The sequence below is a fragment of the Cavia porcellus genome, unplaced genomic scaffold (assembly GCF_034190915.1).
Source record: "Cavia porcellus strain 051 isolate PalLab524CR breed Dunkin Hartley unplaced genomic scaffold, mCavPor4.1 scaffold_32, whole genome shotgun sequence".
Taxonomy (NCBI): domain Eukaryota; kingdom Metazoa; phylum Chordata; class Mammalia; order Rodentia; family Caviidae; genus Cavia; species Cavia porcellus.
The window spans coordinates 10523240-10595328 of record NW_026947515.1 but is presented as its reverse complement, the minus strand read 5'-3'; the positions used below and the strand labels follow the sequence as shown (position 1 = coordinate 10595328).

General features: G+C 39.7%; 1 protein-coding gene across 1 annotated transcript; it reads right to left on the bottom strand.

Annotated features, from left to right (window-relative positions):
* Window positions 1-43950: 43950 nt before the first annotated feature.
* Window positions 43951-59982, bottom strand: LOC134474499 (zinc finger protein 501-like). The gene is made up of 6 exons (XM_063242671.1): window positions 59815-59982; window positions 59555-59615; window positions 57737-58030; window positions 56677-57655; window positions 47519-47569; window positions 43951-43992 (listed from the first exon to the last, which is right to left on the bottom strand). The coding sequence occupies exons 1-6, from the start codon at window positions 59846-59848 to the stop codon at window positions 43951-43953; spliced, it is 1461 nt and encodes a 486-aa protein (XP_063098741.1). The 5' UTR covers window positions 59849-59982.
* Between the last annotated feature and the right edge of the window lie 12107 nt (window positions 59983-72089).

The window sequence follows — 72089 nt, the reverse complement described above, 5'->3', positions numbered from 1 at the left end:
GCTCCCCAAATTTTAATTTCTTGATTCCTTGGGTTTTATGCAGGGGTCTGAGCCATCACACTCACCACATGATTTTATTCTATAAAATCAGAGTCCTTTGCTACTGGCTCAGAATCCCTCCTTTTTCTCTCAGACAGAAGCTTTCTGATAGGATTTTTGTTGTAGTAAAGAAGAGAATATAAAGTCAAAATGGCCTTGATTCTAAGACCATCGAGAGAACCCCATGACCACTGGGGGTCTGGCTTTTTTTTCTGGAAATGTGTGGGCTGCATACATATAATTTTTGACGTGGGTGGTGCTTAAAGGTGGCATTGCTGATATCCAAGTACCTGATTGAGATTCTTTTCGGGACACAGGTAGGTTGAATAGGGGAGAGGAAAGTAACTACAAGGTAAAAGTCCCCTGGTTTCACCTCCCACTTCCAAAATATCCTATTTAGAGCAAAATACTTTCATTTTCTTTCTCTCAATAAATATATTTTGCCTTTCAACTCCGTTGTTCCTAAAATTCATTCTTGCATTTTAGAAATCACAAACTCATACCAGACATAGAAGGTCAGGAATTTCATTCCACTATATAATGATTTGGTTGCCTCTATTTCTAACTAACTCAGCTGCCTGTAAATTTAAGAATTGTTTTCAATTTGACTTGGAGTAACTGTAGCAAATAAAATGTTCTTAATGAATATACAGATATATATCATTAAATTGAAAAAATGATTATAACAGTTTTTCTAACTAGCACCAGCCAACATTTTCAACTTTCAAGTATGTGGGAAAACAAAAAATAAAACCAACTCAGAAAATAGCAATCCTATAAGGGACAGTATATCATTCACTGTAATAGCCATTGAAAGGTTTTGGCCCAGGCAGGACACTGTAGCCAGGAAAGCCACAACCGGAAGCAGGAAGCCCCATCTTGCCCTGCCCCTAGGAAGTTACCTGTGATGCCATCTTCCCGCCCCTGGGAATTTACATATGGCGCCAAACCTAGGACCAATGGGCTACCTGTGTATCCCTAATGCCCGCCTTAGGTTCCACCCCAAACCGAGGCTATTTACAGGCCCCCACGCCGCGTGTCCGCCGGAGAGATCGCCGGATGCCAGCGGTGGGGTGCTGGTCATCTCTCTCCGTGTTCTCAGAATAAAGGCCGCTTTTTATTTTATATTTCTCATCTTTTGTTAATATTTTTCATCTTTTGGAAATAACTCTATCAGCCATGTTATCTGCAGGTATTTCATAGACCACAAAAGAAACATTGGGCCTATTAAATACCAAGTATCAGTTTCAATAAATGTGCTCATAGCACTGCATGGTTGACAACTGTGATTTTTTTTTTTCTGCCTGAGGGATTGAACTCATGACCTTGTGCTCTCCAGGCAGCTCCTTGTATCCCTGAGTTCAATTCCCAGACCCAACTGCTTGAGATACTAAATATGACTATTAACAATGTTTACTTTGCCATTTGACATATTTGGTTATAAATTTTGTAAATCTACATTTTCACAAATGAAATTATTTTTTTCCTTGCAGTTTAAATTACTTTTTTTTTTAGGTACTAGGAATCAAAGTCACAACCTAGCACTTTCCAGGCAGGTGTTTCTGCCTCCTGAGATAAATCCCTGGCCTGTATTAATGAATATTTCAATTTATTCATTCAAAAAGAACTGTGGTTTTAGCAAAGGATGTCACTATAGAGAGAAATTGATATACAATCAGAGAGGAACTGGAACCTCAAATAGTCAATGCAAAAAACTAAATACAACAATCACTGCTACAGGCACAGCTGAAGAAAGCCAGACCTGAAGGTTAAGATGAAGTGACCAGGTATACATGTTCCTGAAGAGAAAAACAGCAGCTTGAAATGTACTACAGTTACCACCACCTCCTCCAGGAAGTTCAGATGGGCCTCAATTACCATACTCAATGAAAAGAACAACTGGACTATTGTTCCCACAAAATGCCTTGGCTCTTTCCACATACCTTTTCTGGCTGACTTGTTCTCCTGTTGAATAATATTAGTTAAGCAGCTATAAGCTTATAGGTTGATTGTAGTCTGAGACCCACACTGTACTCACATTGTGACTTTCTTGTATAAATGACCCTTTACATTAGGTCTTCGGCCAAAAAACCGAAGACCAATCCTGAAAATTCAGGGCTATTCTTTCTTTTTTCTAAGAAAATTTTTGAACTTCTTCTGGTTTATGACTTCATTTCTCAATGTTGTGAGCCATTAAACTTGCTGTATTTGATATCATATGGGGCAGGATTATATTTCTCTTTTCTCAATTTAAGTAAGAAATGTGTGCTAATGGCATTGTTCCAAAGCCAGAATTTCAAGCTGCTTGTTTGCCCTGAGTTTAACATTTCCATGAGCTTTTAGAAGTCCTCAGTCTAGTGAACTGCAAATGTATTGGAGGAAGGTCACTGTTGTCCTGTAGCACAATAGGTGCCATTCCTAAGTCTGTGTTAGTCACTGCCTCCTGGATGCCACTACATGGCCTTCTTTCCTCTGCAACATCATTCAATAATTACCATTTTACATAACTCAAATTTCACTCAGCTCTAATACTATTTGTTTTTAATAGTCTTTCTGTTTACTTGGTTGCTTTATTTTTTCATTTTAGTTTTTTGATTTAAAGACGTAGTCTCACTTTGGAGTTCTGGGCAGCCTTGCACTCATTATGTAGGTTAGGCTGTCTTTGAATACATGGCCATTCTCCTGTTTCAGCTTCTTCATTGCTGGGAAAAGAGGTGTGCATTATAGCACATGGTGTTTGTCTTTTTTCTCTTCTCCTTTTCACTACTATTCTTTCATTTCAGGGGCACTGTCATTTAATCCTGAGGTTTGCTTGTGTCAGTAAGGTTTCTGCAGCTTGAGGTGATTTTGTGAACAATAATATAGGAAGCCAAGCAACCCAATTGAGAAAAGTGGAATTTCATTAGCTGGTTTCAGCACCACTTGCATACAGAACCCCCACCCCCATTTCAGGATCTAAAGAAGAGGCTCTGAACAGGAAAGTTAGAGATGTTTTAAAAGATAGAATCACAAAAAGATCGTGTTGGAAATCACTTAGCTAGAATCTTATAATAATTTTTGGATGACAAGCAGATTATTCTGCTTCTTTTTTTGAGCAGGTTAATTTTTTTCTTTGGGTACAGCTCATTTTGCTTTTCTCCTGGGACGTATACCCTGAGTGATTTTCCATTTTTCTGAATGAAATACAGGGCACTAGTTAAATGCAAAGCTCAAGATGGCATCTATTAAGCCAACTTACAACACAGCTACATTACAAGCCTCAATATTTTCTAGGGTAAAAACACACATATCTATAATCCCAGCACTCAAGAGGCTGAGAAAGGAGTGCTGCTTTGATGTTAGGGCAATTTTGTGCTCCATAAAGGGTTCAAATGTAGCTGATATACATAGAGAAAACTTGTCTCAATAAAACAAAACTAAACTACACAAATAAAACCAAACAAAACAGCTGAATGAACACTGATTTCTTCAAATCTTAATTCCACATCTTGGGGACTAATTTTTGTATTTACACATATTTTGAGACAGCAAATTTGATGCTATATTGCAACTCACAGCTAATGTAAAGGCCAGATAGGAGCACTGATTCTTATGCTGAGTCACTGCAAGAGTCCCTGTGCACTGCCTCTAGAACAGAGCTCATAGTGAGAGCCTGCAGGACCAGCATCCATAAAGCACAGAGGCAGACAAATATCTCATGAATCACTTTGATGTACTAACAGTGATATTTCTTCAAATCTCATTTAGGCCACTTAGTCCTTTGTTCTTAATATACTTAAGGAGCATTTTGATATTTAAATTTGGTTTCATAGAACAAAACATAAATAACATCAAATATGATACATAAATAATAACTCAAATGTTCATGGAAAACTGCTGTATGTAAAAAATGTATAAACAATGCAACCAGGTGCAAGTTTCAAATTATAGCTCAGTGTCACCAAGTAATCACTCTCCATTCAGATATAAGAAATATATCTTGGGAGGCTGATGCAGGAGAACTTCCTTGAGTTTGGGGCTAGCCTAAGTTACAGAGCTGTCTGAAATATAGAAACCTTGACTGAGACACCCCACAGACAATGTGAAACTTGAAATGTGACTGCACACGACACCTTTGGTTTTCTTTAAAAATTATATCCATACAATATAGAAAAATTCCACAATATTCAACATTTTCTGAGGAACAATGTTAATATCATACATAGTATACAGAAAACACTTTCAGAGTAGGGTATTTAGTTCAGCAGCATGAACACCTATCTAGCAAGCATGAGATCATGAGTTCGATCCCTGTTACAAAAAAATTTCAAATTTTGTCTTCATGACACTAGGTCATAATTAGAGATAATCAAAATTAGATCTCAAGTGAAGAACACAGAATTCATGGGTTGACAAGGATGTGGGATACTGATTCTTACCAGAGCTGGTGTTTTTCACCTCAAGTAAGAAATCATAAGCCAACTTTAACTTCATGCTTACCCTAAGAACTACCTGACTTTCAGGGAAGACCCTCTCTGTTATGTCCTGCTATTGGCACACTGCATCCTGCCAGTCACTTCCACATCCTTCCCATGCTCCTCTGATCGACCCTAAGCAGAAAACCCTTCATGATTAAGCTATTGATATCCCTGCACAATTACAATTTATGGCATCTCCTTTACACCACTTAGTAAAGTCCACTGCAGAGCATTTCCATATTTCAAATGTATATGATCAACCAAGCTATTAAATCACCTCTTAATTTAGAGATGGCACCCACATTCCTTTTCATTCAGAAGGATATCACTTGTATATGGTCATGCAAATGACTACATTTAGGCATTTTTCAGGGAGAATTTAACAGGCATCCCTTTCTGGAATTTGTCTTAGCAAGCACACTTTAGCCTGCCCTTGATGACAATTTTATATTTGCTTCATTTTTCTCAAAATTTAAACCTCTATGGCTGTTCTCCCAAACATCATCTATGAGCACATGTGTCACATAAAGTATGTTCAGAAATTCTTTGCATTGTTCTGTATAATACACAGCAGTTCATCCGGTGTTTGGGAAGCCTTCCTCCACCGAGGCACATCACTACACATCTTTGAATTCTCAGAACCTTTGCCTCCACCTTTCATGAGCATGGAAATATGAGAACATAGTATAAATTTAGGCCATCACAAAATACATAAATGCATAAGTTTAAGGAGAGCAGTTGTGGCTATCAGGTCCTGCAGCACAGACATTTATAAACTTATGGTTTTCATATCTGTTGCTGACAGGAATGAGAGCAGAGACCTGGCTTATTACAGCTGCACACAGCTTGAAAACACATCGGAATCAGGGTCTCCTCATGCCCTGTCCTAGGCCCAGTCTGTTGGAGGAGCAAGGGCAGAAGGCGATTTCAAAAATGGCATTATGCCCTGGTGTTATCACAGTGATGGCAGCATTCTAGGGACCCAGAACTGTCCCGGCCCCAGCGAGAGGTAAAAGGAACACAGGATGACTCACTGCTAGCACTAGTGGACCTCAGGGTCTGAGGCTAAGCTCACAGGCTCTAGACAGCACAGCTGCTTCTGACCACTTTTTTTTCCTTTTCTTTTTCTTTGTTTCTTTCTTTCTTTTATTTTATTTATTTATTTATTTATTTATTTATTTATTTATTTATTTATTTTGGTCTTTTTCCTTTTTATCGGTACCAGGGATCGAACTCATGATTGCCTGCTTTCAAGGCAGGCACTTATGCCGCTGAGCTAAACCCCCAGCCCCTTCAAACCACTTCTAACTGGTCTCAATCGGATTCCATCCCATTTCACTGTTCCCATCCCATAACATCACCATTGTGTAGTTTGAAGGTCTCCCAGGTTCTTTCTAAGCAGTCCACAGTGAATAGAAGCAAATATAGTGGTCTAGCAAACATTTAGTGCTCCATTTTGTGCCCTGGCCTTGCAATTGATGCCATGACACCGGAAGACACCGCCTACCTTGGCCCGCCTGATTGGACAATTCTTCAGCCAGCCTCTTGATCACTGATTGGCTCCTGCTCTCCTGCCTGCCTTCCCCACCAAGAATAAATACATTTAAAAAAAAACCCACCCTGTAACTGTGGATCCCCAATGAAAGACTGTGGAGATGGGGGCTGGAGATTTAGCTCAGAGGCATAAGCACCTGCCTTGAAAGCAGGCGGTCGTGAGTTCGATCCCCGGTACCGATAAAAATGAAAAAGACAAAAAAAAAAAAAAAGATTGTGGAGGCTTCTGGAGCTGGCTGTTTTCTGGAATGTTGACCTCAGCACCTCTGATGGGTATTTGCACTGAAAGTCTTTACCTCAGTCCTTGTTTTTTTCTCCCAAACCCATTTTATTTGAAAGTTAAAAACTAAAAAAAGTGGTCCAGGGATTTAGCTTAAGCGCCTGCCTGGCAAGCTAGAGGTCCTGCACTCCATCCAAGATCTGGCTACCACAAACTGTGCTGCTATAAACGTGGGTGCACATATACCACTGTGGTATGATGATTTTTATTCTTTTGGGTAGATACCCAGAAGGAGAATAGCTGAGTTGAGTGGGACCTGTAGACCTAGTTTGTGTGGAATCTCCACAATGATTTCTACAGTGGTTGCTTTACCACCAACAATGGAGAAGGGTTCTTTTTTCCACACAACCTCTCCAGCATTCTTTATTGCTTGATTTCTTGACAGTAGGCATTTTTTTCTGGGGCAAGGTGACATATCAGTGTTATTTAATTTGCAATTCTTAAATGACGAGTGATGCAGACCATTTTATCACATATTTATTTGCTGTTTCTATCTCTTCATCTGAGAACTGTGTATTTCACCTTAGATGCGCATTTTTGGATTGGGTCTTTAAATCTGGGAAGACTGAAATTTTTTTAGGTTTTCGTGCTCTCAATAGTAATACTTTGTCTGAGGAACAGTGGGCAAACATTTTCTCCCACGTTGTGGGTTGTCTTTTCACTCAGTTAGTGATTTCTGTTGCTGTTAAAAAGTTTTTCAGTAGGGTGAGATTCTCACTTAATTCTCTTCGATTTTTGCTGTTCAATCGAAGTTTTCTTCATAAAGACTTTGCTTACATGAATGTCTTCAAGAGTTTTACTTACTCTATCTTGCAGCAGATTTAATGTTTCTGTTTTAATATAAGATCTTTGATCTATTCTGATCTTAGCTTAATACACATTGAAAGATAATATTCAGAACGTACAGAGCCAGTTTTTCCAGCACCATTTATTAAAGAGGCTGCTTTTCTTCCAATGACTCTGTTTGGCACCTTTGTCAAAGATAAGATGGTTTAGTGGTCTGGGGTTGTTTCTCCATCTTCTAATTTGTTCCTTTGATCTTTGGGTCTGGTTTTGTTTGTTTTGTTTTTTGTCAGGACCACATCTTTTTTTTTTTTAAATCACAATACCTTTATAGTATAATTTCAAGTCAGGGATTTAGATGAACCCTATCTTTCCTTTGTTGCCCGGGATCACCTTTGCTACTCTGGGTCTCTTCTGGTTCCAGATGAGTTTTAGGATTTATTTTGTGTAATTCTTTGAGATATGCTACGGGGTTTTGATTGGGATTGCACTAAATCTGTACAATAGCTTTGGAAGTATGGTCATTTTCACTATATTGAATTTCCCTACCCAAGACTATGGGATAGCTCTTCATTTTAGAATCTCTTCTTCAATATCCTTTCTGAGAGTACTGTAGTTTACAGTGTAGAGATCATTTACATCCTTTGTTAGATTGATTCCTAAGTATTTCATTTTGTTGGATGCTATTGTAAAAGTTATTGTTTCCTTGATTTCTCTTTCCATGAGATTTTTATTCTTGTTTATGAAGTCTATTGATTGTTGAGTGTTGCCTTTGAAACCAGCTATATTACTGAATTTGCTTCTTTTTTATTTTATTTAAGAGGAAAAAGAGAAAAACACAAAACAAAACAAAGTAGTGTAAGGGTACACGTAATACAGAACTACAAAAAAAAAATAACATAACAGTAAGAAATCACCTGTTAATAGATTACATATTATCATCTTGAAAATAGTTGCTCAAATCACAGTATCAAAGAATACAAGGTGGACATTCAAACAGGGAGACTGCAAACAGCTGTGTTCAATGATCCGAAAACATTGATATAGTCAGCTATTTAACACCCCTAAACACACTTGCTGTTATATCCGTTAGAACTCTTTTTCTTGTTTTTTTTCCCCTCTCTGTTTTACAACAAAATTTACACATTTTGGATTTTATTACTCCTTAGTGCTTATTACTTTTTGGCGGGGGAGAGAATACAGTCAAATATGGCAAAACAAAGCTGTCAGTCAAAACCAAGGATAGACATAGCACGTGGTGTAGAACAGAGTACAAGGTTATCAACAATGGTTATCAACGTTGTCTCTTGTTTCCTTAAAAACAATTGTCTATCTCATTATATATTATAAAGTTGGACAAAACAGTAGAGAACAAGACCAATAAAACTTAGGCATTGTAAGCATTTCAGGACTTCCAAAGAAGACAATAGTCAAACCAGAATGGGCATCTTAGTGAATCTTATTGCCTTCAAAGTAGTTGCCTATATCCTCAAACTTGATGCTATCATACAGAATGGAACAGAGTCTAATCAGTCAAAACAAGATCGTGGGAGTAATACAGGACTTCAAAACAAGTTAATAGGAAATCAAAAAGAGTTACTATTTATATATCTAATTTTTTTAATTTTTCCCTTAATTAAGACAAACATAACAAATGACTAAATAATTTTTTAAAAGAATAAGGGGGAGATTGAGATAAAACAGGAAATAACAATGTAACAATAGAGGTCTAAGCATGACTGTTTCAGCAACCTAGTACTTCACCACCATATAACCCGACTTAATAGTAGTTACCATAGTGTCTGTCTTTTTCCTTGAAATATTTGGATAAAACTTCATATACTCTAGCTTCAAATATTTCCATATCAAGAAGCCCAGAATAAAGCCTTTCTAATTAATGAGTGAAAACTTTATAAGGCTTCAAGGCCACCTAATGGGGAATCATGATTACCACATATTTTTATATATTTGAATCATTACTTACATTAGGGAAACTATTCGGTATTCACACATGCTAGATTGATTTATTTCACTTATGAATATGATCTAAAGCTGCGCCCTTCTATTGATAAATATCTCAATGTGATCCTTCTTTATAGCTGAACAATACTCCATTGTATAGAAATACCACAACTTTTTTTATCCATTCCTCAGTTGATGGACACTTGGGTTGTTTCCAAGATCTGTCGATTACAAATTGTGCTGCTATAAACATAGGTGCACATATATCACTGTGGTATGATGCTTTCAGTTCTTCTGGGAATATGCCTAGAAGTGGAATAGCTCGAATAAATGGGATTTCCAATCCCAACTTTTTGAAAAATCTCCAGACAGATCTCCACAAAGGCTGTACCAGTCTACACTCCCACCAGCAGTGCAGAAGAGTTCCTTTTTCCCCACAGCCTCTCCAGCATTTGTTGTCGGTTTTCTTGATCCTGGCCATTCTTTCAGGAGTGAGATGGTATCTCAGTGTGGTTTTAATTTGCATTTCTCTAATGACCAATGATGATGAGCATTTTTTCATGTATTTATTTGCCATTTGCATTTCTTCATCTGAGAATTGCGTATTCATCTCAGATGCCCATTTTTGGATTGGATCTTTGAATTTTGGAGGTCTGAGTTTCATTAATTCTTTATATGTTTTAGACAAGAGGCCCTTGTCTGAGAGAGAGTTCACTAAAATCTTTTCCCAGTTTGTGGGTTTTCTTTTCACTATGCTGGAGATTTCTTTTGACATGCAGAAACTTTTTAATAAGAAGTGGTCCCAGTTATTGATTCTGGGAAGTATTTCCTGTGTGGTTTGAGTCCTGTTCATGAATTCTTTACCGACTCCTATGTCTCCAAGGTTTCTACCTAATTTGTCTTCCAATAGATTTAGTGATTCTGTTTTAATATTCAGATCATTGACCCATTTAGATTTTAATTTAGTACATGGTGATAGACATGGGTCTAGCTTTAGTTTTCGGCAAATGGAGAGCCAGTTTTTCCAGCACCATTTATTAACGAGACTGTCGTTCTTCCAGTGAACCTGCTTGGCTCCTTTATCAAAGATAAGGTGGTTGAGTGTGTTTGTAGTTGTGGTTGTATCTTCTAATCTATTCCATTGATCTTCGGTTCTGTTTTGATTCCAATACCATGTTGATTTTACTACTGTTGCTTTGTAGTATAACTTCAAGTCAGGGATTGTGATGCCTCCTGCTTTGTCTTTGCTGCTTAGATTTGCCTTTGCGATTCTAGGTCTCTTCTGGTTCCAGATGAAATTTGGGAGTGATTTCTCTAGATCTATAAGGTATGTTGGTGGTATTTCTATTGGAATTGCATTGAATCTGTATAACAGTTTTGGGAGAATGGCCATTTTCACAATGTTTGTTCTTCCTATCCATGAGCAAGGGATGTCTTTCCATTTTCTGAGATCATCTTCAATTTCCTTTTTCAGTGTATTATAATTTTCACTGTATAAGGCCTTCACTTCTTTCGTAAGAGTAATTCCTAAATATTTCATTTTTTTGGTTGCTAATGTGAATAGTCCAGTTTCTCTTATTTCCCTCTCTGTGATTTTGTTTTTTGTGTATAGGAATGCTATTGATTTCTGAGTATTGATTTTGTATCCAGCCACATTACTGAATTTATTTATTGTATCTAAGAATCTTTCAATGGAGTTTAGGGGGTCTTCTATGTAGAGTATCATGTCATCTGCAAACAATGATAATTTAACTTCTTCTTTTCCTATCTTTACCCCTTTTATTTCTCTTTCTTGCCTAATTGCTCTGGCTAGTACTTCCAGTACTATATTAAATAGGAGTGGTGATAAAGGACATCCTTGTCTTGTGCCCGATTTTAAAGTAAAGGCTTTCAATTTTTGGCCATTTAGTATGATGCTGGCTGTTGGTTTGTCATAAATGGCCTTTATTATATTGAGGTAAAGACCATTTATTCCAATTTTCTGTAAAGTTCTTATCATGAATAAGTGTTGGACCTTATCGAAGGCTTTTTCTGCATCTATAGAAATGATCATGTGATTCTTATTTTTGGCTTTATTGATATGGTGGATTAAATTTATTGATTTGCATATGTTGAACCATCCTTGCATTCCTGGGATGAATCCCACTTGGTCATGGTGTATAATCTTCTTGATGATTTGCTGCATCCTATTTGCCAATATTTTATTGAGGATTTTTGCATCTGTGTTCATTAGAGAGACCGGTCTATGGTTCTCTTTTATAGTTGGGTCTTTCTCAGCTTTTGGTACTAGAGTAATATTTGCTTCCAGGAATGACTTAGGAAGGATTGCTCTCCTTTCAATTTCATTGACTAGTTTGAGGAGTGTCGGCATTAGGTCTTGTTTATATTTCTTGTAGAATTCTGCAGTGAATCCATCTGGGCCTGGGCTCTTCTTGGTGGGTAAGGACTTAAATACATTTTCAATTTCAGTAACAGAGATTGGGTTATTCAACAGTTTTACATCCTCTTGATCTAGCTTTGGTACTTCATATGCTTCTAAGAATCTGTCTATTTCTTCTGTGTTATCAAACTTTTGAGAGTAGAGGTTTTCGAAATAGGTGTTGATGAACTTCTGTTTTTCTATTGGGTCTGTAGTGATTTCTCCTTTTTCATTTCTTATTGCATGAATTTGAGCTTTTTCTTCCCTTTTTAAAATAAGGTTGGCTAGGGGCTTATCAATTTTATTTATTCTTTCAAAGAACCAACTCTTTGATTCGTTGATTCTTTGGATGGTTTTCTTAGTTTCTATTGCATTGATTTCTGCTCTGATTTTTATAATTTCCTCTCTTCTTTTGGCTTTGGGCTTGACTTGCTCTTCTTTTTCTAACTGTTTGAGGTGTAGCATCAAGTTATTTATTTGTATTAGTTCTGATTTCCTGATGTGGGAACTCAGTGCAATAAACTTTCCTCTCAGGACGGCTTTCATTGTATCCCACAGATTCCGGTAAGTTGTATCTGCATTTTAATTTTTTTTTAGGTATTGTTTAATTTCTTCTTTAATTTCTTCTGTGACCCACTGATTGCTCAAGAGTATGTTGTTCAGTTTCCATGTGTTTGTGGAATTTTTGCAGTATCTTTTATCATTAATTTCTAATTTCAGAGTGCTATGATCTTATAACATGCAAGGGATGATTTCAACTCTTTTGCATTTGCTTAAGTATGTTCTGTGAGCTAGTATATGGTCTATTTTAGAAAATGATCCATGTACTGCTGAGAAGAATGTGTATTCTGATGTTGTTGGGTGGAACATTCTGTATATGTCTATCAAACCCATTTATTCACAGGTGTGATTCAGTTCTGTTATTTCTTTGTTCATTTTTGGTCTGGTTGATCTGTCCCTTGGTGTCAGTGACGTATTAAGGTCTCCTGTTACAATTGTGTTACTGATAATTTGAGTTTTCATTTCTGTTAATAATTGTATTATATAACTGTGTGCTCTGGAGTTTGGTGCGTATATATTTAAGATAGTTATCTCTTCCTCTTGGAGTTTTCCTCTTACGCGTATGTAGTGACCTTCTTTGTTCTTTATGGTCGTGGTTGGTTTAAAGTTCACGTTGTCTGCAAACAGAATGGCTACTCCTGCCTTTTTTTGGATTCCTACTGCATGAAGAATTATTTTCCATTCTTTGACTTTCAGTCTGTGAGTATCCTGGGTTAGATGGGTTTCCTGTAAACAGCATATGGTTGGATATTTTTTCTTGATCTATTCTGCTAGTCTGTTTCTTTTGATTGGTGCATTGAGACCATTTATATTAATGGTTATTACTGTTAAATGCTGGTTAATTTTAGGAATGTTATCTCTCTGCTGTTGCATCTTTATCTTTCTGTTCTGTTTAATTATTTGCTTTGCTTAGTGGTTTTTTCCTTTGTGTATCTAAACTGTCTTTCAATATTTTTTGCAGGGTTGGTTTGGTGTTCATGAAGTTCTTCAGCTGTTCTTTGTCATGGAAGTATCGCATTTCACCATCTAGTTTGAATGATAGTTTTGCAGGATATATCAGTCTTGGTTGGAAATCATTTTGCTTTAGGATCTGGAATATTTCACTCCATGCTCTTCTTGACTTTATCGTTTGTGCTGAGAAGTCTGCTGTGATTCTGATAGGTTTTCCTTTATAAGTGATCTGTCTTTTCTCTCTGACAGCTTTTAATAATCTATTCTTGTGTTGGATTTCTGGGATGGTGATTATTATATGTCTGGGTGTAGTTTTATTTTGGTTATGACTATTTGGAGTTCTATATGCTTCACTGATCCTGATGTCAGTTTCTGATCTCATGCTTGGGAAATTTTCAACTATTGCTTTTCTAAATATCCTCTTGACATCCTTTATGTTGTCTCCTTCTTTTTCATTAATCCCTATCATTCTTATGTTATTCTTCTTTGCATCGTCTTGCAGTTGTTGAATTGTTGTTTCCTGATTCCTGGTTATTTTTAAAAGATCTTTCCTTTCCTGTTCACTAGCTGCAATCCTGTTTTCAAGGTCTGAAATTCTATCTTCACTTTCATTAAGGTGGTTTTTACAACTTTCAGTGGAGTTTTTTATTTCCTGTATATCTCTGTGCATCTGCATTATGTATTCTGTTTGTTTCTTATATTGCTCGTCTAGGGATTCTATCTTTTTGTTTAGTTCCTCCAATTTTTTATCTGTGTTTTCTTTAGATATATTTAGAATCTCTTTCATTTCTTTTATCATTTCTTCTTTTATCTGGGAGATTATTTTGAGTTTGAATTTCTTTAAAGCTTCCTGGAGTTGCTTGTCAATTTCAGTGGCTATTGTGTCCGATATATGAGGTGGATGGGATATATTTTCTTCTATATACATCGCTCCTAGGGTTTCTTGAGATGGGCTGGAGGTTTGAGGTTGTAATTTGGTCTTTCGTTTTGTCATTTTCCTATATTTCTGTGTTTCAAGTGTTATTTGAAAGCTTCCTCAGTATCTGTTGAAAATCCCCTTCTATGTTTGCAGCTACTGAGGCTCTGGCACCACGCTACCCCAAGCCATTGGGCCTACAGAACCAGTGGCCCTCCTCTGCCTGCTCAGAACTCCGCAGTTCCAGACAAGCTGGGCCTCAGGGACACTGTGCACCCACCTGCCCCTTGGAAGCTCCACAGTTCTTCAATCGCAGCCGGGTTAGGGTACTCACCACAGGCCGCGGTACCTCTGGAACCTGTGGTCCCTCCCTGCTTACAGAGATATCCACAGTCCTCCAGACACAAGGAGAGGCCGATGCAGGCACCCCAGATCACCACAGCTCCTCCTCTGCACACCGATGGCTAGGCATGGCCGCAAAACAGGCTGGGCTCATCTGATAGTGTGGACCGGGCCGCCCATTGGGATCTCAGCAGTTCTCCAAGTACAACTGGAATGGGGAGGCTGATGTGGAAGCCTCAAACCCCTCTCTCCCCTTCCCTGCACCTGGAAGCCTGGGGGGACTCCAACAGTCTGGGCTTAGATATCCAGAGTCCTCCAGACATGCAGAGAGGCCAATGAGGGCACCCCAGATCTGCCCAGCTCCTCCTCTGCACACCGATGGCCAGGCGTGGCATCACAACAGGCCAGATGCTACGGGGTTTTGATTCGGATTGCACTGAATCTGTACAATAGCTTTGGAAGTATGGTCATTTTCACTATATTGTATTTCCCTACCCAAGACTATGGGATAGCTCTTCATTTTAGAATCTCTTCTTCAATCTCCTTTTTGAGAGTACTGTAGTTTACAGTGTAGAGATCATCCACATCCTTTGTTAGATTGATTCCTAAGTATTTCATTTTGTTGGATGCTATTGTAATAGTTATTGTTTCCTTGATTTCTCTTTCCATGAGATTTTTATTCTTGTTTATGAAGTCTATTGATTGTTGAGTGTTGCCTTTGTAACCAGCTATATTACTGAATTTGCTTCTTAAACTAGAAGTCTTTTGGTGGAATTTTTAGGGTCTTCTAAGTAGAGTATCATGTCTTCTGCAAATAATGATATTTTAAGGTTTTCCTTTCCTATCTTTTTTCCTTTTATTTCTTTCTCTTGTCTAATTGCTCCAGCTAGTTTCCAGGACTATATTGAATAAGAGTGGAGACAGTAGGCATCCTTGTTTTGTTCCTGATTTTAGAGTGAAAGCTTTCAGTGTTTGTCCACTTAGTATGAGGTTGACTGTTGGTTTGTAATAAAAGGCTTTTATCAGATTGAGATAAAGATCATCTCTCCCAATTTTTGTAGGTTTTTAATTATGAATATGTGATGGACTTTGTCAAAATCTTTTTCTGCATCTATTGAAGTGATCAAATGAGTTTTGCTTTTGGATTTGTCAATACGGTGTATTATATTTATGGATTTATGTATGTTGAGCCACCCCTGAGTACCAGGGAATAATTCCACTTGATCTTGATGTAAAATCTTCTGATGATATTCTGCAGTCTGTTTGCCAGTATCTTATTGAGGATTTTTGCTTCAATGTTCACTAGGCAGAATGGTCTGTAATTCTCTTTGTTATTTGGATTGCTCTCTGGTTTTGGTATCAGGGTAATGCTTGCTTCCAGGAATGAACTGAGAAGTACAATTTCCCATTTGATTTCATTAAATTTTGAGAAGTGATCGTGTTAGGTCTTCTCTAAATTTCTTATTTATCCCTGCCATTTCATGGCTACCCCTGCTTTCTTTCAAGGATCAGTGGACTCTTTCCATAATGGGCTGCAAATGTTTTCAGGATTCACGTTCAATCCTCCAGGAATAAAGATCCACTGATGCTTCTTTATAGCAGAATAATACTCCATTGTATAGAAATACCACAACTTTTTTATCCATTCCTCAGTTGATGGACACTTGGGTTGTTTCCAAGATCTGGCGATTACAAATTGTGCTGCTATAAACATAGGTGCACATATATCACTGTGGTATGATGCTTTCAGTTCTTCTGGGAATATGCCTAGAAGTGGAATAGCTGGAATAAATGGGATTTCCAGTCCCAACTTTTGTTTAGGGGTGTTAAATAGCTGACTATATTAATGTTTTTGGATTATTGAACACAGCTGTTTGCAGTCTCCCTGTTTGAATGTCCACCTTGTATTCTTTGATACTGTGATTTGAGCAACTATTTTCAAGATGATAATATGTAATCTACTAACAGGAGATTTCTTGCTGTTATGTTTTTTTGTTGTTGTTTTGTTTTGTTTTGTTTGTAGTTCTGTATTACGTGTACCCTTACACCGCTTTGGTTTGTTTTGTGTTTTTCTCTTTTTCCTCTTAAATAAAAAAAAATCCACTGATGTCAGAAAATATTCTGAGAACAGGCCAGGGCAGGACACAACAGAACAGAGAGTTGGAAGTCTGTGTTAGAGGCAGCAGACTTCATTTTCATGATTTTCACTCATTTCTATTAATTTTCCACCAAGAAACCTAGTATGTGAACACAAAAGGAGCACATTTACAGTGTATAGTGAAGACATTACATTTATATGATAGAAATGGTCTGCAACAGAGTAAGGATAAAATAAAAGCAAGCATCAGTTCTCCAAGAGAAGCTTGCTACTCATTCAGGCTCATATAAATGCTGAATTCTGAAAGTGATCATATTGCCCAGCATGGGGGTGACAATTATTGCTGAAATGGAACCAAATACCTAATCCAATTAAACATTTCCTTCTGGTGAGGCAGGGACACCCAAGGACTTCACACTCTAAGTTCCCCTTGCCACATAGTTCCCTTGTCACTAATTGGCACTCAGCTCTTTGTTGTACTCTACTTAAAAAAGAAAACATGGCCCCATGATGAAAAAACAGGGCAAGACCCCAAGATGATGAATGGGGAAAGACATCTTTTTTAAAAGAAGCACTTTTATTTTAGCTGACCCAGCGACACAGTGCAAATGGAATTTGCAAAGCTGTGCAACTGAGTTAGAGTTTTGACTGATTTTTATAGTTCATTTATGATTAGCTCATTGATCAGTAAGTACATAGTGATGAGAAACAGACATAAGGTGGGCCTTTGTTCCCCTTTGCTTGAGGACAGAGGCATTTCAGAGTGGGTGGTTCACCAATTCATAGCCCTTGGTCTGCCAATTTCAGGAACATTTGTCTCTCATAAAGGGAACAGTGGTTGGCACAGCATCATTTGTCTCTTACAAGAGGAACAAAATTTGACATAGCACACAGGTCACTAAGGTGGGGGGATGACGCATTACAGAACAGCAGAATGACGTGGTCAGTTAATTTATAACTATGTGGTTGGTGCTTGGTTACTAGAGCAATGAACTCAGTAGAATGATAATATTACTAATAACTACCTTTTTAAGTATTTTTGTTAATTATCTTTTAATCAATTATTTTAATTTTTAGCATCTCAGTGTAACACTCTTCAGGATTTTAATATTCCTAGAAGTCATATATTCCCTAAAGCCTGGTGATCCATTTGTTAACACCTTTTGGCTTCAGAAATGTGTAGGAGATTACTATGCTTGCTTCTATATGTATAAACTGCAGCCATGTGTGTTGGAACCCATGAACCAAATCTGGTCTCTGGATCCTTCCTCTCAGGTTCTGAAACTGTTCTCTGGCTCCTTGATCTCATAAGATGTTACCTTTTCCTTTTCACTTTTTTCCAAGATATTTATGCTTTGGAAACAGTCAAAATCAAACATCCCTCATGGAAACCATGAGATAAAGAATATATTTATATTAAATTCTATAAGTCAGGTCTTTTGTACCTGTATAAAAGTAAAGAAATAAATATCTAATATAATTCAGGTAGCTGTATGTTCTGAATAATCTTCCAAATGCATCAACTCATTCTTCAACTAATTATGTAAATGAGTTTTTAATCTATGTAAACCCTAACAGTTTTTTAGCATTTACCTGTTTCAATTTGACTCAAGCAATTCTTTGGAGATCAAAACCACTTAATTTCCTGTACAATCCATTCTGTGCCAAGCAAGCATAATTGGCATCTGGTCAGGAATTCATGGTTAAAACAAATGAACTGCTAGAAACACCGAGACTCATGTTACATAGTACTTAGCAAGTGGATGGAGGCCTCCTTTATTATCTACCAATTTCACTTATAAGTACTGACTTAGAAAAGTTATGCAGAATAATCACAATGATGTATAGAGGTGTATAATCATGGTTTCTGAGAAACCACTATAATACTCCTCAATATGTTAATAAGGGAGCATATGTTGATAAGTTAGCAATATATTTGTTGATAATAACCCTTCCATCTACAAGTAAAGAAAATTTACATGAAACAAAATTGTCAGGAAACTTACAGTTATCCTATCTGGAAGTTAATTTTCTGTTGGGGCCTATGCCTAAATATCTAGCCCCCCCAAAAGTGCATAGCAAAGGACCAAAACAATGAGAAAAGTGGCATTGTCTTGAGGGCAACAGGAAGAGTGAAATCTTCAGAACTCATAACTCTGCTAACTAGCCAGCCACCTGTCACTAGGCAGCCCATATTTAATCAGAACAAGCAAGGAAGTGAGTGGATAATGGTAAAAACCTGAGCAGGCCCCTGGGAGAGGTTCAAGGAACCCACCGAGCAACAAAAGATTGTAATTAAGAAAAACTATCCAAGAAGTCTCCAGGTGGCCTTGGCTGTGGCCTATATTGTTCCTTGCGGTGTCTCCTCATTCTCAATTCATTCATGCCCAGGCCACACCACAGCCCTGCACATGTATTCATCTTCAACCCTTTCCAACAACTCTCTCTTATTTGGTTTTGTTGACTCCCAGGATGGGTAGCCAGCTTAAGGTGGGGAAGCATTGAGGAGAACTCCAATTTAAACTCATCATAGTCCATCAGTTCATAACAGTAGTCATTTAACAGTATAGCCAGCAATTGTCAGAGGATGTTAGTGATCCTAGCTTCCCCCACAGCCAAGCGTTTACATTGCACTATATCTTGCAGAGGCCAGACTTTCCTACAGGACGTCCAAAGCCAAGCTAACATGAGATCTGCATTAACTACTGTCTTAGTTATTTTTTACTTGTTTCTGAGACAAAATACCTGAAGCCCAAATTGAGAAAGAAAAGGTGCATTTCTTCAGTTTGTGGAGGTTTCAGTCCACACTCAGTTGGCTCCAAGGCAGGTGGGCATGGCTGGGCCTCAGTTCATGGCAGCTGTAAACAGCAAGCAGGAACCAGCAAAAAGCAAGACACACTTTCTTCCTGCCATTATATTACATCCTGGCTCCACCCCTATGTGGGTGTAGCACTAACACCATCAATCCACGTACTACACAATGAACCATCACAAATGCACAATGCAAACTCATGAAGCCTTGGGGACACAGGCATAAACCATGACATTCCACCCTTGGCCCCCAGGACTCATGTACATCCATTATACAAAAGACATTTATTCCACTTCCAATAGTTGCCAACGTCCTAGATTTCAGCATTGCTGAACAGTCTAATTCCCAAGTCTCCTCCAAGATCTAAGGCAAACTCTTAACTGTAACCCCTGTACAAATGAAACAAGGTTAAACATTTCTCAAATGCAAAGGCACAAGGTAAACATTACCGTTCCAAAAGTTACAAGAATGGGAATATAAAGTACTGGAAACAAAAGAAGTCCAGCAGGGTGAACATTAAGTCCTAGAATTCCATGTTCAGCATCAGAAGCAATCTGGTTTACAAACTCCAAAAGGCTTGGGTAATTCCACCCCCATGGCATTTCCAGCAATTTTAACTCCAGCAGCTTTTCTCTTAAATCTTCTCTGCTCTCTTTTTGCAGCTTCCCTTGAATCTACCACATTCTTGCCTTTTCCAAACATCTGCAGTCTCCACCGCACCTTTGGCTTCACCCTTACGTCTTCACAAATTGCCCTCTCAGGGGCACACCTTTTGGCCTCCCAGGCACTTTGCAATTGAGATGGATGCCATTTGCCTCAGAATTTGTGCATTTTCCTTGCACCTAAAATCAGCACCTTGTGGATGTCACCAAGCTGACTGGAGCAGTACCTACACTTTTCTGTCTTTTGGCTATAGGGGTCAGTTGCCTGGATTGCAGGGCTCTGTTTACATGATTGTGATGAAAAGCTTCTCAAAGGGGCCACCATGCTGGAACCTCAAGTGGCTTCTGTTGCCATTCTAGAACATGGCACTCTGCAGCTTTTCCCTCTGAGCAAATATTTCACTTTTGCAGTGAGGCTGCACAGGGTGGGGACCACCTTCCTATGATGCCCTGGGGCCATCTTTTCTGTTTCTCCTCAGGAATCAAAATCTCAACTCTGTCTTTGCAATCCACAGTCTTCCTGGAATTTTCCTTCTGGCCAAACTCACAGCATTGTACACTATCCCACTGATCTCTTTACTTTTGATATGCAACATAAATCTGGCTAAAAGCCCCCAACAATAGCCATGCTACAGCCTCAAGGTTTGATTGCTTTTTAATTTCTTTTTCAAGATTAATCAGTCCATTGCCCTTTGTCTCAGTCTCAGCAAAGCCTCTGGGCAGTAGCAAAATGCAGACAAACCTTCTGCCAAGCCATAACACATATCAGGTGGAGTCCAACCACCAATGCAGTCCTTCTTCCCAACAGAAACCTTGCAAGCCTGGTTCTTCTCATCAGGCCCTCTATCAGCCCTCTGGTCTCTTGAGCTCTGACCAGAATCCCCTCTACAGAACAGCCTAAGCTGCTCCAGCACTACGCATCCAGGCGACATGTCCAAACCTTTCCAAACTCTGCCCACAAGCCATTTCCAAAGCCTCTCGAAAAACATGGTCAAGAATAGTCACAGCAAAAGACCCTACTCCTAGGTACCAAATTCTGTCTTAATTACTCTTTACTTGTTGGTGAGACAAAATACCTGAAGCCCAATTTCAGAAAGGAAAGATTTATTTCTTACAGTTTTTGCAGGTTTCAGTTCACACTCAGTTGGCTCCAAGGCAGACAGGTATGGCTGGGCTACAGTTCATGGAGGCTGCAAAGAGCAAGGAGGAACCAGCAAAAAGCAAGACACACCTTCTTCCTGCCATTGAATTACATCCTGGCTCCACCCCAATGTGGGTTTAGGACTGACACCATCAATCCGAGAACTAGATAATGAACCATCATAAATGCACAATGCAAACTCATGAGGCCTGGGGGACACAGGCATAAACCATGACATTCCACCCCTGTCCCCCAGGACTCATATACATCCATTATGAAAAAGACATTTAGTCCACCTCCAAGAGTTGCCAAAAGACCTTCCTATCAAGGTCACTTAGGTCTTCTCAGGAGTTATCTTAGAACCATGCATAACACCTCATGGCTCTTCTGTCAGTGTCAGCCACTTAGAAGAGTCACAATCATTGCTTCACCACGTTGCTCTCTGTGAAAGCTTGGGAGATTTTTCTCCTGTGACTCTTCTTAGGCACACCTTGCATTGAAGGTGACTTTCCTCTGTGGTTTTATCATCTCCTTGATGAGACAACCAGGGACTCACTGAATATCTTAGGATGATGCAATCAGAGGTTATTTTATATCCTGGGTGTCCACCACTTAAAGCGCTGGGGCCAAAATATTGGCTATCCATTTAGCCCATCTGTTTCTCTAAGTTTTGGCTTCCAAACCTTAGGTGTCAAACATCCAAAAGAAGTTTTTTGCAACAGTACAGTATATTAGAGGCAGTAAATGTAATATTACTATTTTATCTAAGCATGAAACATCTTAGAACATTAAATGAATCCTATTTTCTTCTATCCATGGACATTTTAGCATTTGAATTCCTACAGTATTAACAGTTGCATATTTTACATAATATATCAGGAATCAGAACCATACATAGTATTGCATCATGACAATCATGAAAATCTTGTAATAATCTAAATTCTTGTTTTGACATAAAATATCCCTTTAAGTCAATCACCCTTCTCTAAAACACAAGATTTTCTGTATTATTGAACAACTTATTGATCTTTAGTTGAATGTGAATCTCACAAGTCTTTGTTAGCAGCAAAGGTGTGCACATCAGACAAAAATCTGTTACCATAAGTAATCCCCATTTTACAATCATAGAGTCTTATGTATCCAGAATTATGAATATATGCAATACGTCATATAGTTGATTAAAATCAACAGTCATAACCATGTGAAACCTTTATACAGGCATCATCAAACCAAAAATATGTATTACTTCATTTGATAATGACCAATGTTAACATTTAGGAATAAATTTCATAAATTTATTTGAGGTGTCTCCTATAGTGATCTGGAGATCATTGAGGTCTCTAATCAATGGATAAAAACTGGTTAAAAACGTTACCAGACAGCTGCTTTCTTATTTATTAATCAGAGCTTGGTCCACCAATCTAACTGCTAAGGGACTTTGTTTATTTATCTATATTTTTAAATTTATTTTTATTTAAAGAAAGACAAAACAAAACAGAAAGCAGGCATAAATAGTACATACATTCAAATTAAAGAATAAACAGTAATAATCACTAGTTTGTGTGTTTTATTGTCCTCTTACAAATAATTGTTCAAGATACAAAAGTGGACCATATAAATGGGAATATAAACAGGGAGACTTCAAATAGTTCTGTTCAACTATCTAAAGAATACAAAGTAATATGGCAATCAATCCTATACACTTAAACATGTATGTATTTATCCATATATTCATTTATGTTGAGTTTAAACAAACCAAAGCAGATTAAAATCACTCTAATTGAAGATTAATGGTATTGCTTGATTTCACATCATGACACTATAGAACCAGCACTGGGTACTGTAGTCCCATTTTTTCTCCTTCAAAGTATTTGTTCATTTCATCATGTATCATAAAATCAGTTCTTCTACATTATTGATAGGTTTTATGGAAGCATGCATCTTAACATGTGTTACTATCCTTTCTATATTAGAGGGAGAAACAGAACAAAGCAGGACAGAGCAAAACATAATCCTAGAGATACATAAAATTAAAAAGACATATAAAACTGCTGTACAAGGAGTTCTACCATGGTTACTGTGTTGTCTCTTGTTATCATCAATAAAAATGGCTATATCATCGGATAAAGCATAATTGAATATATCACTGCATAACAGTATTAACAGAAATAGAACTTTGTAGATAGTGTAGAGCTACAAAAACAGATATTAATCAAGCCAGAATGGGTATTATAGTGAATCATTTCTATTTTCAGTATAGTTGTCTACACTCTGACGATACTATCAACCTAACGGTTTTGAATAAAATAGTCAATAACAAGAAGCAATCAAACAAATCAGATTTAAATAAATTCAGTAATGATATAACAGTATAAGTTGTAGGGGAATCTGATTTAAGTTAACAGGAAATTAAAGATGATTACTGTGCTATATCCTGATATTTTGGGGATAGCTGTCTGTGCCCTCAGATTTAGTGCTTGTATAAAAACTGGGATGGAATAAGTTCTATCTAAACAGAGTGGTACAAGTAATATGGGTTTTAATTCCTGATACACTTATAGCAATACCTTCTTCTGTCTTTTTAAAGTCTATTCTTCCCCTTTCACTCCCCCAGGGTGTACTGTGTATTTTTGGGTCTCCCCAACACCCTTGGTTTTATATTGTGTGGGCAACCTGCTATTTATCTAAGTGTTTCTGAACTTTCTCACTCCTGGACTTGATCTCTAGTTATATTTCTTTACTTATTAAAGCCTTTCTTTCCAACCTACCCATAAATACTGGTCCAGTTGCCCCTATTACTCTCTCATTCCCTATCATATCGAGTTCTATTTTCTCACATTCAATTTTGGTCCAAATACCCTTCTTCAGGTCAGTTATACTTCCTATAAAGAGCATCTCAGTTGGCCCTATTTCTTGATCCACTCTGCCTGTGATTCTCTCTTTTTTCCTTAATTTAGTGTATATAGGACATCTGCATTAGAAATTATATCCAACCTTCCCTGTCTCATTTCTGTTGTTCTCTTTTTCTGTCATCAGTTGTCTATTTGTTCAATTTCTTGCCCAGCCTGGTCATTTCTTTCTGTTGTTCTGGAGATTGTGGTCATTTTTATCTCCATCTAGCATGTCTTTCAGTAATCCTTCAAGGGTTGGTTTGTTGGACATGAATTTCTTCAGTTGTTCTTTGTCATCAAAGTATCTTGTTTCTCCATTAAATTTGAAAGACACTTTTTCTGGGTACATCGGTCTAGGTTGAAAGTTGTTTTCTTTTAGGGCTTGAAATTTTTCACACCAAACTCATCTTAAACTGAAGGTTTGTGCTGAAAAGTTTGCCTTAATAGTAATCATAGTCTTTCCTGAACAGGTGAGTTGTGTCTTTTCTCTAACAGTTTTACTATTCTGTTTTTATGCTGTATGTCTGGGATCTTAATTATTATATGTTTGAGCATAGACTTATGAGTGTTGTGACTGTTTGGCACTTTGTGTGGCTCTTATTTGTATATCAGAATTTTGCTCATGTTTGCAAATTTTTCTGTTTTTATTTATGTGAATAGCTTAGTTATGTCATTTGCATTGACTCCTGAATTTTCACTGATGTCTATGAGTCTTACATTGCTTCTCTTGGCATCATGTTGAAGCTTCTGGATTGTCATTTCATGATGCTTTGTTATTTTTATATGTTCTACACATTCATGATCACTTCCTGCAATACTGTCCTCAAATTATGAAATTCTATCCTCAGCCTCATTTAAATGGTTTTGCCAGCTTTCAGTACATTTTTTTGTTTCTTGACTATCTCTTTGCATATGTTTCATAGATTCTGCTTGTTTTCTACATTGTTCATTCATAGTTTCAATTTACCATGCTCTTGTATTTTTGTTTTATGTATTTCTTCTCTAGGTATGTTGAGCAACTAGTTTACTATAGCTGTTATTTCTTTACATGAGAAATTATTTCTAATTCAATTTCCTCTATAGCATCATAGATTTGTTTCTTTACTTCATTTTTTATCTTTTGAGGTTTCTGATTTATGACTTTTAAAGTCCTCTTTTTCAATGTAGGTTGGTCTTGCTCCTGATGGACTAGATGTTTGAGATTGCATTTTGCCTTTTCTTTTTTTCATTTTCCAATAGGTATAATACCCATGGTGGGACTGTTTCACTCACATTTTGCTTTAACTCTTTTGGCTGCTCCCATATTCCAAAGCTGTCTAGATTGTACACATGTATTATGGGTAGAGACGAGAGTCCCCTGAGTCCCTCTCCTTGGGCTAGGGGCTCCTCCACCTCCATCTTCTGTCAAGTAGTAGGCTTGTCATGCAATACCAAGGAACTCTCACAGGGACTGTCCTAGTCATGGGGCCTTAACTTGAGGAGAGGTCAGCACTCCCTGGGTCATGCAGTGTGACTTCCACAGGAGCCAGCTGTGATTCCAAGTCCTCCATGAAATTCACAATTCTATCACTTCTAAGGCCTTCAACATGCCCTTGGCAGTCACATGAACCCTTCACAGTTTCTACACGCCTCCTATCATTGTCAATTATCAGGTAAACGAATATTCATTCCACAAGAGAAACCCTGCTTTTGTTTTGAAGAGCACAAAAGCAGAGTTTCTTTTTTTCAGCAAAACATACTGGTATTGGTGAGGAAGTGCACAAAGGAAATTTCTTCTCTCTTGCTTGTGGTAAATTCACTTCAGATATCATTTTGATAGTTAATTTCACATTAACTCATCTGACTATCTTAGGATTCTGTACATACAATCCTCTCTATGTCATGAAGAGAATTTTATAAGATATTCACATGAACTTTGTTTCCAACAACTGAAAACTGAAATGTGAATATCCAATAACATTTGAATGAATAAAAAAAAAACATGGAAAACCATGAAGTGAGAACCTATGAAAGAAAATCCATAGGAAAACACTGTACAGCAATCTCACTGTACATAATCCTTAATGATTATGATTGGTGAAAGAAGGCAGAGAGGTAAAATTCTATCCAGTCATTACATACATTTTGAAAATGTGACAAGACATGTGTGATAGAAGACAGGTCAGTTCATATAAGAGATACACTCTGTTCTCTCAGAGTTGCTGTGTATCAGGAATCCAAGAGGCTTTGCTGGGTCTGTTGCCATCATATCTCTGTAAAGACAGGCTCAGGGGAGATGGCACTAGGGAAGAATTTGCTCTCAGGGTCTGTCCCTTGATTACAGGCAGGTCCCAAGGCAAAAGCCTGGTGCCTTTTGGACTGTTTTCCCTTTTCTCACTCAAAGCTCATCAGCCTCCCCTCTTGCAAGCTTCAGAGATAGCAGTGGCTTCCCTACAGCAAGAGATCCAGAGAGGGAGAAAAATAAACACTAAAATGTAAGAGAGAGTATAAGAGGGAAAGAACACAAGATGGGTCACAGTTATTTTAATGCTTGAACCTTAGTATTTGCATCACATGATGTCTGCCATATTCAGTTATTTAAGAGTGAGTCAAGAGCTGTGGAGAGAGCTCAGTATAGAGTACTTGGTTACCATGCATGAGGCCCTGGGCTCAATTTCAACACTGCTAATGCAAAATAACAACACTAATAATAATAATAATAATAATAATAATAATAATAATAATAATTCACTAAGTGAGGCCCATAATGTAGGGAATGGGCTACTCAGCTTTTGGCATCAGAAGGTCGTCTGTCAGCTATTGAGTAGGAGTCAGATCATGGGAGTGCTAATTCACACAGGTGTGAATGTAGAGGCAATGCCAGAAGATTTGGCGGTGCAACTCCATCCATAGTGCTGGCATAGCCTGTTTGAGGTCCTGACTCGAGGCCATAGCACCAGTACGTAGAAGAAATTTTGATGCTTAGGGAACATAAAGATGATTGAATTGAATTGAAGAACTTCTGCCCCCTCACGATGCCACCAGGGAATATGTCCAGGTCAGTGTCATTTCTACCACCAGGCAGCACTGTATTCCATGTTCATCGCACCGGTTCCTGGATTTAACCTCTAATTCTGTACACTATGTACACAAGACACTAGCCAACAGGCATTACAATTGTCATCTCAGACTGGTGAAAATATCCCTAGGAAGTAGATGCCAGGATGACCTCTATATTGCATGGCGACACTCCATGAAAGACCTGAGGCATGGTGTCTTGTCTAGGTTTATGTAGGAAGTCAGGAGGAGGATTTGGGTCTAAACCCAGATCCTTCTCCTCAGAGCTGTGACCCTGTCATCACTGCTGGTTTTTCTTAGCCTTGGTGAAGCCTTGCCTCCTATCATGGATCTGTCACGTGGGTGAAGCTATTCTCTTCATTGTGAAGGACACTGGAGAGTCATTCCATGGGCTTCCAAGGTATCCACAGTAAGAATCTCTGGGGGATACCATAGGACACACGTTCACACAGACATCATAAAAAGAGCTGGGGAGTGCATTTAACCACCAATTTACTAGTCTATGACCCTAATGCAATGGCCAGTGCAAATTTAGCCACTGTTCTCTTGTATTCCATGTTATCCAGGACACAAGTCCCTCTAAAGAACAGATCAGGTACTACCCACATTACTGTTAATGTGCCTAACTACCTGGTCTCTGTGTATGTGAACACATAATAGAGGAATAGGTGTCCCCAGAAGACACACATAATGGAATGATGCATCACTATATGAACGGAAGAGGAAGGAATGGCAGGCAGAGCACACTTCCTTTGACCACTCATTTCACAGATATTTGAACTGCACCAACCCTGTAGAGTAAGCACACGTAGAGCAACACTGCAGACACCATTCTCTTTCTCACAGAGACAACACCGAGGGTGGGAAAGGAAGATGGATTTCATGCTTCCCTAAAGAACCGAGCATGGTGGTCACAGCACTTTTAGGGACTACTATCAGCAGGGGAAGTCTTCTTGGACCAGCACTGTCCCATTCAAGGCAGAGAGAAGGCTGGGCTAGGCTCTCTACAACTGGAGCAGAATGCTGGTGTCCAATTCTACAAGATGTCCCAGCTGAACTGGATCAACCTGAGCTCACTGAAACTAAGCCCTGCGTTCAGAAGATTTTGCCTTTTCCCTGTGGGTCTCTGATGAGTGCATGGGACACTTGACAAGGAGAAAGACTGCCAGTCTTGGGACCTCATGCAACCCTGAGGCATGCAGAAATGAGTTGGTCAAACCTGAGTGAGAAACTTTGCTGGAGTGGATTTGTGCACAGAGTTGTCTGTGACAGGCACTGGGAAGTTCTGGGCCCTGCAAGGAGCCAGGACAATTGGTGATTGTTCTCCTTCTGCTGATGCATGGCTGGTTCATGACTAACTTCAAGTCCCAATTGCAGAGCTTTGGTCATCTGCACCTCCATTGACCTCACCAGCTCTGGGATCAAAGTAAAAACTAGGGTCAGGCACCCACTCTTAAGGAATTCCATAACTGGCACTTTTACTCACGCCATGACAGGTGTCTTGAACTCCACTTAGGCCAAGTCCTGCAAAGCACCTGCTTTTACCTTCCCAGCCACTTGTAACCCATCCCCTTGTATTTCTTTCAGTTTTGATTTTTACTCCTATCTCTATAATTATTCTCAACATCAAATTCTAAGGTAATTTTAATTAAAAGTGAAGATATCATGCATTTCAACATATTCAATTCAGTAGCATGTCATCACATCACCAATTTGTACAATTTCCACATCCATTGAGTTCCATCACTCAGCTCAGTTTTGTACCCTTCCATATTCTTGTACTCTCTTACTATTCCCCACTCACTCTGATTTTTTCACCCTGTGATTTATTTCTCTGGGTCTTTAATATTTGTGCATCAGACTATGTTTGACCAAATATTCCTAGAGGAGACTGGCTGCTATTGCTCTTCAATAGAAGAGAAAATCCTGGGTAGACCAAAGTGTACAGATAAAATGTAAAGACTATTGTTTATCTACTCATCTTTTCATGTTGGAAAAGCTTTCCCATGATTTCAGTGGTACAAGGGAGAGAGAAAGATCTGATTCTTTACATTTGAAAAACAGAAACAAGAATAATGTAGAATCCACAATAAGAAATCTTTGCTTACAAGCAGCAGGCAGATAAATAGTTTGTATTAGAAGTGACAAAGAGGTGTCATGAGTCCATTCTGTGAGAGATGAAAAATTCTTGTAATTCAAAAGAGAATCACCACATGTAAACAAATGTAGAAAATGCTGAGCTTCCCAAAGCTGATTCATGCAGGCACACATCCCTGACATGTGCTGTGTCCCCATCTGATGGCGGGTTTTAAGGCAAGTGCTGAACATCACTAGGGAGAACATGTGTGCAGAGAAGAGCCCTGTCCAGTAGCTCCCATCACAGCTCTACACAGGTGTCCCCAGACCTTGCAATGCTCACAATAGAGATTTATCCCACACAGAGATCCACATAACTTTTCAGGCTTTGTGTTTAAGACTGTGGTTCACTGCACTGTTTGAAGCAGGAGGACACTGGGAGAATTGCTACACTTCACATAGAGAGTTCAAGGGATTAGAGTGGGTCACGAGAACCAGGGAAAGCTGCGGGGATGCTGAGCTCAGTCTTTCTGGGCCCACAAGGAAAGAGAAAAAGGAATCTGATCACAAAGTAATACACTGATGAGAGTAGGATGTGTGCATGGAAGATCTTGGTCTTGAAAATGAAATGTCTCTGACATCCATGTGTGTTCACACACAGAAATGTAAGAATCTATGCCCAAGATTGGTGTCTCAGCAGTGTACTTACTTATGCAAACCCTGACTCAAAATAAAAAAGAAATTTGAAATCAGAACTTACTGTAGTTCAGTGCAAGGTCCTGCATTCAATTCCCTGAATTGAGTTAAGGAAAAAAATTGGGAGCAAGCTGAAGGGCTACAAAGCACCATCGCCTTGTCTTTCTGGAGAGCAGTGTGCCCCAAGGAGCTTGAGCCTCCACATCTTTCTTGGGCACTTTGATTTTAAAGAATGATCAGTTCCATGAGGGATGGGAAAAGGAGGGTTTTCATCCAAGAATACAAAATCTCATTAACAATGGAGAAGAAATTTTCAACTATAACTAAACTGCATGGTGACCACAGTTAATAAGAAGGATAGCTTTCAAAACTGCTAAACAATGGGATTTGCAGTTGTAGTCACTGTGAAAGTATTTGTAGGTTAGTAAGGTGGTAGACACATTAACTGGATTGATTCTTTCTACAAAGGAGCCATAGATCAAAAGCACATGTTACCCCACAAACATTCATAACTATTGTGAATTACCAAAGGAAGATACCCTATACCTGTACTCCCAGCACTCAGGGAGAGTAAGGATGGAGGACAACATGTTTAAACCCAACTTGGAGAGCTGAGTAAATTATTTAGAGATTTTGTCAAAAATTTAAAAAAACAACAACAAATTTTAAAGTACATGGGCATATAGCTCATACAGATATCCCTGGGATCATTGAACACAGTGTATTAACCATTATTCTGTTATGAAAAAAATTAATCTATTTATAAAATTGTTTTCATACTTTATTAATATCTACCTGTGCTACATTAAAATAAAAAAGAAGAAAAATTATTTTTTTGTTGGTTTTATTTTCCTTGGAGACAAGGTATTGCTATGTACTGCAGGCTGACCTTGATTCAACAAGTATTTCAGGCTAGCCTTGAACTCCCTGTGATCCTTGTGTCTATTCGTCCCATGTGCTGGGATTACAGGCATGCACCACCATGCCTTGCAAGAAAGTGTTTTTTTTTTAATTGTCAAGAGGATAAACCCAAATGAAATAAAACAGAATAGAGTTAATCAAAACAAAAGGATGATCATAGTACATCAGTTAAAAATAAAAACCAACAGTAGGTTGTGTGGCCTCTCAGCTGGTATAGAAAATGACTCAACAACTTGCTGAACTCCAAATTGCTCCAGATAATTGGGAAAATACCTAAATTTTGCAAGGGGTCTATTGTTAACATGTCTTGTCTAAGAAGCAATTCATATCAAGTACCAGGGAAAGAACACAGAACTTTGATTTACTAATTCCAATGTCTGGGATTTATCCCAAGAAAAAAAGATATATGCTCAATGCAGTTTTTCAAAGAGGAACTTGACTTGTGTACATGGTCAGTAACAGAATAACTAAGTAAAACTCTACCTATGCATATAATATAAATATTCAACACTACACAAATACACAAATGATGTGAGCAGAACTGGGGAGTATGGTTAGAGACAGCCGAATACTGACAAGATGGGTATTCTGCAGCAGGTTCAACAATGTGGGTGAATTATTTCTTTTTTTGTGGACTTAAATTTTTAAACTGCTGATCACACTTCCTCATCCCTCAAAGCCCCATGCCACATTCAGACTCCTCACAAAGCTTAAACACCCAAGAGGCGCCAATATTAAAACAAACAGAAAGCCCTTATCAATGGAATGGACTGGAGACAAAGCATGTGCAGGTAGAATAATAACTGCTGTCTTAATTTAACATCTAGGTCCTCTCTCAGTCTGCAGGGAGGAGATCCAATTGGAATAAAATCGTCCTGTTGGGGTAAATGTCCACAGCTCACTGACAGCAGAGGCCATGTGAGATTCTGAGCCTCCCTGCCACAGGTTCCAAGCAGGGCTGGGCTCTCAAAAGCACCTAGTGGGGGGGGGGGCGGGAGGATCCCAGGCCCCATGCCAGGCTGGCAATGAGGACCCCGACAGAGAGGAGGAAGGAAAGGAGAGAGGGCCCTGAAGACCTGAAGCTAGGTCGCCCCAGTGCCGCGCCCGCAGCCTCCCCGGACTCCCCCACCAAGGGCACCTGCGCCTCTAAAGTCGGGGCCACCAGGCGGCGCCGCCACTCAACACCGGCTGCCGTCCGCCTACCTGGCCAGACCCCAGTCCCAGCCCAGCCACAGCCTAGGCCAAAAGGAAGGAAGAGTGCTCAGGTCTCCAGAAGCGGTTGCTAGCGGCAAAATGGCCACTCCGTGCATCCCCTGTGAAGCGAGGCCGGGGCTGAGGCGGGACTGAGAGGGATGCTGAGGCCAGTGGCTAGGGACCGTCCATGGGCGTGGGCCGCCCAGGTTGGGCCGGGTGGATCGTAATCTTCGCTGGTGGCCAGGGGGTGGGGCCAAGCGATGTGAGTGGCGGGGCCAGAAGCTGGGACCCAGGAGGTGCAGAGCCCTCCAGGAGGCAAGAATGAGGCGGTGGGCGTGGCAGTGGGGGTTAGGGTTTCTCTGAAGCTGGGTGTGGCTTCAGGTGGAGCTTCTGGGAGACTGAGCCCCAGGCCTGCTGTGAGAGGAAGCAGAGGAGTGGACTGAGTCTGAGGCTTGGAATTTATAGATGTCTGGACTCAAATCTTCCTGGGACTGATACCTTAGGTACACTGCTTCTCTTCTGGGAGCCTCAATTTCAATTATTGTTATTCTATTATTTTGCTTTGAAATACTGCGTGGTTTTTTTCCATTACAAAAACAAACTGTGAAGAATGGCAACACTCATCTCTTGGCACTGTTGTGAAGATGCAATGAAAACCCTGCAGAGCTCTTCCCATGGTTCCTACCATAGAGCAAGTGCTCAGATGCCATTGTTATTTGTGTTGTTGCCCTTCTTTTATTACAGAGAAATGAGTGCTTTTGGTATCCGTCGTCTAATGTCTTCATAACATAAATATATGTTTACATGTTAATATAACATACTAACAAGCATGTGTAACACTTACAGGTGTAAGGCCAGGGCCTCTCTGAGGTGCTTTACATATGTTAATTCTTACAAGAGTAGGGGTTAGGAATTATTTTCATTTTCATAGCTGAGTGAGCCGAGACACCAACATTTAATACCTTTTCCAATGACAAACGTGTGGACAGAATTTTAACCCAGTGGGCCTCATACCAACACCTCCGTTAACTAACCCATACTTGGCACAGCACTGCTACAGTTCTGCTTTCGATTTTTCACATGAGTGAGGCATCAAATTGCTCATGGGAGGTTGCACAGGTAGCTAGAGGCAGTTTGTGTCAGGGTTCACTAGAGGATCAGATTTAATTTCTGTGTTTGGGTGTGTGTGTGTGACACATAATGGATTTACAAAGTAGGATTAGAATGGCCTTCTGCAGAGTTATGGGGAGAACACAAAAGGGCCATGTTCTCCTTGGAGATGCAGAAGAATTGGCTGAAGGTAACATGGACTGTTCGTGGACACTGGGTGAACATTTGTTGGCCTGCTTTGGGAACTCAGGAAAGATTTTCTGGGGTGAGGTCCCAAGGTCAGGGAATGCACATGTTCATATATCAGCAACAGTGGTAGTCAGTGTGGAGCAGAGCAGACAATCACTGTTTTTGTTGTATAATTCTTACAGTTTGCTATCGCATATTTACATTCTTATATAGTGCTCTAAGCAGTCAATGGTGGCCAGGAAGCAGACTAAAGGGATAGCACCAGGGAGGAAGAAGCCAGAGACCAGATGGAGTACCTAAAGTCTTTTCTCCATGACCCATACAGATGAGCCCAGAAGTAAACTTTACTAATCCCTTGGACAGCGCTCAAGCCCATCAAGTTGACAATGAAGTCAATGATCACATAGCAGAAGTTCTGTGATGTTAAAATTATATGTGATTTACATATGTGCATATATATATATGTATAGTATTTTCAGTTTTTTCCATCTTTAAAATTCTACCCAAAGTCAAAAAATAGTGAACCTTATGTAATAGAAATAAACTTTCCTTAGGTAAATTTTATAAAATGAACTGAACAATAAATGAACAAGAGTTTTAAAAAGAACAGGGTTTAAAAATACTCACAAAAGAGCCAGAAATCTTTACTTTGCTTTGAACAACTACTTGAAAGACAGTTAAACAATTTCTGTGTTAAACAAGCAAGACCTGGAATATTCAACTGCAAACTGAGTATCTTCCCCTTGGAAATCAGTGCTACAGCTATACAAACACAAGAATGACTACAGCAACTTTATTTTTGAGCTCAAAACTGGAAACACCAAAAAGAGCCTCAGCTGATGGACACATGAGGATCAGTGCTTCATCAACACAGTGGGATGTAATGGCTCAGCCACTGACAAGGAGCAGTACATGGGAAACCGAACATGGTTATGAGGATTTAATAAATCCTCCCAGCTCCCCCCAAAACAAAAACAAAAATCTTCTGCATCCTGTGTGGTTACTGACCTGTCACCTTTAGAAAATACAAAGTGTTTCCCAGAGAAAAAAAGCAGACACATTGCTTAGGATTGAAGGAAGAAATTATAAGGAGCAATAAGGAAAATGTGAAGGTGACATATATATCACCACTTTGGTGACGATTTTCAAGGGGCTCATGTATGACAAGATTCCTAGAGGATTTTTTGTTTGTTTTTAGTTTTAGTTTTGTTTATTTTTGGTACCAGGAACCAAATTCAGGACCCTGTGCTTGCCAAGGAGCACTTTGCCACTGAACTATATCCCTGCCCCATGTCAAGTTTCATCCAATTTTGTATTTAAACCTGTAAGTTCATTGTATGTCAATTATAATGAAATAAAATTGCTTTTAAAACACTTCTCATCAGAGCTATCCACAAAAGCTTTATTTATTTATAGATTTACTAACAAGCAATTTTGTTTTTTATAGATGTATTTCTAAGCAGTATTATTTATAGATTTTATACGAAGTTTTGTTTATTTACAGATTTATTTAATTTTGCTGTGCTGAGATTGAATCCAGTGCCTTGGTACTTTTATCATAATTTATTCCCAGACAGGGCCTCACTAAGTTGCTAAGTTGTTTACATTGGGCTGGAATTTTATTACATTTGTTAGCATTTTTGTATACTTAAGTATAACAAAGGTAATTAAATTGAGTAATCACAAGTGAATCAATAAATACAGCTTAACAAACAATAGCTGGGTGTGATGTTATATGCATGTAATCCTGGCACTTAGAGAGCTCAGACAGGAGGATTGTTGCAAGTTCTAGGTCAGCCTAATTTACATAGTGAATTGAAGGCCAGCCTGAACTACACAGTGAGAGTCTTAAAAAATAAATTAATAAAATAAAATAAGATAAACCCTGGACTAAGTCAAGGAATTATCTTGTAGTCCAAAGCATGGGCATCTTCAGAGGATTTACTTTAGAAGGTGTAATGGTTTGTATCTGGGTGTCCCCACCAAAGCCTCATGAAGTCACAGGGGCAGCTAAACCTAGCATCTGTGATTGGTTCATCGTTTAGTGCTGTGATTGATGATGAAATAGCCTCACCTTCCCAGGGTTTGAATTACCCAAGTAAAAGAGGTCTCACCAGTCCATTTTGTGAGAGAAGTGAGAAAGTCTTATAATTCAAAAGGAAATCACCACCTGTAGCCAAAAGGTGCAGAAAACATTCAGCCTCCCAAAGTTGATTCACGCAGGCACAAATCACTGAGATGTGCTGTGTCCACATCCAATGGCACATTTTAAGGCAGGAGCTGAACAGCACTGGAGAGAACATGGGGGACAGAGCAGAGTCCTGTCCTGTAGCTCCCATCACAGCTGTATATGGAACCATCCTTAGACCTCACAGGACTAAGAAGACAGGTTTCTCCAACACAAAATGCAACACAAATTTTCAAGATTTCTTTTAAAGAGATTGATTCACAGTACTGTTTGAAGCAGAAACGAACTTAGACCGTCCCTAGCCTTCAGTAGAGCGTGCCCAGGAGAGCTGTTTGGAGAATGCCGTGAATGATTGTTGGAGGGAACTCTTCCCAGTGCCATAGAGGTGCAGGTCTAGGGGTGAAAAACTCATAGCACAGCAAGGTTTTTCATGTGCTAACCAGTGCGATGGGAGTCTACACAGCAAACCAGTACTTCCCGACAACAGGGACAACACCGAGCAAGGGAATTTGGATGCCAGAGTGGCCAATCAGGTGAGGGATAGCCCTGACTGACAGGGCTGAGCAGAGTAACCCTCTGGAGCTGAACCCCCAGCAGGTCCACCTCACTTCCTTTTCAGGTCTGTCAGCAGTGACATCACACAGAAGCACGGCAACACAATTGAAGTTTGCTCAAACTAAATCATTTAGCTTCTTTTGAAGAAATGATTGAAAATTACAAGTCTGAGAAAAACAAGGCTGAGAACACCATTCTGCATGTTGTGTAAATAAACTGATCCTTTACAAGTCATGGAAATAATACCTGTATATGAGTCTGCAATGGCAGAGGTGTGAAAAGTCATGCATGCAGGTTTCACAATTGCAAAATAATGACTCCAAATAAATGCTACATGGATATGACTTCCCTTTGGCACTGCACTACAGCAACATAGATTTACTGATCCACCTCAGTAAACCCATGGCAAAACCCAACAGATGATTCCATCAAACAAATGTGAGGGTTCAGCAGCTCTGCTCCCTGCTTGATGCTGCTGCTGGTTGACAATTTCAAGGTTAGGTTTCTATCTGCACAAGCCATCTCTGCTCCTCTCAGCTCATGATTGCCTTGGTGTGGATCAGACTATGTCTTTACATAAAATCCCATCATGATTTCAGGATGGTAGCAGTCTCTTGTTTACTGGAAATTATTTTTGTAGTTTGGGTGTAAGAGTCCTTAGACCATGTGCTTAGCAAGTTGAGGGGAAATGAGATTGTTTGAAGTAAATGTAGGAAACTCATTTGTCAGTGGCAGATTCAGTTGGTACTGAAGCCCATATGTTATGGGTAAACAGGCATGAGTCAGGGTTTGCTGTACAAAATGCTGGAAGGCACAGCAGTGTCCCCAAGTTCAGTTTCTGCTTTGCTTCCCTCCTTCTACCAAGGTGGAGAGTGGATTCTCAGCATTCAAGCACCTAGGGTTTGAACTACAGTAGGAATCTGTAAAAAGTTCTGTTAACTGGAAAGTGAAAACACAAGGAAATGTTTTTTGGAAAAATGCAGTTCTAAATATATGCTTAAATAATCAAAGAAGCCAGGAAAAAAATAACAACAAAAGAAATATCAATAACAAGAACCCAAAATTTACCAAATCAGAAAGGAAGAATTAAGAGGTGTCTCTGTTTCCTGAGGACACAACGTTTCATATAACAAACTTAAAACTCAACTGAAAAAACTTTTAGAACAACCTGACAAATAACTTCAGTTTAAAGGTACAAAATCCACAAGTCATCATCAATTCATATCTATGTGCTTCAAATAAACTGCAGCCTGAAACACAAGGAACACCATTCATTTAATAATTCATCGAAAAGAATTAATACTTATGTAAAATTTGAACCAAACTCACCTCTTCTTGGAAAATTGTAGAAATTGAAGCAATGAGTGAAGTGGCACTAAGAGAAGAAAAGACAGACTGTGATGGTGGATGGGAAGAATTCATGTTGTTATAATGTACATGCTACCCACAGCAAGCAGGTGTTCAAATGCCATTCCTGTCAAAATATCAGTGCCATTTTCCTAGAAATAGAAAAACAATATGAAAATTCAGATGGAAGGACAAAGAGTCTATCCTATAGCCATGGAAAAAATATTAAAGATAGAGGCAACAAAATACAGAGTTTTCTGGTATATAATAAAGTGACAACAGTCAAAAGGGTCCTATACTGCGAGAACTGCACCACAGATTAGAAAGGCCAGCCCAGTAGAGACCAACTCATACAGTCGCCCAGAATTTTGTTTTGTTTCTCCCTTTTCCTTCCCTTCCCTCCCCTCCCCCTTCCCCTCGGCTTTCCTTCATTTCCCTTTCCTTTAGTTTTCTTTCTTTTTCTTTTTCAGTTTTTGGTCAAGTTCTTCCTGTGTAGCTCTGGCCTAAGCTGAACTCAGAGTGTGTTGCAGGCTTGTCTGGAACTCCCAGGAATCCTGCTGCCTCAGCCTCCTGAGTGCAGGCTTTGCAGGCATTTTCAATGTTCCATGCTTAGCCAATGAATTTTAAACAACAATATGATGAAACCAGGTCTGGTGGTGTGGCTTGTAATGCAAGCAGTCTGGAAGGCTGAGGCAGCAACATCACAAATTTAAGGACAGGCTCAGGAATATAGCCACTTATCCAGAATCTGGATGAAAATAAAAAGAATTTTAAATGTGGAAAACTATGGAGCTAAGTGAAAATCTCAGTATACAATCCATAGAAACTGAGTGCAAAACAAAAAACTTGGAAAGTCCAATGGTAGAAAAAATAATATTTTACACTGTCCTGGCCTTCTGGAGAGCAGTGTGCCCCAAGTGGCATTAGCTTTCACACTTTTCTTGTGGTTTCACTTCAAACAATCATGAAAATCCATGAGGGATTAAAAAAAAAAAAAACAGAATGTGCTTCAAGGACACCAAGCCTCAATACCAGTGCAGAAGGCATTTGCAGTGATATTCTGAAGCGCATGATGACCACAGTTACAAAACAGAGAATCTCCAAACAGTGTTAATGGGATTTTCAATCCTACTTACTTTGAAAAAAACTGCCAGTTAGGAAGTTGGTATATACCTTAACTAGATATACTCTCTCTGCAAAGTATCTAAAGATCAAAGCCAAATATTTCATTCTATGAATGCACAAAATTTTTGCTGATTATCAACTCAAGATAATACTTGCAATCCTATCACTCTGGGAGATGGAGGGAGATTGAATAAGGAAAGGTTTAAGCCTGGCCTGGGAAACTCACAATCTTAGTGAGATCATGCTTTAAAATTTATAAAAAGATTAACACATTTTACAAATGTATGAAAATACAGATCATTAAGAAATCATTTTGCACAATACAGTAGCCAATGTTATTCTCTCATTATTCTTCTGTATTTTATCCTTTTATAGACTTAACAATAGCATCTTTTATGTGGTCCTTATTAATATGTACTTGAGTTACATTAAAATAAGACAAGAAAGTCTTTTCAAAAAAACAATAATCCTTTGCTCAAATCCTACTTCCTTATATAAAGTTAGTACAAAAATAAAAAGAACCATCAAATTCTCTTTATACTAAGCTCTCCAAATCCTAAGAGTATATATTCAGTAGCATAATCTACATTCATCTCAGATAAAAGGTCAAAAAATTGAAACAACTCAACTTCTTGGCAGTAGATCAATGTCTACCTCATTGTAAACATAATGCTCAGTTTGCTAACTAAAGTATGTATATAAGAAAAATTCACCAGGATTTGATTTGTCGAGTTATAGATGGTTTTATGGCTTTTTAAAACTTTTAAATGTATTTTTTATTTTGATTTATTTATTTACTTTTGAGACAGGATTTTGCTAAGAAGTTTAGGTTTTCATTGAACTCACATTGTAGCCCAGGCTGACCTCAACTCACAGCAATCTTGCTGCCTGAGCCTTGCAACTTCTGACATTAGAGATGTTTACTACCAAACCTGGCTCTCGCTTACTTTTTAAATTTTTTTCCAAAATTAAATTACCCAGGATTATGTGATATGTCATAGTTTATCAGGTGAATTATAAAAAATGAAATTAGAAATCACTGAAAATGCACTGAAGGAGACTCAAAATCCTCACCAACACTAAACATAGTGTAATATAACATAACATAACATAACATAACATAACATAACATAACATAACATAACATAACATATTATAGCATAAAAGACACAATAAAACAAAGCAAAACAAAATAAGAAAACAGGGTTGGAGGTTTAGTTCAACAGTATAAGTGCCCACTTGGCAAACCTGAGGTCATAAGTTCAATCCTCAGGACCAAAAAGAAAACAACCATCTGTGATTTTAAAAAATGTTTCCAAGCGTACCTTAACAGTTTGTAAGCTAATCACACATAAGACATATAATCTGGCAATTTCACTTCTAAGTATTTTTTCTTTGAAATAAAAATCTATGTTCACTCAAGACCATGTATAAGAATGGTGGTGGCAGCTGGCTTTCCAGGGCCAACCTGGAAACAGAACAAATGGGATCACTAGATGGGTGACAGATGCATGAACAAGTTGCAGTTGGCAGGTTCAGCCCCATGAGAGTGTGTGGTGGCTCCACCAGCAATTAGCAGCAGTATGTGGAGAGCCCAGCACACAGATGCTGCTTGAAGGAGACCAACCAAGAGCATTGAGAGTGAACAGGCTCAGCGCCATCACCTCTAGGAAAGGCAAACTAACCAGCATGGCCACAAAGCCCATGGTCTGCTTGGGATGGGAGAACAGGAAATGAAAAAGTGATTACGATACAAATTACCCAGGAGTGATGCCCATGTGTCCTTCATCAGCACAGGGTGATGATGTCCATGGCCTTGCAGAGCCTCCCCTTGCCCTCACCCCTTGTTGTCCCTCCTCAATGGAGGTCAGAGTACGGAGCACTACAGTGTGTGGCTGAGGAAAACATCTAAGGATGAAATGATCATTCATAGGCATGTGAGAGTAAAACTTGCTATGATTCCTCCTTTCCAGTACACATGGGTGTTATAACATGAAACATTTCATATCCTTCAAGGAAAATTATTATGGGCATTCTGGGAACAGCTCCATGCTCCTTCATGATAACGAAATGAAACTAACATAAGCCCAGAAAAGATAGTCAAAATAAAATTTGAGGAATCTCTTAATGAAGAAACTGTGCACCTCATCCTCAAGGGAAAGGATCATTTGGATGGAAAAGTCTAAAAACACACATATTTTGCTTGTTTTTTAACTTGCTGTTTCTCAGGACACAGATTAGCTCACAATAAAAACAAAGGAGGCATCAGAGGGGGAGACTCAACTGTGGACCCCAGCACATGACCTTACTTTCTTGGTGACAAGTCCAAAAAGAACTCTGAAGGCTCTGGTCACCAGGCACTGTGGTTTGGTAACAGTTGGCCTTAATGGATGGCTGGCTCAAGAGAGTGAACAAGGAACATGCTACACTGCTTTCCCAGAGCTAGTGGCCCCATCATCAGGACCCTGTGTCAGGGAACCATGTGGGAACATATGGAGAGGATGGTTCACTTGGTCCAGATGCTTCAGGAAGCTCAACTGGAAACACCCAGCTGTCAGCAACCCAGGCCAGGATGCACTGGCACGCAGAGGTGCCCCGAGGCACCCAGAGACAAGAGGAAGCACAGAACACATATTCCTAGGCTCAACCACCAGACACTCAGAGACACTGAATCCAGGACTAGTTCAGATACAGGGAAGTTATGTTCTCACCTGAGCAGCCCTGTGGGACTTGGCCACCTGTGTATTCAAGTACTGGCCATGTACAAGCACCTCAGTCTTGGTTTACAACACTAAACTGTGGGGTGCTGAGTGGATCCCGAGTGCAGGGTCACTGCGTAGGAAATGGGGGATCCACGGCAAGGGATTAGCTGTAAACTTGGCCCCATGAAGACCTGCTACAGAGGCTGTCCTGATTCCCAGGGATGACCTTCCATCCCCCTCACTGACACACACATAGGGAAAATGGTCCTGTTCTTTGGAAAGGAGATTGGAGAGTCACTCTAGGGGTTTCAGGGTATGATTAGGGCAGGAATTCTTAGGGATGGCAAAGTGTCAATGGCCCACAGGTATCATTGCAAAGTGAGTGGGTGTCATCAAGCCAAAATACACATGAAGACACCCTGTGTGAAGACACTTTTCTGAGTATTGCCCATGATCTTGTAAGCAGAACAGGTGTAACAACTGCCCTTTCGAGTTTTGATGTTCTTTGGAGGCCACAGAGTCAGCATTGGCAGCAGAACAGATATGGTTCACCTCAAGGAAGTCTTTCTGTGTATAAGGCCTTGTTTGGAAGTGGTTACAGACCATGTAGGAGGAGTTCTACAGAGACCAAGAGAACTGGGCAGCAGATCTTTGCTTGACCTAGACACTGCAGAATGGCGGGATACATATTGATGACTCCTTACTTCTCAGATATTCATGGAGCACCATCCCTGAGCCCTTGAGTGCAAAGACATGGCAGATATCAGTCTTTCCCTTTGTTGAGCTGACCTGTAGTTGGGAAGGGCAGGGAAAAACTGTGTCACACTTCCTTAAAGAAGGAAGTGGTGTCATACCACTAAGCAAGGACTGCCTCACAGGAAGCATTCTGTCAGCCTCTAGGGATCCCTAGCCCACACTGCCACACTGTAGTTGGGAGAGGGTGAGAGTGGACACTGAACTTGTTGGGCTTGAGACCCATGTGCCCCCGCTAAGGTAACCTGTGTAGGTAGTGTTCGAAGAGAGGCCAGGCCTCTTGATTTCCTACCTCCCTGTTAGCTCTAAGGATGCATCTCCTGTCCTTGACTCCTCACTGGAGCTGAACTCCAAGGTGGATCCCCAGGCCAAGCTTCTAATGGACCATCTGGAGCCTCCTAAGTCCATGGTGCCTAAGTCACAGGGTAAGGAGCCCTGGATGTGGGTTGTGGCCTTGACAGGGTAGAATGTGCTACTGAACTCAACAATGTGCCCAGATGATGGGAGACACAGGAACCTGATTCCCTCAGCAGTCAGTGTGGGGATGCAGTCTGGGAGGCTTTATAGGGGCTGTGTTCATGCACACAGCTGCTTCTGACAGGCAGTGGGAAGGTTTGGCGCTGAGAAGTCCCTGGAAAGTCAGTGATGTTTTCTTCTCCTGAAACTGCAGAGGCAATTCCAGTGCATGCTGAATTTTCACCCGCAGAACTCATGCCAGCTCCACCTGCAGCTTCTTCACCAGCTCTGACCCCATAGAAGAGCAGACACATGTTGTCCTTTCTCCACCAGCTGCAGAGCTGGATCTCCTGGTGGCTCCCCAGCAGGAGTCATCTCTTGACCTCTACCTGCAGGCAGCTCTTGACCCACTCCTGCCATTCCCCTCTCTTACAGATTTACCTATTATTCTATTTATTATTATTCTATTCTGGGATGCCAGTGATAGAATCATTGCAAATGAAATTGAAGGATTTATTCTTGTTTCAGTTGATGAGTTTGGTACCATTTAGTGCCTTCTCCATATTGTGAAACCTTCACCAGTGTCCTCTTCCAGAACATTTTCATCAACTCACTACACAAATATATTTTCTTTTCTTTTCCTTCTGACTAGATTCTGGCCACCACTCATCCAATGGCCTTGTAATTTACCTGTCCTACCTTTTCCACATCACTGCAGTTGTGTTTCTCCTCTGACTTACCCTGCTGTAAGTAACTTTTTAATCTCTCCTTGTCTGAGAAGGGAATATCCAGACAGATTGTATCAATTTCTCATGCATGTATTCATGGGCTCGTGGCAGGGCATAGAAAAAGATTTCAGGAATTTTTTGTAATTCTTAGATTTCTTTGTTTTATTAATTATGTTCCTGGCTTTATAGACATATACACATCAAAACTGGTCCATGTTTAATTACATGTAGGTCATTTCATGTCTGTTTTATATGAAGGAGACTAACACACTTTCTTTCGTTACAGAGCAGCACCATGTGAGTGTCACACCCATATTTATACTTTAGATATTTCCAATGATAAATTATTAATTTTAATTTATGAGTGCTTAACAAGAAAAAAATCACAAAAGTAAAGTACTGTAGCTGTAATACAACCATTAAAATGTGAGGCACTGTGTGTTCCAAGTCTATGGCCTAGAATAGAAAGTGCAGTGTTGCAGGCAGGATGTCCATTGAATTACCCTGTGGTTTATTTCCATACAGTGTCATGAATATGGCTGCCTATGCCCTCTTCTCTGGACAGAGTAAATTTGCATAAAGTCTGGCTCAGTATGCCACCACCTATAAGTCACATATTTCTCCAGTAATTCAGTAAAAAAATGAGACACATGAACACAGGCTGATTAAGAATAATGAGGCCTTGTGTACATAATTAAAGAAATATAATGGCCATGGAGGCAAACAAATGGGAGAAATGAGCACTGGGAAACAGCAATGGCATCTGGTCCCAGGTAGTAAAAACAAGCCCAGAACTAGAATCTGCTAGGCTCGTGCCCAGGCCACAAATATGGAGGGCACCCAAGAGCTCTCCATGACTCCTCAGGGGCTGGGGGTGGGGGAAGGTCTTCAATCAGAGATCTGCTGTGTCATGGTGTAAACCCCTGCAGCCTTCACAGAGGCCAGCTGATTGGTTGCTCCACACTATAAATACTCCAGGCTGAAGTTATTCCCCCAAGTCCTGGCTGCACTGTGATGCCACTGGGGCCTGCACAGCAGAAGAGGTTAGGTCACAGATTCAGCAGCCACTGGGTTTCCCACAAAGAAATAGCTGAGCACGTGGGTGCCCCAGTGTGAGCTAAGGTGTAGCTCCTGAATTCGATGGATGATAGAAAGTTTTCCCATGGTCTTTGAACCAAGTGGGCCTATAAAGTGTCACAGGCTTGGGCAAGGCATCAGTGACAGTGAGTGGTGAGTTCTAAGTCCAGGCCTTGCCCTGCCCAATGGACTGCATGTGACAATGGCAATGTGAGGTAACCTGAGGATGAGGACCTTAGTAGGGATGGTATCAAATTACAGGCAGGTGTGGATGGGGACAGTGCTGAGGTGAAGAGTACCCCATGTGACCCTCTAGTGCCTCACCCCCGAGCATGCTAGAATTTCCACAGTAAAGGACTATGTGTGTTATTCCACTCCCAATGGACATTTGAGAACCAGTGCCGAGAGAGGGACAATGCCAGGTCCTAGGCACAGGACATGGGCAGAGTGAAGAGGATAGGGGAGAAGTCCAAAGGAGAAAGACCTCCTAGCACAGGACCCAGCCAACTCCCAAAGGCATTAGAAAAACAGCCACCAAGCTCCTGGGACCTGAGCCTAAACATGTGGGACTGATTTCAAGCAGCATCCCAAGGGATACACACACATGTGCGCACACACACACACACACACACACACACACACACACACATACACGAACACACAGTGATGCCATGATCACACACTGGGTTGCTCAGAGGAAAATTGATCTGATCTATTCAATCTATGTGCCTCAAATTCTCACCTTATTCCTCGGCTGAAAGAGGCTGGCACCAACACAGAAAAGGACAATATGTCAGTGGCCACCCAGAAGCTGGAAGCCTGGAGGAGCGGGACAATCCACAACAGAATGTAGTGGAAGAGAAGACCCAGCACTATACCCCAATAAAGCAAGGGCACACAGAGGCCAAGGTCACTACATGAGGGGATCTGAACAGCCTCACTGAGATGGAACTGATGCCTGAACCTGAGACATGCAGGCCCTAATGCTGTACAGAGCAGAGTCTGTGTGGCTGAAGACAGAGGACCAACAATTTAGAGATGCAAATTCAAATTTTTTTAGTCAATAAAGAGATGAAAAGAGAGAACAGAGGGCTTGGTGAGAATAAGGGAAGGGAAGAGTGATCAAGGGACAGGTGTGGGGCAGAACCTCACAACTGATATAGCACATCAGTGACCACTGATGAATGCATGGCTGCAAACTTAAGTACAACAGATAAACTTCAGTTCTGTCAGGTTCTATGGGTTAGGAATTCAGGAGGTGCTGCTGGGGGATCCACCTTAGGTTCTCCAAATCAGGCTGCAGAATCAGTGGAAGCACATCTGTGGCAAAATCTGTTCTCAGGCTCTCTCTCTCTCTCTTGCTAATAGTCAGGAACAAGGTTAGAATGGAGGTCTGATGTCTGCTCTGTCTCTTACCCTTTTTCTCTGCAAAGAGTCAGCCTCTCCTCAGGGAAGATGCAGAGATAGCAATACAGAGAGGAAGAAAAAACAAAAGAGAGAGAAAGGAAGGAAGAACAGAGGAGGGAGAGATCAGGAGGTTGGTCACAGGCATTTTATGTGTGAACCTTGATAGTAACATCCCATCACGTCTGCCATGTTCTGTTATTAAGAATAAGTAAGGAATTGGGGAGAGAGCTCAGGATAGAGTACTTCCCTACCATGTGTGAGGATCTGGGATAAATTTTAGCCTAGCTAAAACAAAGCTGAACAAAATTCTCTACCTGTGACCTATGGTCAAGGAATGGACTACTCAGGAAGTGGCCATCAAAAGGTGAGCTGTCAGCAGTTGAGCACGCTGGCCATGGGTGTAGTGACTCACACAGGTGTGAATGAGGCACAGTGCTGGTAGATCTGGGGGTGCATCTGGATCCATGCTGCTTGCCTAGCTTGTGTGAGGTCCTGACTTGAGGCCATAGAACCAATACATAGAAGAAATTGAGATGCTTAGGGAACAAAATGATGGTTAATCTGATGAACTTCTGCCCCCTCATGATGACACCAGGCAAACATGTCCAGGAGGTGAGTGTCATTTACACCACCATACAGAAGGATCTAGGCCTATGTACAATGTGTTCACCTCCCTCCCACCTTTCATCGATTTCACCTCTAATTCTGTACACTGTGTACACATGACACCAGCCCACAAATTTAAAAGTGTCATCTCTCACCTCTGATGATGTCCCTAGGAAGCAGATGCCAATATGACCTCCATAGCTCAGGGGGACACACTGGAAAGGACATGAGAGGCATGGTGTCTTTTCTAAGTTGACAAGGGAAGTAGGAAGGAGGAGTTGGGTCTAAAACTAGGTCTTCTCTGAATGGGGACCCTGGCTTCATTGCAGTTTTTCCTTTCCCGTGGGGAAGCTTTGCCTCCTGCCAAAGATCCATCCCTGGGGTGGAGCAGTTGTCTACAATCTGAAGAACACTGGGCAGTCATTCCATGTGCTTCCATGGTATCCAGAGCAAGAATCTCTGGGGGATTCCAGATGACCCAGTTCCACATAGACATTATAGAGGGAGCTGGTAGGTGCCTTAAATCATCAGTGTACCAGGTATTGACCATGTTGCAGTGACCAGAGCAGATACAAACACTGGTCTCTTGTGTTTCCATGTTATGAAGGCAACACAGGCACCCTGGAGAGCAGGCCATGTACCACCCACATTATGGTGAATGTGTCTAACTTCTTGGCCTCTGTACATATGGACATAAAATAGGGGAAAGCGAGACTCACAAAGGCACACAGAATGGAGTGATGCATATGCACTGAAGGTGGAGGAAAGGCAGGCAGGATGCACTCCCACTGTCCACTCACTTCTCAGATAGTTATACAGCAGCACCCTGTTGAGCAACCATTAGAGTAACACTGCAGACTCCACTTGCTTTCTCACAGAGGCAATGGGCCACAAGGGTAGAAAAGGGAGTTGCATTTCAGGATTCCTACAGAGTGTAGGACAGGTGGTAACAGCACTGTCCAGGGACCTCTGACAGCAAGTGAGGGCTGATTATGGTTAGCAAACAGGATACACTGGGAGGGCCATTTGGGAGGGAGGCCACACCTGTAGTGCTGCTTACACCTGTCCTCCTCAGGGTCAGAGTTTCTCTTCTTGGCTCCTGGCAGGTGCTGCTAAGCAAGGTGGTACAATCAGCCCAATCTAATTTGATTGAGTTGGGTCAAGCCTAGCTCACTGAAAATGAGAACTGCAGTGAGAAGGAATTGTCCTGGGTCTGTTGGTTTCTGAGGAGGACATGGGACACTTTAGAGGGAGAAAGACTCTCAGACTTGGGGCCTCCTGCAACACAGAGGCATGCAGAAGTGAGTGGGGTGAGGGAGAATGGGAAGTTTTCCTGGGGTGCATTTGTGCACAGAGCTGTCCCTGACAGGCCCTGGGAGGTTTTGGGGCCTGCAAGGAGCAAGGACAGTTGGTGATTTTTCTAAATCTGGGCTGGTACTGGACTGAGCTCAAGGTCTACTTACAGATCTTGTGCCAGCTTCACGTCCAATGACCTCAACAGCTCTGGTATCAACCTGAAAATAAAGGGCAGATAACTGGTCTGGTGGAATTCCAAGGCAGGCCTGTTGCTGGCTCCATGGCAGGTGTCCTGAGCTCCACTTAGGGCTCAAGTCCTGCAAAGCACCTGCCCTTTGCTTGCCCTTCCCTTTACCTCTTCTATTTCTCTCAGTTTTCCTTTCTACTCTTAAGTCTACAGTTCTTTGAAACATTAAATTCTAAGATAATTTTAAGTTAAGATTTCATTAGTTTCCACATGTTCAGTTGAGTCACACGTAAGCACATCGTCAATTGGTACAATCTTCACATCTGTCGAGTGCCAGCTTTCTGCTCAGTGTTGGACCCATCCATACCCCTGTTCTCTCCTGCTAGTCCCCACCCAGTGCTGACCTTTCTCTCACTGTGATTTACTACCTTGGGTCTTTCTTTTTCTTTTAATTTTTATTTTGCAAGTATACAACAGAACAAGTCAGAATAAAGCCAACTAAGATTGTACAGTGAAATTGGTACAGAACTTCACAGCAGGTTACCGGAACAACAGTCATAGGTATCACAGTATATTTTGTTATCTTTATAATAGTTGTTCTTTCAATCCTGTATATCAAAATGAGATGAAATATAGAACACTATAGAACTTATCAAAACAGAATATTGAATAGAGCAGTACCATTAATCAGAAAAGAGCAAAACAGTAATAAAAGTATTTGCCGTCAAAGAAATGGTAGAAGGAAGTCCCCCTTATTTGCTATGGTCAACCTCCCAGGAGATGCTCAGATTTCTGGTTCCCACTTGCTAATGGACAGGGAGGAGGAGGGGAAGGAGGATAGGGGAAGTGGGATATTTGACTCTAGGCCATGTAGCAGTAGGTTCACTATTGTTAGCAAGGAGGCAGAATGGTCATTTGTTTTCACAGTGTCCTCAGTTCCAATATAGCATGGATTTCAGGAGACACTGCTAGTTCTCCTCCTGGAAGGACTGCAGTGGGCCACACTACCACTGCTTACCAGGGAGCAGAGGTGCTGGCTTGGCTTCCCAGAGTCCTAAGTTCCAACATGGCGTGGATCTCAGGAGACACTGTTAGTTCTCCCCCCTGTAAGAGCTGCAGTGGCCCACACTTACCAGCGAGTACCCTGGGTCTTTCATATCAGTGCATCAGATTCTGCTTGGCCAAACATTTCTGGAGGAGACTGGCTGCTACTGCTCTTTGAAAGAAGAGAAAATCCTAGAGAAAAAAAGTCTACAGGGAAAATGTAGAGACCATTGTGTATGTACTAATCTTTTCATTTTTGAAAATGTTTTCCATGATTTCAGTGATACAAAGGGAGCTACAAAGGGCTGATTCAATGCATTTGAAAAACAACAATAATGCAAAAACCAAAACAGGAAACCTTTATTTACAACCAAGAGTCAGATAGATGGTTTTTATTACAAGTGTGAAAGAGGTTTCATGAGTCCATTTTGTGAAGGAAATGGCAAATTCTTCTAACTCAAAGGGAATCACCAGACATGGCCAACACCAGACATGAGCCTCCTAAACTGGTTTCATCCAGGCACACATCCCTGAAATGTGTTGTTCCCCCATCCACTGACACATTTGAAGGCAGGTGCTGAACAACAATGGGAAGGGCAGAGCACAGCCATATCTCCCAGCTCCCATCAGAGCTCTAAACAGCCTTCCCCACAACTCCTAGGACTAAGAATACAGTTTTCTCCCACACAGAATGCTGCACAAATTTTCAAGAGTTTGATTCACAGTACTCTTTGAAGCAGGAATGAGCTGGGACCCTTGCTAGCCTCCGCATAGAGTACACACAAGGAGAGCTGTCGGGACGATGCTGTTCACTGCAGCCGGGGGGAATTTTGTCCTGGCCCCAGGGCCACAGAGGTGCAGGGCTAAGGATGACAAACTCATGGCATGACAAGGTTTCCCCAGGGCCAGCCAGTACACTGGGCATCTCCACTGCAATCCAGAACCTCCCGAAGCCAAAGACAGCACTGTGCAAGGGTATTTGGATATCAGGGTGGCAAGTCAGGTGATGGAGAGCCCTGCCTGACACAGCTGTGCAATGTGTCCCTCTGGAGCTAAACCTGCAGCAGATCCCACTCATTGCTTTCCTCATGTCTGGCAGCGAGGACATCAGACAGAAGCATAGCAACATACTTGAAGTTTACTCAAAATAAAATCATTTAGCTTCCTTTCAAGAATGACTGATGACTTCCCTTCAAGAAATTCCCTTCAAGAAATGACTTCCCTTCAAGAAATGCACCAGTCTGGAAAATCAAGGCTGAGAACATCACTGTGAATTTTGTATAAATAAACTGACCCTTTACAAGATATGGTGGTAATGCACGTGGGTGGGTCTGCTATGATAGAGATGTGGACTCTCATGCATACAGGTTTCATAACTGCAATAGAAATTTTCAAATAAATGATGCATGCTCATGACTTTCTGTTTGTATTGCACTGCAGGAAGGGGGATCCAAGCAGCAACCTAGATTTACTGCGCTGCCTCAGAAAACCTAGTTCAAAACCCACCACACAATTCAATCACCCAACAATGAAAGCTCAGCAACGTGGTTCCTACTTGTTGTGGCTGGTAGTTGACAATCTTGAGGTGTTTCTATCTGTGCCAGCCATCTCTGACTCTCTTAGTTTCTGTTGGCCAGGGTGTGAATCAGACTATCTGTTTACAAGAAAGTTCTGTCATCATTTCAGGACCAGTGGCAGCCTTTCATTTACTGGAAATAATTTTTCAAGTTTGGCCATAAGAAACATATACCATGTGCTTCACAAGTTGAGGGGAAATGAGATTGTTTGAAACACCTACAGGAAACTCATTTTGTCTGTAGCAGACCCACTTGCTGCTGAAGTCCATATTTTCAAGGTAAAAAGCCATGAGTCACGTGTTGTTGCACGATATGCTAAAATGCACAAAAACTTCCCCAAGTTCAGTTTCTTCTTTACTTCCCTCATTCTACCAAGCCACAGAATGGATTCTGAGCATTCAAACACATAGGGTTAGAATTGCATTAGAGATCTGTAAAAACTTCAGTAAACTGGAAAGTGAAAAGACAAAGAAAGGTTTTTGGCCAAATGCACCTCTAAATATATGCTTAAAGCAACAAAGAAACCAAGAAGAAGATAAAGAAGTCAAAGACAAAGAAGTCCAAGAGAACGACAAAGACAAAGATGAAGAGATGAAGAAGAAGAAGAAGAAGAAGAAGAAGAAGAAGAAGAAGAAGAAGAAGAAGAAGAAGAAGAAAGGGTAGAAGAAAACAAGAAGGGGAAAGAAAGAAAAACAAAACGTAATGCCAAAGTGTGGGGTTTTGTCTCCAATGCCTCAACCTCCTTTTAAAAGGAAAGGATCAAAATTTGCAGAATGGAAGGGTTACTGTGGAAAATGGCCTTTGCACCAAGGCACTGATGGTGTGTCTGGACCACTATGAATGTCCAATACATGGCAAAGCCTGGAGCCTGGTGGAGGCTGAGGCCAGGACCCAGGAGTTGAGGCCCCTGGGGCTGAGGTGGTAGGGTCTTTGTTGCACCCTGGGGGCTCTGCCTTATTGGGCCTGCAGGGCTGCAGCATGGATGCTGTGGTAGAAAACGGTGTAAGGCAGGAGGTACTGGGCTCCTCTGCATTCTGCACACTCCCTGCGTGGCCTGAGCACAGGAAGATTCCAGTCCTCCTTGCTGGAAAAAGAGACTCTGAAGAAGATTCTGGGTGTCCTGTGCCAGACACAGATGGTCACAGTGACTTCTCAGGTAGGGAGGGCAGGACACCCACCACAGCACGATCCACATGGCAGGTTTAAAAGTTAGTCATGAATGATGTGTTGCCTTTCTGAATAAAAAGACTCCTTATTTTATATATCTATAAAGTGAAGCTTGAATGTTCTTCCATATGCTTATCCTACATTACACATAAAAGAAAATTAAATCATCCATTTCCACTCACCTATTCAAGAAAATACCAACTATTTATTCTGAACTGAATTGAACAGAAGAGCAGCAATATTGAATGGAGCACTATAAATAATGCAATGGAAAAGCCATAAAGGCATCCCTCCCAGGATGAGGGGTCTGCCACTGACCAGCTCCTCGCTCCTGTCCTCATCTGCTGTGCAGGCTTGTGTCTCTTCACTGCTGGGTGGAGAGAGAGCCAGGACACAAGCTCTCTTCCATCTCAGGAAAGATCAGGGACATGGCCTAGGACATGGCCTTCTTTTAGCATTTTCAGTGACTGTAATTTATAATTAACTCAGCAGCTGTGCTGTGGAACATTCATGGTATCTAATTGTCCACATTTTACCTGATTAAGAAGAGAATATGGTGTCTGTAAATCTCATTTTTATAATGACCCTTAGGAGTGGAATTTCCAGGTTAAATGTATATAAGATAAATTGAGGGTCACAGATTTTTCACCTGAAGCCTCAGCATAGAGCTAGAGCCTGGTAGAAGAATACTGAGTCTGCTCACATCTCTGTGGAAATCTGAAGTCACAGAGATGGTCCAGGCAGAGGTTCAGGACACCATGTCTCCTAGCAGGAAGCATGGCTAAAAAATACCCAGGTCCAGGCTGTCTCCTCCATCAGTGAGTTCTCAGGAAAGCATCACACACTGCACACTGGACAGGGGAGAGCTGGAATGGTTCCAGAGCTCCTTCCTACATGCCTGTCTCACTCAGGGGAGCTCTGTATGAGGCCAGTCTGTCACAAACCCCAACATGACTGAATGTTTTCCACCCAGGTGCAGATCTGAGCTGCCACGTGTGGACTCACCGTAGCTATGGAGCAGGACAGATGTTTACAGGGAGCAGGTCAGGAGATGGGGACACTGCAGGCAGGTCAGGGTATGAAGCCTTAAATAAGAGACCAGGCCCTCACCAGCCCCAGTTTCCTCCATCAGTAACCAAACCCTGCAAGAGTGTGCATTAAAAACTGAGTAAGGGAAAGGAGTTACAAAATTACATATTATAGAGATAGTTTGAAGATACAAAAGTAAATGTTAGCATCCAAAAGTAAAATGACATGTGACCCTTAATGGATATGTGGTGAGCATTGATGTCCCAGAACCACATGCATCAGAATGAAATAGTCTGATGAACAGAGCAATAAGGAGCACAGGCAATGGGTAAAAATCAAAGCTTCTTAATAACAACAACAAAGCTGGGATACAAAAAGTGCACTGGTGAATTTTATCCAGTATATAATAAAGAATAAATACTGATTGTTTTTCAATTCTTTGATCAAGTTGAAGGAAAACCCACCATCAACTTCTTTTAAGTGACAAAGTTAAAGTTATCCTGAGAATGAAGCCAGACAATAATGTCTTAAAAATAATGTAAATGAAAATACTCTGTTGGCTAATATTCCTACCAAACATAAACAAAAGTGTTCAGCTAAATGTTTGCAACGTTAACTCACCAGCATATTCAAAATTAACCAACATTATCAACACTGGGCTCAATCTCAGTGGTGCAAGAATGGTCCCTCTCTAACAAACTATCTGTTTCCACTGGTTTTAACATGTATCTTACTATATTCTACTATATGTGATAGTATAAAGAAAATTTTTTAAAAGGCAAGGAGATAATATAGAAACCATTGTTCATTTTCTGTTAACTGGTTCTAAATACCCTGTAATTCTTTCATTCTGTTGAATGGCTTCACACTGTCTTGATATGCTTGATGCTATCGTATATGAAGTTATACTCAAATAATTCAAGGAATGAGGCACTCTGGTGACTACTATTATGTTAGATTATCTGGGAGTGAAACACAATTATGCTTAAATTGTTCCATTCTGACCAGTGTTGTTCTATTACAATGTCATCTTTTATCTCAATCTCCACCCTTTTTTAAATTAAATTTTTTTATTTTTTTCAATTAAGGAAAACTAAATTTAAAAATAGCAGGATATACTATAGTAACTATTTGTTTTCCTATTAACCTGATTTGAACCCCAGTATTGCTCTCCACATCTTGTTCTGTCTGAATTTACTATATTCTATTTTGTTTGATAGTACCAAGTTTGAGGGTATAGACAACCACTTTGAAGGCAATAAGATTTATTATGATGCCCATTATAGTTTGACTATTATCTTCTTTTGAAGTCTTGCAAGGTTTCCAGTGTAGGTTTGATTGGTCTTGTTCTGTACTGTTTTGATCAATTCTATTATATCTGATGATATAGCAACTCTTTTCAAAAATAGCAAGAGGCACAATGGTAACCATTTTTGATCATCTGATATTCTATTTTTGCATCATGTACTATGCCCATCCTTCTGTTCTAACTGTCTCTGTTTTGTTTAGTCATGTTAGGATTTATTCTCTTCAAAAAAATGTAATAAGAACTGTGGGAGTAAAAAAACTCAAAACTTGTAACTGTTATTGTAAAAAAGAGAGGAAAGGAAGGTGGTCTAAGGGATATAACTGCATGCTTGAGTCTGTAGGATGGAAAATCATATTACTGAGCTTTTGTTGGATCACTGAACAGAACTTTCTGCAATCTCATTGTATGAATATCAACTTTATATGCTTTAATTTTATAATTTGTACAACTGTTTCTAAGATGACTGAAAGGATTTTTGCCCAGATAGGACACTGTAGCCAGGAAAGCCACAACCGGAAGCAGGAAGCCCCATCTCCCCTGCCCCTAGGAAGTTACCTGTGATGCCATCTTTCAGCCCCTGGAAATTTACATATGGTGCAAAACCTAGGACCAATGGGCTACTTGTGTATCCCTAGTGCCCGCCTTAGGTTCCACCCCAAACCGAGGCTATTTATAGGCCCCCATGCGACGTGTCCGCTGGAGAGATTGCTGGACGCCAGCGGTGAGGGTGCTGGTCATTTCTCTCCATGTTCTCAGAATAAAGGCCACTTTTTATTTTATATTTCTCATCTTTTGTTAATATTTTTCATCTTTTGGAAATAACCCTAGCAATGACAATATGTAACCTATTAACTAGTGATTTCTTACTGTATTTTTTCTTGAAATTCTGTATTACTTGTACCCTTTTACTGCTTTGTTTTTTATTTCCTTTCTTCTCTTTAATTAAAAAAATAATCAAACCTGGAATGGATATCTTTTATTTATTTATTTATTTTGGCTCTGGAGATGAAACTCATGACCTCACACTTGCCAGGCAGGTGCCTTAAGCCACTGAGCTAAACACCCAGCCCACCAATGGATATCTTCTACACCTTGTCATCTTCAGAGTAGTTGCCTCTGCTCTTGAACTTGATACCAGCAAGCATACCCAAAGTGAATAAAATCAGTCAAGGCCAAATAACATTGAAACAATCCAGCTTCAAAGAACATCAGTCATAGAAGACAATATAAGTAATATAGGGATTCAGTTTTAGTTAATAGGAAATTAAGGATAATTACCATGGTATAAACTGCTATTTTTGGGTTATCTCTCTGTGCCCTCAAATCTAATATGAGTAGACAGACCAGAACAAAATATAACCAAACTAAACAGAGCAACAAGACTTTAGCTTTTAAATCCTGATACACTTTTAAGTATGTCCTCTGCCTTCTTTTTTTAGGCAATTCCTCACCTTTCTCCTTCTCAGGATATTATTATTCACTGTTCAGAGTGATATTAGTCTAGTCTCTTATGTTCCCTTTCAGCATATATAAAGATAAAGGCAGCTACTACAAAGACAATGAGAGACATTATGTTAGTCATTATCGACTTCGCCAAAATCAGTGTTGAAGATCGAAAAAGCAAGCTTGATTAGTTCTATAATCTTCAGTATATATTCAATGTGTGTGAGGATGGGAACAACTATTTGGAAGAAAACTAGAGACAGTAAGATAGACAGTGAACATTTCCAGTGGGCTTGCTTTGAAATCTGTGTTTCCTTAACTTGTTTTCTTATGAACTGTTTTGCTCTGTTTCGCTATGTTTAATCTTACCCTCTTTAAGAAAAAAAAAAGTGTGTAGGACGGATAGGCCTAGTAATAACTTTTTGGTGGATCATTGAGGTGAACCATGACAGTGTCATTATTTGAATATCAGTTTGTATGCTTTAAATTTGTAACTTGAACAACTACTTCTAAGATGACAATATGATACTAATCAACTAGTGATTTCTTATTGTTTATTTTTCTGAAATTCTTTATTATTCCTACACTTTTTTCCTCTTTAAATAAACAACATTAAAATTCACCATAAAAATACAAAATTTAAGTTTTAAAGACAAAATATTAAGTACGGAGGCACTATCCATACTTGAAAGTGAAAAGCCCATTTCAGTTTAGGATGTTTAGTTACAAGATGCCATGTTGAAGCACAAAAACAACTAGATTAAAAAATCTAGAGAGGTACAAGTGTTTAACTGAAAACCAAATGCAATATGTGCACCTAAGGAGAGCCCCACCTCAGATTTGTCATTTCTGGAATATTTGTGAAGAAATATTGACATCTAATTTCTGTATTGATTATTTCTTCAGGTCTCCTTGGGGTTTTTAAAGTAAACTTAGATCTAAACTGTCTGAACAGTGATGCTTTTTCTATGTATTTAACAAGAAAGATGGCTATATTTCTCACATAGTTAATCCACATATCATCTCTGCCTAGTGAACTATTTCAGATATGTAACAATGATCAAGCATGCTGAGAGTATTCCCATAACACATAGGATGTATCTTGTGTGAGTTTTTTCATGTATTTCACTTACAATCTGGCTGGTGAAAGTGTCTCCACTTGCTTACATAGCCAGTGGTTCTTCCCAGTGTGAATTCTTTCACGTGTTTTGCAATGACTATATGCAGTAAAAGCTTTGCCACATTGTTATATACATAGGCTTTCTCACCAGTGTGAAGTCATAGATGTATTTTACAAAATCCATGTGTGGTGAAAGCTTTCCCACATTCTTCACATACACACAGGGTTTCTCAACCATGTAAATTTTATAATGTATTGTACAATGAGCATTTCTGCTGAAACCTTTTCCACATTCCTTACATATGTAAGTTTTCTGCCCAGTGTGAAGATTTTCATGCATTATGCAATATGTACATGTGCTGAAACCATTCTTATGATGCCTATATACACTGGTTTTATATTGAATGTGAACTTTCATGTTTCTTACAATCTCCCTGTGTTTTAAAAGCTTTCCCACATTGCTTACACACATATGGTTTCTCTCCAGTGTGAATTCTTTCATGTTCCTTACAATGTCCAGGTCTGGTAAAAGCTTTCCCACATTGCTTACATACATAGGGTTTTTCTCCAGTGTGAATTCTTTCATGTTGCTTACAACAATCAGGTCTGGTAAAAGCTTTCCCACATTCCTTACATACATAGGGTTTCTCTCCAGTGTGAATTCTTTCATGTTCCTTACAACATCCAGGTCTGGTAAAAGCTTTCCCACATTCCTTACATACATAGGGTTTCTCTCCAGTGTGAATTCTTTCATGAACCTTATAACTTGCATGTGTGTTAAAAGCCTTGCCACATTGCTTACATACATATGGTTTCTCTCCAGTGTGAATTCTTTCATGTTTCTTACAGTATCCCCATGTGTTAAAAGCTTTCCCACATTGCTTACATACATATGGTTTCTCTCCAGTGTGAATTCTTTCATGTTTCTTACAATCTCCCTGTGTTTTAAAAGCTTTCCCACATTGCTTACATACATAAGGTTTCTCTCCAGTGTGAATTCTTTCATGTTTCTTACAACATCCAGGTATGGTAAAAGCTTTCCCACATTCCTTACATACATAGGGTTTCTCTCCAGTGTGAATTCTTTCATGATTCTTACAAGCTCCCTGTGTTTTAAAAGCTTTCCCACATTCCTTACATACATAGGGTTTCTCTCGAGTGTGAATTCTTTCATGTTGCTTACAACAATCAGGTCTGGTAAAAGCTTTCCCACATTGCTTACATACATAGGGTTTCTCTCCAGTGTGAATTCTTTCATGTTGCTTACAACAATCAGGTCTGGTAAAAGCTTTCCCACATTGCTTACATACATAGGGTTTCTCTTCAGTGTGAATTCTTTCATGTTTCTTACAATCTCCCTGTGTTTTAAAAGCTTTCCCACATTCCTTACATACATAGGGTTTCTCTTGAGTGTGAATTCTTTCATGATCCTTACAAGCTCCCCGTGTTTTAAAAGCTTTCCCACATTGCTTACATACATAGGGTTTCTCTCCAGTGTGAATTCTTTCATGTTGCTTACAACAATCAAGTCTGGTAAAAGCTTTCCCACATTGCTTACATACATATGGTTTCTCTCCAGTGTGAATTCTTTCATGTTGCTTACAATGTCCAGATTTGGTGAAACCTTTTCCACACTGCTGACATACATAGGGTTTCCCTCCACTGCAATATTTTTCATGGATCTGAACATCGTGGTGTGTTTCTGTTTCTTTCACATTCACATTACCTTCTGCAGTACAAAGGAATACTTCTTTACACTGCTTCCAAGATGTATATACATAAGATTTCCCTAGCTTGTCATTTCTGTAAAGACAAAATCACATATAGGATTTATAACCATATTAATAAGCTTTTCTTGGAGAGTTGAACAAAACTGTTTGCAGTCTCACTGTTTGAATCCCCAATTCATATGTTTCACTTTTGTATTTCATAACTATTTCTATGATCAGCATTTGTAATCATCATCTTGCAATTTCTTATTGTTTTTTTCACTTTGAAAGCAGTATTATTTATACTTATTTTATCTTATTTAATCTTTCCTTATATTAAATTTAAAAAAAGAAAAATTCACAGTGAAATTGGTCTCCATTTAATGACTGCATTAATATCAAGTTCTGTTTTTAATGCCTGCTAAGAAATTCTGACCATGAAGCAACAGAAAGGCCTTGTAAGATATGTTGAAAACAACCAAAAGACTGGTACACATTTGGAAATCTTAAAAGTTGGTACTTTGAAATGCGTAATCTTTAGCTTCACTTTGGGCATGGGTACATATATGTATCACATGCAGATTATTCTCATATGTTTCCCCATCACAATCTCCCTTCTGTCCTTAACCTGTAGTCCCCTTTTCCATATGGTCAGTCTTACTTTTCTCTAACAACCCTGTTTCATTTCTTTACACATTTTGTATTTTGGTTTCTCATCTAAAAGAAAGCCAGTGACCTTTTAGGTTTTATAGCTGAGCTATTTCACTGAATTGATGGTTGAAAGACCCATCTAATTCTTATGGCAAGTGACATTATATTATTTATTTTTTGACATTACATAACACATTGTTTTCCATTCTGGGCTGGGAATGAAGAACAGGTCTTAGCATAAATCTATAGCTTTTTAAAAATCTATTTTAAGAGATTTTCATAGATCATTAAGCTGTGAAGTTTGAACTTGAAATTGCCATTCTGCAAAATCTGATTCCTACTGTGCTGGGTTTACAAGAATGCACAATCACAGAGAGTCTATTAACATTACCTTCTCTACAAATCCAGTGATAGATAGATAAGCTTCAAGGCCTGATCTGTTATAACATGATCTGCTTTGTATATGAATGAGCATGTATCAGTATTTTATGCAGATTTTGTCATTTTGAAAATATTCAGGACAAGTATGAGGGGATCAATTTGTAGAGACAACTGCATACTGATATTCAAAATGAGTGCACTAACATTCCAACTGCCTACTAAGAATATTAGTCAGAATCGACGATTGTCTAGAGCTTGGCTTGGAAACATGAGCACTCAGTTTTATTTCAAATTCTATTGCAATCTTAGCAATTATTAGATAATGAATGTGTTGTATTCACATGTATATATGGGTAGAAAAACTGAAGGGAGAATGTCATAACTCAAAGTGTATGCCTTTCGTATACAACTATATGCAATGTCATACATTTTCATGATTTAATTCCCTCATATATACACTAGCTTATACATCTTTGGAGAATATTACTGACATTAAATTGAATGGTGCCTCATTACTTTGGTGGTCACTTTTCTGCTGACTCACTAATTACTCAGGAACATTCCTCTCCTTGTGAGTGTGAATTACCTTAAGTATCTCCAGTACATTTTGCCTTCTTTTTCAGCTTCCTTGATGTCCCCAAGTCCTCCTGAATTGTAGACATAGAAATACCAGGACTCAGTTGAGTAATTCATACAAATTAATAGATTTTGTTTAGATTTATGATATAATGTGTCCAGGTCTGAGATATTTTTAAAAATATTTTCATATTCTTTTTAATGAAACAGCACTAATGAGCAACAAACAATATTCTGACAGCATGAGTGCCAAAAAGGTTTCATCCTTACCTATTGCAGCCATGTTCCTAAAGATTTCACCCATCACATCTCTGTAGAGGTTCTTTTGGGATGGACTCAGCAAAATCCACTCCTCATTGCTGAAGTTCACAACCACATCCTCAAAGGTCACTGCCTCCTAAAGGATCATACATATATTTCTCAAAGGAAGGTTGAGACCCCAGGTTTGGGATATCTTAAATTCTCTCCTACAAATCTGAATCAAAAGCAAAGTGTGGTGGTGCATATCTATAAACCCAGCACTCAAAAGGCAGAGAGAGGAACGCATCAGTGAGGTCAGGGCAATTCTAGGCTCCACAGGGTGTTCAAATCCACCTGATATACATACAGAAAGCTTGTCTCAATAAAACAAAACTAAACTAAACAAATAAATCCAAACAAAACAGCTGAATGAAAACTGATTTGTTCAAATTTAAATCCATGTCTTGGTCATTAATTTTGTGTTTATACACATTTTTGAAGACAGCAAATTTGATGCTAGATTGCAACTCACTGCTAATGTAACAGCCAAATAGGAGCACTGATTCTTGTGCTGAGTCATGGCAAGATTCCCTGTGCACTTTCTCTGAAGCAGAGCTCACAGTGAGAAGCCTGCAGGACCAGCAACCACAAAGCACAGAGGCAGATAAATGTCTCATCAATTGCCTGGGAAGCCAAGCAAGCACCTCCCCTCCCCGGTCAGCGGTGGCAGTCTGGAAAAATGCAGCCCTTCCAGGGGGATAACCAGCAGCAGCTCCTAAGATCCGTTCTATGTTGGAACTTAGGGCGCTGTGAAACCAAACAACCAGCTTGCCTCCCTAGTAAGCAACCCCAAACCTACTGATGCACCACCTAGAATCAAACATCCCACTTCCCTACCCCTCTTCTCCTGTCACCCCACATTAGCAAATAGGAACCAGAATTCTGAGCATCTCATGGGAAGTTGAACATAGCAAATAAGGGGGACTTCCTTCTACTATCTCTTTGAAGGAAAATGTTTTTATTATTGTTTCACTCTATTCTGATTAATGGTACTGCTCAATTGAATATTCTGTTTTGATAAGTTCTATAATGTTCTGTATTTCATCTCATTTTGACATATGTGATTAAAGAACTATGACAAAGATAACAAAATATACTGTGATACCTATTACTGTTATCCCAGTAACCTGTTGTGAAGTTGTGTACCAATTTCATTGTGTGATCTTAGTTGACCTTATGCTGCCTTGTTCTGTTCTATTTTACCAATTTCAAAATTAAATAAAAAATCTCAGTAATCACTTTGATAGACTACAGATGATGTCTGTTCAAATCTCATTTAGGCCAATGAGTACTTTGTTCTTAATATACTTAAGCAGCATTTTGAAACATGAATTTAGTTTCATAGAACAAAAAATAAATAACATCAAATATTGTATATAAATAATAACTCAAGTGTTAGTGGAAAACAGCTGTATTTTAAAAATATGTATATAAAATGAAACCAGGCCCAAGCTGTAAATTATACCTCACTGTCACCAAGTGATCACTTTCAATTCAAATATAAGAAATATATCTTGGGAGGCTGGTGAAGGATTTCTTCCTTGAATTTGGGGCTAGCCTAAGTTACAGAGCTGTCTAAAATAGACAAACCCTGATTGAGACACCAAACAGACAAAGTGAAACTTAAAAAGAGACTGCATAAGACACCTTTGGTTTCTTTTAAAAAAAAATTATAGCCATACAATACAGAAAAATTCCAACAATATTCAACACTTTCTCAGAAACAATGTGGGTATCATCCTTACTACACAGAAAACATTTTCATAGTTGCGTATTTAGCTCAGTGGCATGAACACCTGCCTGGAAAGCATAGGTCATGCGTTTGATCCTTGGAACAAAAAAATTGAAAATTTCAGCTTCATGACACTGAGGCATAATTAGAGATAATCAAATTAGATCTCAAGTATGGAACACAAAAATTATGGGTTGACAGGGATGTGGAATACTGATTGTTTGTTGCCAGAGCTAGTGTTGATCACCTCAGTGAAGCAATCAGAACCCAACTTTACTTCATACTTACTCTAAGAACTACCTGACTTTCAGTGAAGACGCTCTCTGTTGTATGTCCTGCTATTTGCTGCCTGTATCCTGTCAGCCACTTCCACATCTTTTCCACACTTCTCTGATCCATCCTAAGCAGGAAACCCTTCATGCCTAACTACAATATCACTGCAAAATTTCTATTTAGGGCTTCTCATTTACACTACTTAGATAAGTCCATTGTACAGAATTTCCATATTTAAATTGTCTATTAACAACCAAGCTACTAAATCAGCTCTTAATTCAGAGGAGACACCCCTATTCCTTTACATTCGGAAGGATATCACATGTATATTTCCATGCAAATGCGTAAATTTTGGAATTTTTCGATGAGAATTTAACAGGTAGCCCTTTCTGGAATTTGTCCTTCACAAATTTTTACCCCGTCCTTGATAACACTTTCATATTTGCTTCATATTTCTCAGAATTCAAAACTCTATGGCTATTCTCACAAACCTAGTCTGTGCCACCTAAATAATTAAGTATGATCAGAAATTATTTTGCACTGATCTGTATAATACACAGGAGTTCACCAGTTGTTTCAGAAGCCTTTCTCCGCTGAGCCACAGTACTACATGTCTCTGAATTCTCAGGACCTTTGTCACTACCTGTCATGAGGATGGAAATAGGAGAACATACTATAAATTTAGGAGATCACTATAAATACAAAGAAGCCCAAGTTTAAGTTGAGCCATTGTGGCTATGAGGCCCGGCATTATAGACATTAATAAACTCTGGACATTCCAGATCTGCTCCTCTGCAGAAAGAGGGCATAGACCTAGCTCATTAGTGCTCTACAAACTACAAAAGCATCATAGTCAGGGTCTTCCCAAGCTCCGCCCAATGACTAAGATAGTGGACTTACCAGGCTAGCAGTGAATTTCAAAGATGATTCTTGAGTCTGCTGCTGAAATAGTGAAGCCAGGGTTCTGGGGACCCCAAATTACCCTTGCCAACAGCAAGAGGCAAAAGGGATAGTGAATGAACCATGGCCAAAGCTGGAGAACCTCAGGAGCTGAAGCTAACTAAATACCTGAGGCTCCAGACACTGGAATTACTCCTAAACACTTGTAACCTGTTTTGCCCAATCCACGCTATTTCTGGGCGCCTATCCACAACCTCACCATTCCATGGCTACAGGATCTCTCAGGTTCTTTGCCAAGCAGGCCACAGGACATCAAAAGTACTAAATGAGATCCAGCAAGCATTTTGCTACCACTGTTGTACTCAGAACAGGTAAATCATGCTGAGACACCAGAACAGACAGAAGTCACAGCCAGCAGTGTCCCACCTGATTGGACAGTTCATATAGCCTGCCCCTTCATCACTGATTGACTCCTGCTCTACTGTCGTCCTTCTGAGTCAAAAATAAACAGGGAAAGGAGCCCCTCCCTGCAAGAGAGGATCCCAAATAACAGACTGCATTGCAGAGACTTCTGGAGCTGCCATTCTTCTACAGTGGTGATCTCAGCTCGACAGAGGAGTATCTGTACTGAAGAGCTTTCCTCAGGCTTTTAATTTTCAAATCCATTTGATTTCAAGGAAAAAAGAACACATCAACTAAAATTAAATTCCAAAACATGTCAATCAGGGGGCAACAATGGTATATACATTGCACACTGTTATCCCCAGAACATTCACCCAGAGCACAAGACATCTGTAATGAATTTTCTAAACAGTGCCGGTCCTGAGTTATTTAAATACTATTGGCATGAGACATGGCTAGGTCCCCCAAGGATCCCATGCAGGAGACCAGATACCTTGCAACTATGGAGAAGACTGACACCTCATGCTATGGGCCAAGGCTCAAGATAAATGATAAGCAAATTCATCCATATCCTAAGGATTGATATTCTAAATAGTTCCCTAGCACTCTGAGGAAGTCAGGAGTCACCATTTAAAGAAATGTATCCTTATCCTAAAGACTGACATTCTAAATAGTTCCTATCATCCTGAGGAACTCAGGAGTCACCCTCCCAAACCCCTAAGGGAAGACACACAGCTGCCTAAGAATGCCTGCTTTCTATGTGACTCCCTTCCCCCTTTGTTCCCAATTAAATCAACTTTACCTGAACTTATAATCTTATTGGCTACCATAACTCTGTGCCACCTTATGCCCATCTGCATTGTGAGTTCCTAGTTTTCCCCACCTTAAACTCACTTCACCACATGATTTTACTCTATAAAGGTCCCTAGAATGGACAGTCTTTGGCAACCTGCTCAGGATACCTTCTCTCTGTCAAGCACCTTTTTTCTCTGAATAAGTATATTCTTCTCTTAATCTCTGTTGTTCCTAAAATTCATTTTTGACTTTACAGGACAAAATCCTAATATCAGACATTGTAGACCGGGAGATTCATTCCAGGATAACAATATTAGTATAAACTTTTTCTTGAAGTCAGAGAAATCAGTAGTAGTTTGTATCACACATTGTTGATCTCACCATGCCATGGATACTTGCATTGAAGGCTTTAACCCTGCCTTTAAGTGCTGCTTCTTTTTCTGAAACTGAACTGATCTGTAATTTTGGTTATGGTATGGACCATGCATTAAGGAAATGACTCAAAATATTTCTTATGAATGGTTTACCAACAGCCATGGAGGAAGACAGATAGCAAAAATTCTTGTTTTGATTTCTTCATTCAAACCGAAGGATGTACTTGAAAGAGCTTTGACCTTCAAACACTTACAGGACTTCATGGTTGTAGTTCAAGGTGGAAGAATGAGAAATCAGGGATGCTTACTCATATGGCCACTTCCTCTTTTCTCCTTGAATACAACTTCCTCTTTCTTTCCCAGGGGCCTAAAGAAAATTCCCATCAGCTCCTAGCATGACATCAATGTCCCCTCCAAGCACCACATCCAGTCAAAAGTCACATATACCCTATAACCCCATAGTCATTCGGGGGAGGGTGGGGAGCCAAACCCTTGGTAGCTGTGAGCTCCTCTCCAAATTCTATAAATAAAAGGCCACTTTTACATTTCTTATATTTTGCTTCTCTATTGTGCTAATTTACCTCCTTGGTAGTCTCAGTAACCTAACCCACTTTAAACCTATCTCATCACATGATTTTATTCTATAAGGTCTCTAGAAAAGACAGAGTCTTTTACTAGAGGCTCAGAATCCCTCCTGTTTTTCTCAGATAGAAGCTTTCAGATAGGATTTTTGGTGTAGTAAAGAAGAGAATACAAAGTCAAAATGGCCTTTATTCTAAGAATATGGGGAGAACCCCATGACCACTGGGGGTCTGGCTTTTTCTCTGGAAATATGTGGGTGGCATACATATAGTTTGTGGCGTGGGTGGTGCTTAATTAAAGGTGGCATTGCTGATATGCAAGTAGCTGATTGAGATTCTTTTCTGGCCACAGGTAGGTTGAATAGGGGAGAGGAAAGTGACTTCAAGGTAAAAGTCCCCTGGTTCCACCTCCCAATTCGAAAAAATCCTATTTAGAGCAAAATACTTTCACTTTCTATCTCTCAATAAATATATTCTGCTCTTCAACTCTGTTGTTCTTAAAATTCATTCTTGCACTTTAGAGAACACAAATTCATACCAGACATAGAAGTTCAGGAATTTCATTCCACTATATCATGGTATGGTTGCCTGTATTTCTAACTAACTCAGCTGCCTGTAACTTTAAGAATTGTTTATCAGTTTGACTTGGGGTAATTGGAGCAAATAAAATGTTCTTAATGAATATAGGGAAATATATCACTAAATTGAATAAAATGATTATCACAGTTTTTCTAGCTAGCATCAGCCAACATTTTCAACTTTCAAGTATGTGGGAAAACAAAAAATAAAAACAACTCAGAAAATAGCAATCCTGTAGGGCACAGTACATCATTTACTGTAATTGCCATGTTATCTGCAGGTATTTCATAGACCACAAAGGAAACATGAAGCCTATTAATTAACAAGTATCAGTTTCAGTAAATGTGCTCATAGCACTGCATCACTGACAACTGCAAGTTTTTTTTTTTTGTATGAGGGATTGAACTCATGGCCTAGTGCTCTCCAGGCAGCTTCTTTTATCACTGACCTCAATCCCCAGAACCAACAACTTTAGATACTAAATATGACTATTAACAATGTTTAATTTGCCATTGACATAGTTATAAATTTTGTAAACTTACATTTTCACACATGAAATGATTTTCTTGCCTTGCAGTTTAAATTACTTTTTTTTATAGGTACCAGGGATCAAAGTTACAACCTAGCACTTTCCAGGCAGACATTTCTGCCTGCTGAGCTTAAAGCCCTGGCCTGTATTAATGAATATTTTAAATGTATAATCATCACTTTATCCATTCAAATACTATTGTGATTTTAGCAAAGGATGTCAATGTAGACAGAAATCGATATACAATCAGAGGGAAACTGGAACCTTCAAGAGTCAATGCAGAAAACTAAATACAACAATCACTGCAACAGGCACAGCTGAAGAAAGCCAGAACTGAAGATGAAGATGCAGTGACCAGGTCTACATGCTCCTGAAGAGAAAAGCAACAGCTTGAAATGTACTACAGTTACCACCACCTCCTCCAGGAAGTCCTGCTAGGCATCAATTACCATAATCAATGACCAGAACAACTGGACTATTGTTCCCACAAAATGCCTTGGTTCTTCCCACATACCTTTTCTGGCTGACTTGTTCTCCTCATGAGTAATATTAGTTAAGCAGCTATAAGTTTATAGGTTGAATGTAGTCTGAGACACACACTGTACCCACATTGTGGCTTTCCTGTATAAATGACCCCTGACAATAGGTCTGTGGCCAAAATACTGAAGACCACTCCTGAAAATTCAAGGCTATTCTTCTCTCTTTTTTTCTAAGAAAATTTTTGAACTTCTTTTGGTTTGTGACTTCCTTTCTCAATGTTGTGAGCCATTAAACTAGGTTCATTTGACATCAAACAGGGCAGGATTATATTTTTCTTATTTCAATTTAATTATGAAATTCTGCTAAAGGCCATGTTCCAAAGCCTGGATTTCAAGCTGCTTGTTTGCCATGAATTTAACATTTCCATGCGCTTTTAAAAGTCCTCATTCTAGTGAACTGCAAATGTATTGGAGGAAGGAGGTCATTGTTGTGCTGTAGCACAGTAGGTCCCATTCCTAAATCTGTTTTTGTCACAGCCTCCTGGATGCCACTACATAGCCTTCCTTCTTCTGCAGCATCATTCAATAAATTCCATTTTGCATAAGTCAACTTTCACTCAGCTCTATAATTTTTTAATAGTATTTCTGTCACCTTGGTTGTTTATGTTTTTCATTTTAGTTTTTTGATTTAAAGACATAGTCTCACTTAGGAGTTCTGGCCAGCCTACTCACTATGTAGGTTAGCCTGTCTTTGAATACATGGCCATTCTCCTGTTTCAGTCTCTTCATCACTAGGGAAAAGAGGTGGGCATTATAACACATGGCAGTTGTCTTTTTTCTCCTCTCCTTTTCACTATTATTCTTTCATTTCAGTGGCAATGTCATTTAATCCTGTTGTTTGCTTGTGTCAGTAAAGGTTTCTGCAGCTTGAGTTGAGTTTGTGAACAACAATATAGGAAGACAAGCAAACCAATTGGGAAATATGGAATTTCATTAGCTGGTCTCAGGACGAGTTGTATAAAAAAACCCCATCCCCATTTCAGGATCTAAAGAAGAGGCTCTGAACTGGAAAGTTACAGATACTTTAAAAGATAGAATCACAAAAAGATCCTGCTGGAAATCATTTAGCTAGCATCTTATAATAATTTTTGGATGACAACTGTATTCTGCTTCTTTTGTTGAGCAGGTTAATTTTTTTCTTTGGGTACAGCTCATTTTGCTTTTCTCCTGGGTCTTCTACCCTGAGTGACTTTTCCATTTTTCTGGGTGAAATACAGGGCACTAGTTAAATGCAAAGCTCAAGATGGCATCTATTATGCCAATCTACAACACAGCTAAGTTACAAACCTCAATATTTTCTAGGGTAAAACCACACATATCTGTAATCCCAGGACTCAAGAGGCTGATGCAGGATGGCTGCTTTGAGCTTAGGGCAATTCTGCACTCCATAAAGTGTTCAAATCTAGCTAATGTACGTAGAGAAAACCTGTCTTAATAAAACAAACTAAACTAAACAAATAAAACCCACATAACAGCTGAATGGAGACTGATTTCTTAATATCTTAATTCCAAATCTTGGGGATTAATTGCTTGTACATACACATATTTTGAGACAGCAAATTTGATGCCATAATGAAACTCAAAGCTAATGTAACAGCCAAATATGAGCACTGATTCTTTTGCTGAGTCACTGCAAGAGTCTCTGTGTGCTGGGTTTGGTGGCTCAAGCCTGTAATCCCAGCACTCAGGAGGCTGAGGTGGGAGGATCCTTGCGAGTTTGAGACCAGCCTGGGCTGCAAAGTGAGCTCAAGGCCAGCCTGAACTGCATAGTGAGACCCCTTCTCAAAAAAAGACAAAAAAAAAAAAAAAAGAGTCGCTGTGCATTGTCTATAATGCAGAGCTCATAGTGAGAGCCTGCAGTACCAGCATCCTTAAAGCACAGAGGCAGACAAATATCTCATCAATCACTTTGATGTAAGACCTATGATATCTCTTCAAATCTCAATTAGGCCACTGAGTCCTTTGTTCTTAATATACTTAAGCAGCATTTTGATATTTGAATTTGGTTTCACAGAACAAAACATAAATAACATCAAATATGGTACATAAATAATAACTCAAATGTTCATGGAAAACGGTTGTATGTAAAAAACGTATAAACAATGAAACCAGGTGCAAGCTTCAAATTATAGCTCAGTGTCAATAAGTGATCACTTTCCATTCAGATATAAGAAATATATCTTGGGAGGCTGATGCAGGAGAACTGTCTTGAGTTTGGGGCTAGCATAAGTTACAGAGCTGTCTGAAATAGAGAAACCCTCACTGAGATACCGCACAGAAAATGTGAAACTTGAAAAGTGACTGCATAAGACACCTCTGGTTTGCTTTAAAAAGTTATAGCCATACAATATAGAAAAATTCCACAATATTCAACATTTTCTGAGGAACAAGGATGATACCATCTAAAACATACAGAAAACAGTTTCAGAGCTGGGTATTTAGCTAGCAGCATGAAAACCTAACTTGCAAGCTTGAGATCATGAGTTCGATCCTTGGTACAAAAAAAATTCAAATTTCACCTTCATGATACTGGGTCATAATTCAAGATAATCAAACCTAGATCTCAAGTGAACAACGCAGAATTCATGGGTTGACAGGGATGTGGAATACTGATTGTTACCAGAGCTTGTGCTATTCACCTCAAGGAAGGTATCATAATTCAACTTTAACTTCATGCTTACCCTAAGAACTACCTGACTTTCAGTGAAGACCCTCTCTGTTGTATGTACTGCTATTTGCACACAATGTCCTGCCCCTCACTTCCACATCCTTTCCATGCTCATGTGATCCACCCTAAGCAGAAAACCCTTCATGCCTTAACTACTGATATCCCTGCACAATTTCAATTTAGGGCATCTCTTTACACGAATTAGTAAAGTCCATTACAGAGCATTTCCATATTTAAACAATGTATATGATCAACCAACCTATTAAATCAGCTCTTAATTCAGAGATGACACCCATATTCCTTTCCATTCAGAAGGAAATCACGTGTATATGTTCATGCAAATGACTAAATTTAGGCATTTTTCAAAGAGAATTTAACAGGCAGCCCTTTCTGGAATTTGTCTTAGCAAGCACACTTTACCCTGCCCTTGATGACACTTTTATATCTGCTTCATTTTTCTCAAAATTCAAACCTCTATGGCTGTTCTCACAAACATAGTCTATGAGCACATGTGTCACATAAAGAATGCTCAGAAATTCTTTGCACTGTTATTTATCATACACAGGAGTTCACCAGGTGTTTGGAAAGCCTTCCTCCACTGAAGTATATCAGTATACATCTCTGAATTCTCATAATCTTTGCCAACACCTGTCATGGGGTTGGAAATGTGAGAACATAGTATAAATTTAGGTGATCACAAAATACATAAATGCATAACTTTAAGGAGAGCAGTTGTGGCTACGAGGTCCTGCAGCACAGACAATTATAAACTTCTGGCTTTCAGATCTGTGGCTGACAGGAATAAGAGCAGAGACCTAGCTTATTACACCTGCATCCAGCTTGAAACCACATTGGAATCAGGGTCTCCTCATGCCCCGTCCTGGGCCCAGACTGTTGGAAGAGCAAGGCCAGCAGGCGATTTCAAAAATGGCCTTGTGGCCTGGTTGTATCACAGTGGTGACAGCGTTCTAGGGACCCAGAACTGTCCTGGCCCCAGCGAGAAGTAAAAGGGATAGAGGATGACTCACTGCTAGCACTCATGGACCTCAGGGTCTGAGGCTAAGCACACAGGTTCTAGATAGCACAGCTGCTTCTCACCACTTGTTTCTTTTTTTTTCATTCTTTTTTTTTTTTTTTTTGGTCTTTTTCCTTTTTATTGGTACCGGGGATCGAACTCATGACTGCCTGTTTTTATGGCAGGCACTTATGCAGCTGAGCTAAACCCCAGCCCCTTCAAACCACTTCTAACTGGTCCCAACCTGATTCCACCCCATTTATCTGCTCCTATCCCATAACATCACCATTGCGTCGTTTGGAGGTCTCCCAGGTTCTTTCTAAGCAGTCCACAGTGAATAGAAGCAAAAAATAGTGGTCTAGCAAACATGTAACGTTCCCTTTTTTGCCCTGGCTTTGCAATTGACGCCATGACACCGGAAGAGACCGCCTACCTTGGCCCGCCTGATTGGACAGTTTTTACAGCCAGCCTCTTCATCACTGATTGGCTCCTGCTCTCCTGCCTGCCTTCCCCACCAAGAATAATTACAGAAAAAAAAACCCACCCTGGAACTGTGGATACCCAATGAAAGATGGTGGAGGCCTCTGGAGCTGGCTGTCTTCTGGAATGTTGACCTCAGCTCGTCTGATGGGTATTTGCACTGAAAGTCTTTGCCTCAGTCCTTGTTTTTTCTCCCAAACGCATTTTATTTGAAAGTTAAAAAGTAAAAAAGTGGTCCAGGGATTTAGCTTAATCGCCTGCCTGGCAAGCTAGAGGTCCTGCATTCCATCCAAGATCTGGCTACCACAAACTGTGCTGCTATAAACGTGGGTGCACATATATCATTGTGGTATGATGATTTTTATTCTTTTGAGTAGATACCCAGAAGGAGAATAGCTGAGTTGAGTGGGACCTGTAGACCTAGTCTGTGTGGAATCTCCACACTGATTTCCACAGTGGTTGCCTTACCACTAACAATGGAGAAGGATTCCTTTTTCCCCCACAACCTCTCCAGCATTCGTTATTGCTTGATTTCTTAACAGTAGGCATTTTTTTTTCTGGGGCAAGGTGACATATCATGTTATTTAATTTGCAATTGTTTAATGTCCAGTGATGCAGAACATTTTATCACATATTTATTTGCTGTTTCTATTTTTTCATCTGAGAACTGTGTATTTCACCTCAGATGCACATTTTTGGATTGGGTCTTTAAATCTGGGAAGACTGAAATTTTTTAGTTTTCCGTGCTCTCAATAGTAATACTTTGTCTGAGGAAGAGTTGGCAAATATTTTCTCCCACATTATGGGTTGTCTTTTCACTCTGTTAGTGATTTCTCTTGCTGTTAAAAAGTTTTTCATCAGGGTGAGATTCTCACTTAATTGTCTTTGATTTTTGCTGTTCAATCCAAGTTTTCTTCATAACGTCTTTTCTCACATCAATGTCTGCCAGAGCTTTACTTACTCTATCTTGCAGCAGATTTAATGTTTCTGTTTTAATATAAGATCTTTGATCTATTCTGATCTTAGCTTAATACACGTTGAAAGATAATATTCAGAACGTATAGAGCCAGTTTTTGCAGCACCATTTATTAAAGAGGCTGCTTTTCTTCCTATTACTTTGTTTGGCACCTTTGTCAAAGATAAGATGGTTTAGTGGTCTGGGGTTGTTTTTCCATCTTCTAATTTGTTCCTTTGATCTTTGGGTCTGGTTTTGTTTGTTTTGTTTGTTGTCAGTACCACATATTTTTTTTTTAATCACAATACCTTTATAGTATAATTTCAAGTCAGGGATTTTGATGAACCCTATCTTTCCTTTGTTGCCCAGCATCACCTTTGCTACTCTAGGTCTCTTCTGGTTTCAGATGAATTTTTGAATAAT

Bases quoted from the DNA above. Each gene is read 5' to 3' on its own strand.
- LOC134474499 (XM_063242671.1), bottom strand. From the start codon at position 59,848: ATGGGTGAAATCTTTAGGAACATGGCTGCAATAG. The intron at 57,656-57,736 runs TGAAAGAATTCA...AGCTTGTAAGGA, and splicing joins CTTGATTGTTGTAAGCAACA to TCATGAAAGAATTCACACTC. The intron at 43,993-47,518 runs GTAAGTAGACCT...TCTGCTGTGCAG, and splicing joins GTGAAGCTGGCACAAGATCT to GCCCCAGTGGCATCACAGTG.